The sequence below is a fragment of the Cupressus sempervirens genome, chromosome 1 (genome assembly GCF_028749045.1).
Source record: "Cupressus sempervirens isolate cs-2001-9-10 chromosome 1, ASM2874904v1, whole genome shotgun sequence".
NCBI classification, from domain to species: domain Eukaryota; kingdom Viridiplantae; phylum Streptophyta; class Pinopsida; order Cupressales; family Cupressaceae; genus Cupressus; species Cupressus sempervirens.
In genome coordinates, this window is record NC_143118.1 from 291,912,572 (window position 1) to 291,984,660 (window position 72,089).

Sequence of the window (72,089 nt, forward strand, 5' to 3'; positions counted from 1 at the left end):
CATACCTGACAACATTGAAAATTGGCAGGTTTTTGAAGATGATAAGGATATTACAAATTTTTTGTTAAATGAAGACAAGTATCACGGTTAGGAGATGGATTGTAGTGGACTGATTGAAACCATAAATGGGAAGGAAACCATTTTTGGTCAAGAAATAATGCAATTAAAAACAAATAAGATGCCAAAGGGGTTAGTAGTCTTGGAAAATATTTTTGATAATCAAGACAGAGTAAAATATGGAGTAAATGACCCCAAACCCCAGGAGTTAGAAGAAATAAACTTGGGTACTGATGAAGTTCCTAAAAGGGTTTATATTGGCCAACATTTTCCTGTTGAAATCAGGAAAACATTGATTGACCTACTTAGAAAATACAGACATGTTTTTGCTTGGTCATATGATGACCTTAAGGCTTACAGGGAGGATCTTTTCCAGCATGTCATACCATTGAAGGAAAATGTAAGATCGTTTAGGCAAAAACAGAGACCAATCAATCCTACCCTTGCCCCAAAAATGCAAGAAGAACTGACAAAACTGAGAGATGGTGGAATAATCAAACCAATCAGGCATTCCACCTCGATTTCAAACCTGGTTCCTGTTAGGAAGAAGAATCGAGATATTAGGCTTTGTGTTGATTTTAGAAATTTAAACATTGCATCTCTGAAGGACAATTATGGCTTACCTAATATGGAAGCCATGTTACAATAAGTGACTGGCTCTAAATTGATGTCAATGATGGATGGCTTTTTTGGATATAATCAAGTTCTAGTAAAAGAAAGTGAATAGTTCAAGACAACCTTCACAACCTCTTGGGGAACATATGTGTATGTGAGGATGCCTTTTGGCTTGATTAATGCAGGAGCTACTTTCCAAAGAGCCATGGATGTAGCATTTCATGAGTATATTGACAAATTTATGGTTGTGTACCAAGATGATCTTACAACGTATTCTAACAAGGCTGAAGATCACTACAAACACTTGGAATTTTTTTTTATAAAAGCCTTAAAATATGGGGTATCTTTAAACACAAAGAAATGCACATTCGGGGTCACAGAAGGAAAGTTATTAGGACACATAGTGTCTAAGGATGGGGTAAAAATAGATCCTGAGAGGGTAGTAGCTAGTGAAAAAGTTCCCAAACCAAAAAATGTGAAAGGAATTCAGTCCTTTTTTGGCCAGGTCAATTTTCTGAGGAGATTTGTTACCAATTTTGCTTAAATCAGTAGACCCATCTCAAAGATGCTTAAGAAAGGAGCTGTTATAGATTGGAATGGTGAACCCTCATAAGCATTCCAAGATATAAAAATTGCAATAAAGAATGGTCCAATATTGAGGACCCCAGATTATAAAAATCCCATGCATATTTTCTCTTTTGCATCATTCCATACTATAGCTGTAGTCTTATTACAAAATAATCAAGAAGGATATGAGCAGCCTATTGCCTTTTTCAGCAAGTCCCTGCAGCCTGCTGAACTAAAGTATGAAATAAATGAAAAGCAAGCATATGCTTTGGTAAAGGCTGTAAAAGATTTTAGAAGTTATTCGGTAGGTGCTATTGTTGTCGCGTTTGTACCTATTGGTGCAGTCAAGGATATATTCTCTCAGCAGGAAGTGTCAGGCAAGAGGTGTAGATGGATCAATAGAATCCAAGAATTTAACATTGATATAAAAATAACAAAATTAGTAAGAGGTCAAGGTTTGGCCAAACTCATGGCTCAAACTAATCTAGAGGCAAATCAGATAAATCTGGTAAATGATGATCTCAGAACTAACTTATGCGACATGGACCAATGTGATTGGTACACCAATGTCACATATTATTTGCAACATATGGAAGCTCCTCCCCATTTGCCTAACAATGAAAAAAGGAATACTAAATTGCAAGCCATCAGGTACATAATTGTCCAAAATAACTTATGGTGGAGAAATTTTGAGGGAATCCTATTGAAATGTGTGGATAAAGAAAAGGCAAAAGAGGTTTTGAAAGAAATGCATGCTGGAGTATGTGGAGGACACTACATGCCCAAAACTACTGCACATAAGATAATGAGGGCTAGATTCTGGTGGCCTTCTGTGTTTAAGGATGCTCAATTTATGGTTAGAAAATGTGATCCTTGTCAGAGGTTTGTTGGAAAGCTTAAATTCTTAGGAAATACTCCATTGAGACCAGTTGAGACTCAAGCACCTTTCCAACAATGGGGTCTAGACTTCATAGGAGAGATTTTCCCCAAGTCTAGCACTAGCTATTCTTGGATTCTGGTTGCTACTGACTACTTTACAAAGTGGGTGGAGGCTATCCCCACAAGAAATGCGACAAGTAAGGTGGTAAATAATTTCTTGTTGAATAATATTATTTCTAGGTTTGGATGTCCACAGAGAATTGTCACAGATAATGCTATGTGTTTCAGATCTGAGGAGTTCATCAAATTTTGTGATAAATATGGAATGACAAGATCATCATCTGCTCCATATCATCCACAAGGGAATGGACAAGCCGAGTCCACAAATAAGAGCCTGTTGAAGGTCATTAAGAGAACCTTGGATGATAATAAAAAGGCATGGGATTCCAAGTTACAGTTGGCAATATGGGCTGACAGAGTAACTGTAAAGAAAGCAATTGGTGTAGCTCCATTTGATTTAGTGTATGGAATTCAAGCCAGAATGCCTCAGAACAACTTGATGGGACTATACAATTACATCCAGTTATATGATGAAGATACTACAGATGAAATGCAAGAAAGAATGGATGAATTGGTAGGATTGACCAAAACCAGAAGAGAAGCATCTTTGAGGAACCAAAAGCTGCAATTGCAAGTCAAGACACTCTATGATAAAAGAACTGTAAGCAGAAAATTTGAAAATGGAGATATAGTCTTGATGTGGAATGCCAGAATTGAAGATAAAGGAAAACATGGAAAATTTGATCCTATTTGGTTAGGCCCATATCTCATTGAGAATACTTGGGGTGAAGATTCTTATATAATCAAAGATATATCTGACAATATTCTTGAATTGCCAGTTCATGGACAGTTCTTGAAGAGGTATTTTTCTTGAAAAATACTTATTTTATTCCATTACAATTACAATTACATTCATCTAAATTACCTGATTCTTTTTCTAGAATGCTCTAAATTACAATTACATTCATCTAGCCAATTTACAACTCTTAGTTCACCAAAATGATGGCTCAATTACATACTCCTATTTTTTCGTGATTTACACGAACACTGATAGTGGAACTGTGAGAGTTGGAACCTTTATTTGACCCAAATGGGTATCGAAAAATGAAAACACATGAAACAGAAACTAAGTCTAGGTATATTTTTTTGGGTGACATAGGATTGCCCTTATAGCTCTGGATGCTCCTGCATCAGACACCTAGGGTAGATTGAAAAGTGACCCTATCACTTTATGAATGGTAGAGGAAATCCCAAATGGGAAACCTCAGCTACTGAAATCCAAGTTGAGTCCTCAATCGGCCATCCTTTCCACTTCACCAAATACTCTTCATACTGCCTATTTCTGGTACTCCTACCCACACAATGATCTAGAATGTCTTCTATATCCTCCTTCTTAGAAGCAAGAATTGGACATGGCTCTAACACTAGCTCGTCATCTACACCATCATCATCATACTCTGTTAAGTATGCAATGTTGAAAATAGGAGAAATGTGAATTCCATCTGGCAGCTCCACCTCATATGCATTTCCTGAGTCATGTTTCTTCAAAATTTTGCAGGGGCCAAATTTCTTCATTTTCAGCTTGTTGTAAGTACCGGCTGGAAATCTTTCTTTTCGTAAGTGCACCATGACTAAATCTCCTACCTAGAATTCTTTATGTCTTCTCCTTTGATCAGCCCTAGCTTTATACTCTTGATTCATCTTGGTAATGTGTGCTTGAATCTCCTCATGTAGACGCTTGATATGTTCAGCAAATTCCTCAGCTTCAACACTTGTCCTCTCCACTTGTTCTTGTATACACTAATCTAATGTGCTAGAAATACTAATTCAATGAAAGAATTTACACATTAAACTAACATAACATATAATAGAGAAAAAAGAGAAGAAAAACTCAAATGAGAATGTGAGCCATGGATAGGCACTCTCAATGAGCTTGTTCTCTTGTTTTTTAGATGTGTCTATGTATAGATTGGGGATGTATGCTCAAATGCTCAAAATGGCTTCAATGGAGATGGGTAATGGCAAATTGGTAGCTTTGTGAGCTCTCAATTTGGCATTATAAGGGTATGGATATGGATTTTGGCTCTCAAAAGGGCATGATAACTTTACTCAAATGGTTGTGATTGAAATGGCTTGGGATGGGATTCAATTTATAGGCCAAGGGGTAGAGGGATGGAGGGCTTAGATGCAAGGATGGGGAGATGGTTAAGGAGGGCTAAGATGCACTCAAAGGGGAGCACATGGATTGTGCTTGTTTAGCACCAATGGGAAGGTGACACTTGTCACAAGGAGGATGAGTGTGAGAGGGTAGGGTAAAGGGTTGGTTAAAGGCACGATGAGTGGGGTTGAGTATGTAAGAGATATGTAAGAGGAATGAGTGTGGAAGAGGGAAGAGTGTGGAAGATGGATGTAAGAGTCATGAGTGGGCTTGTAAGAGCCTTTTATAGTTTGTAAGAGCACTCATGACTTGGTGGTTGGGATTTTTTGAGGGGAGACTTTGATTTGGTTTAGGATAGTCTTAAACTTGTTTAAGGAATGTGACAACATTAGGGGGTGGATTAGGCTTGGATTTAGGATTAGATTAGGGATGTTAGAGATGTGCAAGTGGATGGCATTAATGAGGGTGGGTGAGTTAGTGGCTAAGCTAGGTTAGTATGGGTGGATGGGGTGGATTAGGCTAAATGGAGGATTAGCGATAAGTTAGGGGTTTTTGGATTTGAGGATTTTATTTATCAAATAGATTTATTTAATAAATGGGGATTTTTGGAATTAGATAGGAGAAAAGGATTTAATTGATAAACAATAGGTTATTTGATTTATCAATTAGGACTATAGATGATTAATTAAATTAATCAGCTAGGGGATGACAAAGGATTAATTAAATAAGAATTTAATTAATGATGCCTTTAGAGATGGCTAAATTAGATTACCAAAGCGATGTAATCAAATTTAGGTGTCTACAGTTCTATCTTCCTCAGCTCTCGTGCAATCCTTGGGCTACTCCCATATACAATTTGGAATAGTGATTTTCCAGTACTCCTATTTACAGAGTTATTATAAGCAAACTCTACCTATGGTAGAATCAAATCCCATCCCTTGGGCTTATCCCCAACTAAACATCTTAGCAAATTTCCCAGACTTCTATTTACCACTTTTGTTTGGTCATCAGTCTACGGGTGATGTGTGGAACTGAATTTTAGGTTTGTTCTCAACTTCTTCCACAATGGCCTCCAGGAATACCCTACAAATTTAGTATCTTTGTTAGAAACTATACTCCTTGGGAGACCATGTAGTCTCACCACCTCTCTGAAGAACAAGTCTGCAATATGGACAACATCATGAGTTTTGTGGCATGGAATGAAATGTGCCATTTTGGAGAACCTATCAACCACCACAAATACTGAGTCATTACCCCTTTGTGTCCTCAAAAATTCAGGAACAAAATCCATACTTATGTCCTCCCATGGCTTTGATGGAATAGGCAATGGCTGATATAGTCCAGTATTGTGGCTAAATCCCTTAGCAACTTGACAAACTTGACAGCTCTGTACAAACCTTTTCACATCCTATGACATTTGAGGCCAAAAATAATGTTCTCTCAGAATGGCAATGGTCTTATCTCGACCAAAATGTCTCGCCATCCCTCCACTATGTTTCTCCTTAATCAAAATTTTCCTCATGGAACTCCTTGGAATGCATAATTGATTACCCTTGAACAACATGCCATCCTAAATCAAATAGTCTAACCACTTGGTTCTATCTACAGCAACAGGCTCTTTACAAGCTTTCCATGCTCTAGCAAAATCAAGATCCTCAGGGTACAAATTCATGAGTTCATCAAACACAACTACTTCAACCTGCATTACTATAAGCAACAACTGTCTCCTACTTAGTGCATCTGCAACCCTGTTAGATTTTCCACTTCTATGCTTCAACACAAATGTATAGCTCTGCAAGAACTCTACCTGCTTCATATGCCTCTGATTCAATTTACCTTGGCTATTTAGGTACTGTAATACTTGATGATCAGTAAACAAAACAAATTCCTTTGGCAATAAATAATGCCTCCATTTCTTTAAGGCCTAAACTATTGCATAGAACTCTTGATCATAAACAGAATACTTCTTCTTTGTATCATTCAATTTTTCACTAAAATATGCAATAGGCTTACCTTCTTGGCTTAATACAGCTCCAATAGCACTACCACTAGCATCACAATCCACCTAGAACACTTTTCTAAAATTTGGAAGTGCTAACAGAGGCTGTTCTATCACCTTCTTTTTCAGCAATTCAAAACTTCTCGCAGCTGCTGCAGTCCATTTGAACTCTTTTCTATCCCCTCTTATTGTATCAGTTAGGGGTGCACATATGCCACTGAAATTATTAATAAACTTCTTGTAAAAACTAACTAGACCATGAAATGATCTTACCTGAGTAGTAGACCTTGGAGTAGGCCATTCCAAGATGGCTTTTACCTTCTCTGGATCCATTTTGAGACCTTCAGGTGATATAACAAACCCCAAATAGACTAACTCCCTTTTTGCAAAGATACACTTCTTCAGATTAATTAATAGTTTCTCTTCCCTTAGCCTTTCAAGGACACTATGAATATGCAATAAATGTTCTTCCAAAGTCTTGCTGAAAATTAAAATATCATCCAAATAAACAATAACAAATTTTCCCAAGAACTTCTTAAGTACCTCATTCATGAGCCGCATGAAGGTGCTTGGGGCATTCGTCAATCCAAAGGGCATGACTAACCACTCATACAGACCCTCCTTGGTCTTGAAGGCTATTTTCCACTCATCTCCTTCTCGAATCCATATCTGGTGATAACCACTCTTCAGATCTATCTTTGTGAAGTACTGAGCTCCACTCAAGCAGTCCATAAGATCATCCATCCTTGGCAAAGGAAACTGGTACTTGATGGTTATCCTATTTGTAGCTCAAGAATCTGTACACATCCTCCACTCTCCATCCTTCTTTGGTGCGAGTACTGTAGGTACTACACATGGACTTAGGCTCTCTCGAATCAAGCCCTTCCTCAATAGCTCCTGAACCTGTCTGTTTAGCTCCTCTATTTCAGTAGGAGTCATCCTGTGAGCAGCCTTGTTAGGCAAACTAGCTCTTGGGATTAAATCTATCTGATTACTAATTTTCCTTACTGGTGGCAATCCATCTAGAACATTATCAGAGATAATATCTCCAAAATCACCTAGTAAATCTAAAACTTCAAGTGGTATTTCACTACTACCTTCTTTATCTTTCCTAGGAATCAAAGCATAGCACATATGTTGATATTTCATGCCATCTAAAAACTTCCTTACATCAACAAGACAAATCCTAGCACTGCTACATACCTTTTCACCTTCCTTTTTCATGGGCTTCAATTTGTGGTGAACTCCATCCTTTGTTAGAGAGTATGTGTTGGCATGAGGGTAAGTGCACAAAGTTGTGGTGCCAAAAGGGGGGTATAAGTGGACACCTTTTTCCTAAAATCAGAAAATTCTGGACTTCAACAAGAATTTGAAGATAGTTACGCTCAAAATTTTAAGATATGACAAAAACAAAAGTCATAGCCCTTTGAATCTAGTTTCTAAACTACTAATTTTTTTTCAAAATGGTTTAGTTTTAGGTCCTCAAAAAAGGGGGCCACAGAAAGTGGTACTATTTATTCCAAAAAAACATAACATAGTACAAAGTGTGGCCCCCCTAAAATTTTAACTTTTTTTTTGAAATTCTTTAATCACTCTAGTCAAAAGTTACCTAACACTATGTAGTTTATCGCAGATTTTTTGGGTAATTTTATAATGTGTATTTTTTTTTTTAATGAATTTTTAAATTAGACCCATCCCAAAAATGTGAAATATCCGTGTGCTCCCCCTAGAAATGATTGAAAACTAATCTAAAATCAAAACTTCTTTTTTTCAAAGTGTGTAGAATGGAGTCTAGTTTCTAAAAAACTAAGTTGTTACAAAATTTGATGAATGAGCTAAAATCTACAGCCCAATTAGTACATGGTGGTTTTTGACAAAAAATGAACATACATTCAAAAGAAATTATAGATGAAAGACTTAAAATAGTTCAAATCAAAAATAAATTATATGGTTAGATAGCTAACACAGAGACCTATAATGTTATGTAACCTGATCTTATCAATACCCAACCACGAAGAATCTTGAAAGGGAGCACACAAGAAAAATCAATTATTTTTTGTATGTTTGCTGGAAAACACATCTCAGACCTGTTTATAAACTCCAAACCTTTGGGTTGGATCTCCAAGGCAAAACCAAGCGTTAGGCTTGGTTTTAATGCAAAGCTTTGAATAGCGCATGCGTCCTATAGTGCGCATGCCCTATTAAAATGCTATTGAATTCGAGGTAGTGTGCACGCGCTATAGTGCGCACATGCTATAGTGCGCACGCACTATTGAGACCTAAATTGCAAATCAAAACCAAGAGAGAGCTGGGGGGGTGGGGCGAGGGAATGGCTATTTGTGTGTGTGAGAGAGATAGAGAGAAAGTAGGGGATGGGAGAGGGGAGAGAGGAAGTGAGAAAGAGTAGGGGTGGCAGAGAGAGTATAGGATAGGAGATAGAGGAAATGTGAGAGAGTAGGGGTGGCAAAGAGAGTTACAAGATGCAAGAGAGAGGAAGTGTGAGAGAGAGAGAGTAGAGGTGGCAAAGAGAGAGTATGGGATGGGGGAGAGAGATTGAAAGTAGGGGATGGGAGAGAGAGGAAGTGTGAGAGAGAGTACAAGTTGGGAGAGAGAGATTGAGAGTAGGGGATGGGGGAGAGAGAGAGTAGGTGGTGGGAGACGGAGTGGGAGAGGAAGAGCGAGAGGGAGGAGGATGAGAGTGCATGTGTGTGAAAGAGAGAGAGTAGGGAGTGGGAGAGGGGGAAGATAGAGTAGCTTGAGAGAGAGTAGGGGATCGAAGAGAGAGTAGGGGATGGAAGAGAGAGTAGGCGATGGGAGAGGGAGTGGGAGAGGGAGAGAGAGAGGGGGGATGGAAATGTGTGTAAGAGAGAAAGAGAGAGAGTGTGAAAATGTGAGAGAGGGTAGGGGGTAGCGGAGAGAGAGAGAGAGAGAGAGAGAGAGTAGGCAGTGGGAGAGGGAGAGCGAGTGAGAGAAAAAGTAGAGGATGGGAGAGGAGAGAGGGGGGATGGGTGTGTGTGAAAGAGAGAGAGTAGGGAATGAGAGAGGGGAGAGAGAGATAGAGAGAGTAGGGGATGGGATAGAAAGAGAGTAGGCAATGGCAGAGGGAGTGGGAGAGGGAGAGAGAGGGTGGATGGAGGAGAAAGAGATTAGGCAATGGTGGAGGGAGTGGGAGAGGGAGAGAGAGGGGGGATGGAAGTGTGTGTAAGAGAGAAAGTAGGGGATGGGAGAGAGTGTGAGAGAGAGTAGGGGTGGCAAAGAGAGAGAGTGAGAGTAGGGGATGGGAGAGAGAGGGAGAGAGAGAGAGATAGTAGGCGATGGGAGAGGGAGTGGGAGGGAGAGGGAGAGGGGGAATGGAAGTGTGTAAGAGAGATAGAGTTGGGGATGGGAGAGAGTAGGCAATGGGAGAGGGAGTGAGAAAGAGAGGGGGGGGGGGAATGGGAATGTGTATAAGAGAGATAGAGTAGGGGATGGGAGAGAGTGTGAGAGTTTGAGAGAGAGTAGGGGGTGGTAGAGAGAGCTTGTACAGGATGGGGGTGAGAGAGAGAGAGAGAGAGAGAGAGAGAGAGAGAGAGAGAGAGAGAGTATGAGAGAGAGTAGGGGATGGAAGAGAGAGAGTGAGAGTAGGGGATGGGAGAGAGAAAGTAAAGAGGGAAAGAGAGTACTTGAGAGAGAGAGAGAGATAGTAGGTGGTGCAAGAGGGAGTGGGAGAGGGAGAGAGAGGGGGGATGGGAGTGTGTGTGACAAATCTAGAGAGTAGGGGATGGGAGAGGAGAGAGAGAGGGGGGGATGGGAGTGTGTGTCTATGAAAGAGAGAGAGTAGGGGATGGGAGAGGGGAGAGAGAGTAGGGGATGGGGGAGAGGGAGTGGGAGAGGGAGAGAGAGAGGGGGGGAATGGGAATGTGTGTAAGAGAGATAGAGTAGGGGATGGGAGAGAGTGTGAGAGTGTGAGAGAGAGTAGGTGGTGGCAGAGAGAGCTCGTATGGGATGGGAGAGAGAGAGTGAGATTAGGGGATGGGAGTGTGAGAGAGAGTAGGGGATGGGAGAGAGAGAGAGAGTAGAGAGGGAGAGAGAGAACTTGAGAGAGAGAGATCTAGTAGGTGGTAGGAGAGGGAGAGGGAGAGGGAGAGAGATAGGGGGGATGGGAGTGTGCGTGATAGATGTAGAGAGTAGGGGATGGGAGAGAAGAGAGTGGGGAAATAAGAGTGTGTGTTTCTATGAAAGAGAGAGAGTAGGGGATGGGAGAGAGTGTGAGAGTGTGAGAGATAGTAGGGGGTGGCAGAGAGAGAGTACGAGATGGGAGAGATAGAGTGAAAGGATGGGAGAGATAGAGTGAAAGGATGGGAGAGAGTGAGAGAGAGAGAGTAGGGGGCGGCAGAGAGAGAGAGAGTATGGGATGGGAGAGACAGAGTGAAAGGATGGGAGAGAGTGTGAGAGAGAGTAGGGGATGGGAGAGAGTGTGAGAGAGAGTTGGGAATGGGAGAGAGAGAGAGTAAGAGTAGGGGATGGGAGAGAGAGAGTAGAGAGGGAGAGAGAGAACTTGAGAGAGAGAAATAGTAGGTGACCTGGGAGAGGGAGTGGGAGAGGAGGAGAGAGAGGGATGGGAGTGCATGTGACAAATCTAGAGAGTAGGGGATGGGAGAGAAGAGAGAGGTGGGATGGGAGTGTGAGTGTGAGTGTGTGTCTGTGAAAGAGAGAGAGTAGGGGATAAGAGAGAGTGTGAGAGTGTGAGAGAGAGTAGGGGGTGGCAAAGAGAGAGTACAAGATGGGAGAGACAGAGTGAAAGGATGGGAGAGAGTGTGAGAGAGAGTAGGGGATGGGAGAGAGTGTGAGAGAGAGTTGGGAATGGGAGAGAGAGAGAGTAAGAGTAGGGGATGGGAGAGAGAGAGTAGAGAGGTTGAGAGAGAACTTGAGAGAGAGAAATAGTAGGTGACCTGGGAGAGGGAGTGGGAGAGGAGAGAGAGGGATGGGAGTGCGTGTGACAAATATAGAGAGTAGGGGATGGGAGTGTGAGTGTGTGTGTGTGTGTGTCTGTGAAAGAGAGAGAGTAGGGGATAGGAGAGAGTGTGAGAGTGAGAGAGATAGAGTAGGGGGTGGCAAAGAGAGAGTACAAGATGGGAGAGACAGAGTGAAAGGATGGGAGAGAGTGTGAGAGAGAGTAGGGGATGGGAGAGAGTGTGAGAGAGAGTTGGGAATGGGAGAGAGAGAGAGTAAGAGTAGGGGATGGGAGAGAGAGAGTAGAGAGGGAGAGAGAGAACTTGAGAGAGAGAAATAGTAGGTGACCTGGGAGAGGGAGTGGGAGAGGAGGAGAGAGAGGGATGGGAGTGCGTGTGAAAAATCTAGAGAGTAGGGGATGGGAGAGAAGAGAGAGGGGGGATGGGAGTGTGAGTGTGTGTGTGTGTCTGTGAAAGAGAGAGAGTAGGGGATAGGAGAGAGTGTGAGAGTGAGAGAGAGAGTAGGGGGTGGCAAAGAGAGAGTACGAGATGGGAGAGACAGAGTGAAAGGATGGGAGAGAGTGTGAGAGCGAGTAGGGGATGGGAGAGAGTGTGAGAGAGAGTTGGGAATGGGAGAGAGAGAGAGTAAGAGTAGGGGATGGGAGAGAGGGAGTAGAGAGGGAGAGAGAACTTGAGAGAGAGAAATAGTAGGTGACCTGGGAGAGGGAGTAGGAGAGGAGGAGAGAGAGGGATGGGAGTACGTGTGACAAATCTAGAGAGTAGGGGATGGGAGAGAAGAGAGAGGGGGGATGGGAGTGTGAGTGTGTGTGTGTGTCTATGAAAGAGAGAGAGTAGGGGATAGGAGAGAGTGTGAGAGTGTGAGAGAGAGAAGGGGGTGGCAAAGAGAGAGTACGAGATGGGAGAGATAGAGTGAAAGGATGGGAGAGAGTGTGAGAGAGTAGGGGATGGGAGAGAGTGTGAGAGAGAGTTGGGAATGGGAGAGAGAGAGAGTAAGAGTAGGGGATGGGAGAGAGAGAGTAGAGAGGGAGAGATAGAACTTGAGAGAGAGAAATAGTAGGTGACCTGGGAGAGGGAGTGGGAGAGGAGGAGAGAGAGGGATGGGAGTGCGTGTGACAAATCTAGAGAGTAGGGGATGGGAGAGAAGAGAGAGGGGGGATGGGAGTGTGTGTGTGTGTGTGTGTCTGTGAAAGAGAGAGACTAGGGGATAGGAGAGAGTGTGAGAGTGTGAGAGAGAGTAGGGGGTGGCAAAGAGAGAGTATGAGATGGGAGAGATAGAGTGAAAGGATGGGAAAGAGTGTGAGAGAGAGTAGGAGGTGACAGAGAGAGAGAGAGAGTATGAGATGAGAGAGACAGAGTGAAAGGATGAGAGAGAGTGTCAGAGAGAGTAGGGGATGGGAGAGAGTGTGAGAGAGAGTTGGGGATTGGAGAGAGATAGAGAGAGTAAGAGTAGGGGATGGGAGAGAGAGAGAGAGAGAGAGAGTAGAGAGGGAGAGAGAGAACTTGAGAGAGAGAGAGAGATAGTAGGTGGTGGGAGAGGGAGTGGGAGAGGAGGAGAGAGAGGGATGGGAGTGCATGTGAGCGATCTAGAGAGAGGGGGATGGGAGAGGGGAGAGACAGAGGGGGATGGGAGTGTGTATCTGCAAAAGAGAGAGTTTAGGGGATGGGAGAGGGGAGAGAGAGAGTAGCAGATGGGAGTGTGTGTAAGAGAGAGTAGGGGATGGGAGAGAGTGTGAGAGAGAGTAGGAGGTGGTAGAGAGAGAGAGTAAGAAGTGGGAGAGGGAGGATGGGAGTGTGTGTGAGAGATCTAAAGAGTAAAGCATGGGAGAGGGGAGAGAGAGAGAGTGTAGGGGATGGGAGAGGGGAGAGAGAGTAGGAAGAGAGAGAGAGTAGGGAGAGAGAGAGAGTAGGGAGGGTGGAGAGTGATGTGTTCTAATATAGTGCGTACGTGCTATAGTGCATACACGCTATAGCGCATACGCACTATGTGAAATCACCTAAAAATGGTCAAAAAGAAACTTTGGGGCCCGTTTCATTCATTCTCTGATTTTGTTCTATTCTGCACTCTGTTATCCTGACAAAAATTGCGGGTTTCAACACAACAAACATTCTTTCAAAGTGGCAAACACTATTTCAAGCTAACAAACACTATTTCAAGGTGGCAAACACTTTTGGAAGCTAACAAACACCAAATTCAATCATTGGATACACGATTTGAAGACTTTTTGAATATTCCTTGTATAGAAAAGGTTAGTGCAATCTATTTTAAATATTATTTGTTGATATATAGATACAAATTTGATTATAATTTGACATGTTGTTTAATATATAGTGAATTCATTGAAATTTGTATGTTTCAATGAAATGTTATTTCGAAATGGTTAGAAATTTGACAAGTCATTTTATATATATATTGTGTATTCATTCAAATAATTATAATTTTTATATGTATTTAAATAATTTGTAATTTACACATTTTAAGTAATTCAAATGTTTGAATAATTTGACATGTATAAATCATCATCATGCCAAGGAGGAAACCAAAAAATCAAACAAATGAAGATAGGGAGAGAGATTTGGCAATTAAAAGAGATAAAATGAAATTACTACGTGAGCAAAGAAAATTGCAAATCAATAATGAAGAATTGACTTTTGAAGAGGATCAAGAACCACCGGTACCAAGAAACAAGGAGGAAGAATTGGAAAGACAAAGAGAACGAATGAGACTGTTACGCTCAAGAAGACAATTGAATTGTGAAGCTACACCATCTTCTAATGTTGGAGTCATATCGTCTGCTACACCATCTTCCAATGTTGAAGTCATATCGTCCTCTCATGTTGAAGAGACACCGATTTCTAGATCCGATGATATACACACTCCATCATGTCATGTTGAAGGCATAACATCAACACATCAAGTAGGTGATATTCCATCTTTTGCATCTTATTGCCAAGGCACATCATCTTCGGTTCAAGGTACGCAATACACTCAACCTTATGTTTGTTACCCAAGGTTTGTGACAACCTCCTACAACCAATCTGGTTGTGAATCTTGCATTAGCAAGCTTAATCTAATATCAATGCTTGTTGTATGCTCAAGGTTTTATCTCCTATAATAGTCCACTGGCTGGTTTAGGTTTTTTGGTTGGGTATTTTTAGGTGCAATTGTACCTAGTCCCTTCATATTTTGTCTATAACTCCTCAACAAAGTGTTAATTGGTTCATCTAATAAGCCATTGATTTTTAGGAAGGATTCAATAGTGATTTCCTCCCCCTCGCTTTACAACTTGTCAATAGTTGCATCATCTACAGTAGTTGTTTCTTGCAACTCATCTCTTACACTTTCTCAATTTTGCCTCTTCTAGGCTTGTTCCAACTAGCCCTTGCCTGTCCTAAACTATTGGGTGATTAAAATACCCTTTTTCTCACTCTAAAATATACTCCAAAACCAACTACACTGGTTTTGTAAAATATCACTCAAAATTGGCTATTTCAGTCTGCCAACTAGGCCTAGTTTGAGGCCATTTACAAAGCAACTCACAATCCCTTGACTTTTGGAATTCCCATGACCCAAAAAACTCTTAAGAAATGATTCAAATGCAAGGATTCTTTTATTTTTTTGGTCTCATGATCAACTTTACAATGGTTTTTACAAAACCCTCCTTTCTAGCCCCTTTACCCTAGGGCTTTCTAGAACTCTTACTTTGCAACGTCTCTAGAACCCCAAAATGGTTCAACCACCTTCACTTTGGTTATATTAGATGACTTCAAACATAAAATGCAACTCTTGTTTGGAGAAAACACTAAATCCACCTTGGGAGCAATCACATACCCCTTTTTATGCACTCAAATTTTAGGGAAAACTATGCAAATACTTCTTAAATGGTTTCAAAACTCAACTTTTCAGATGGAAATGGTTATTATAGACTCAAACCAACAAGAAAAATCCCAAACTTGAGGTTTCTCAACACTCAACAATCAAATTTCAAAACTATTACCAGCACTTACTACTAGGACAATTTCTAGTTTTAATGGTCAAACTCCCAAACCATACAAAGGACCCCACGCTATTTTTTCATTTTTAAACACTCTTTTTGGAGACCTAAAATAACCTCTCTCACTTTTTGGAGATCACACTCTGTTTTCATTTTACGACGCCATCTCGGGTGATGCTAAAACTTGCAATGTCAGCTAGTACAAAGTTGCCAACTGCCAAATCTCTCTCACCTTTCCTCGTGGGATCAAACTGTCTACTCCATTAGCTCTGTGTGGTCAGGTAAACATTCTCAGGCACGCCAATCCAGAATGTCCCCAAGGGTCACTAAATGCCATAGGGCTGCGATCTTTGACGAGGCATATCTCGGAGCTCGTGCGAGGTATGGATGTGATTCTAGTTCTTACAGGACCGTGTTGCGAAGACCTACAATAACCTCTCTCACTTTTTGGAGATCACACTCCATTTTTGTTTTACAACGACATCTCGGGTGATGCTGAAACTTGCAGTGTGGGCCAGTTCAAAGTTGCCAACTGCCAAATCTCTCTCACCTTTCATCGTTGGATCGAATTGTCTACTTCATTAGCTCCGGGTGGCTAGGTAAACCCTATCCCCAACCTTTTCCTATCCCCTTCAGTGCTCGAACGTTCTCAGGCATGCCAATCCGAAATGTCCCCAAGGGTCACTAAATGCCATAGGGCTGTGATCTTTGACAGGGCATATCTCGGAGCTCGTGCAAGGTATGGATGGGATTCTAGTTCCTATAGGACTGTATTGTGGAGACCTACAATAAACTCTCTCACTTTTTGGAGATCAGATTCTTTTTTCATTTTACAACGCCATCTCGGGTGATGCTGAAACTTGTAGTGTTGGCTAGTACAAAGTTGCCAACTGCCAAATCTCTCTCATCTTTCGTCGTGGGATCAAACTGTCTCCTTCATTAGCTTCGAGTGGCCGGGTAAACCTTATCCCCAAACTCTTCTTGTCCCCTTCAGTGCTCGAACGTTCTCAGGCACGCTAAACCAGAATGTCCCTAAGGGTCACTAAATGCCACAAGGCTGTGATCTTTAATGGGGCATATCTCGAAGCTCGTGCGAGGTATGGATGCAATTCTAGTTCCTACAAGACCGTGTTGTGGAGACCTACAATAACCTCTCTCACTTTTTGGAGATCACACTCCATTTTCGTTTTACAATGCCATCTCGGGTGATGTTGAAACTTGCAGTGTGGGCCAGTACAAAGTTGCCAACTACCAAATCTCTCTCACCTTTCATCATGGGATCGAACTGTCTGATTTGTTAGCTTTGAGTGGCTGGGTAAACCCTATCACCAACCTCGTCCTATCCCCTTTAGTGCTCGAACGTTCTCAGGCACGCCAATCCAGAATGTCCCCAAGGGTCACTAAATGCCATAGGGCTGTGATCTTTGACGAGACATATCTTGGAACTCGTGCGAGGTATGGATGCGATCCCAGTTCCTATAGGACCGTGTTGCAGAGACCTACAATAACGTCTCTCACATTTTGGAGATCAAATTCTGTTTTCATTTTACAACACCATCTTGGGTGATGCTGAAACTTGTAGTGTTGGCCAGTACAAAGTTGCCAACTGCCAAATCTCTCTCATCTTTCATCATGAGATCAAATTGTCTACTCCATTAGCTCTGGGTGGCCAGGTAAAACCTATCCCCAACCTTGTCTTGTCCCCTTCAATGCTTGAATGTTCTCAGGCACGCCGAACTAGAATGTCCCTAAGGGACACTAAATGCCATATGGCTGCGATCTTTGATGGGGTATATCTTGGAGCTCGTGCAAGATATGGATGAGATTCCAATTCCTACAGGACTGTGTTGCAGAGACATACAATAAACTCTCTCACTTTTTGGAGATCACATTCCGTTTTCATTCTACAATGCCATCTCGGGTGATGCTGAAACTTGTAGTGTTGGCCAGTACAAAGTTGCCAACTGCCAAATCTCTCTCATCTTTCATCGTGGGATCAAACTGTCTACTCCATTAGCTCCAAGTGGCCAAGTAAACCTTATCCCCAACCTCTTCCTATCCCCTTCAGTGCTCGAACATTCTCAGGCACGCTGAACCAGAATGTCCCTAAGGGTCACTAAATGCCACAGGGCTGCGATCTTTGATGAGGCATATCTCGAAGCTTGTGCGAGGTATGGATGCGATTCTAGTTCCTACAGGACCGTGTTATGGAGACCTACAATAACCTCTCTCACTTTTTGGAGATCACACTTCATTTTTTTTTTTACAATTCCATCTCGGGTGATGCTAAAACTTGCAGTGTGGGCCAGTACAAAGTTGCCAACTGCCAAATCTCTCTCACCTTTTGTCGTGGGATCGAACTGTCTACTCTGTTAGCTCCGAGTGGCTTGGTCAACCCTATCCCCAACCTCATCCTATCCCCTTTAGTGCTTGAACGTTCTCAGGCACGCCAATCCAAAATGTCCCCAAGGGTCACTAAATGCCATAGGGCTGCGATCTTTGATGGGGCATATCTCAGAGCTTGTGCGAGGTATGGATGCGATTCTAGTTCCTATAGGACTGTGTTGCGGAGACCTACAATAACCTCTCTCACTTTTTGGAGATCACATTCTATTTTCATTTTACAACACCATCTCGGGTGATGCTGAAACTTGTAGTGTTGGCCAGTACAAAGTTGCCAACTGCGAAATCTCTCTCATCTTTCACCGTGGGATCAAACTGTCTGCTCCATTAGCTTCGGGTGGCCGGGTAAACCCTATCCCCAACCTTGTCTTGTCCCCTTCAATGCTTGAATGTTCTCAGGCACGCCAAACCAGAATGTCCCTAAGGGTCACTAAATGCCACAGGGCTGCAATCTTTGACGGGGCATATCTCGGAGCTCATGCAAGATATGGATGAGATTCCAATTCCTACAGGATTGTGTTGCAGAGACCTACAATAACCTCTCTCACTTTTTGGACATCACATTCCATTTTCATTCTACAATGCCATCTCGGGTGATGTTGAAACTCGTAGTATTGGCCAGTACAAAGTTGCCAACTGCCAAATCTCTCTCATCTTTTGTCATGGGATCAAACTATCTGCTCCATTAGCTTTGGGTGGCCAGGTAAACCCTATCCCCAACCTCTTCCTATCCCCTTCAGTGCTCGAACGTTCTCAGGCACGCTGAACCAGAATGTCCCTAAAGGTCACTAAATGCCACAGGTCTGCGATCTTTGACGGGGCATATCTATGGGCTGTCAATACTTCGACTATACTTTAAGTCAACAATTATCAATATGTGAAAAAATGGAACTCGTTGTATTTTGAAGTACTGAGAAGATGGCCTTGCCCTTCCCCAGGAGTTTCAAAAATGGGAGACATTAGGTAAGAGAGTGAAAATGTTACTATCACTTAAACGCACATGACGCAATTGGAAATGCAAATTTTGATGGTAATCATTTTGTGATAAGGGAGAGACTAGGGATGATCATTGTTACTATCTCTTTAGTAGTGGAATTTTGTTTTCTCTTGAATTTGGTGGTGGGGGATCAGTGGTAAGACTCCTTGGATATTCCTTCTTATGATGTTAGTGACAAGTGTTGCTCTTTGAAAACACTTGTACAATCTTTTTTAAATTATTAGATAAAAACAGAGAATTGTAAGTATTAAACATGATTAGCCTTTAGTTCCTAGAAGATCTTTATTTCCCCATCAATGCATTTAGAAAGTTAAGTTTGAAGAAGATCATAAATAGAAAAAATTAGAGAAGTGATTTAAACATTTATATTGATTGGAAACATGTGAGTCTTGAGTTTCCTCTACCTTTTAAAGAACGTTCCTTAGCTAGCAGACCTAATTCCACATTCCATAAGACTGTCATTGCGCTAAAGATTTAGGAAACCAACTGCTCTAAGATAAAGCTTCCCGGTCAATAATAATCTAGCCTATTGAGGTACATAATACTTCTCAATTAAACTTGTGTTAATTCAGTATTAATTTTGTAATTAACTACAATTTCAGTATCTATGTACAGGGGGTGACTGAGAAAACTATTTGAGGTCCAATTTGAAAATATATTTGTAAGGATCTTGACCAAGGTTCACAACTTCGATGATTAATACATTCATTCAGGCCAGAACCTCACTACAAAAAAATAATATATAAAAAAGGTAGTGAATAACGTCATGTCTAGACCCAAATCAACCAATGAAAGTCAAATTAGCATAATGTGGAACAACAATATATGCATTGAGTGGGTTGTCATAAAAAAGCTTCATAATAAAATTCATGTCTAGAATTAAAAGACCTTAAAGAACATTTATGCTTGTAACACAAATGGCCATTCAAAACTGAATATGATTACAATATGTGAAATAGCATTACAAGAACTTGTAATGCTCTTGTGAACATCGTGTTAATTCTTGTAAGAATCCCTAAGATGCTTGTTATACTCAAAATTTTGTTGAAATTGAATTATTTTTATCCTGTCGGTTAATTGGCTTAGGGTGATATATGCTTCTTGGATGGAATAATGAGTTCATGATTAACTCTGTATTAAGATTCATAGCATCTTCTAGTTATTTGCAAAGGAAATTTATAAATTACTTGCTAATGTCATATGGCTTGCTTGAGAAAGATGTCTATGTTCTTATTGATGGGTACTAATGACTATCCACATTTAGTTCTTTAATATCCTATTTGACAAGCTTTCCATAGACATTTCTTTGCCATACTAAGTATTTTTGAAAACATATTTGAGTAGGACTATAGTAGATACTACCAGAAACAGCTTCTTTGCAGTTTTTTAGAAATACTAATAAAGCAAAAAAGAACATCTACTAGTTGGTAGACATAATGGAAACTCTCTAGCAATTGAATTTAATTTCATACATGCACATATCTAATTTAATGTCATACACGAACATATCTAATTTAACGTCATACATGAACAAACATATAATATAAAATGATAACCAATAATGTCATATACATTAACAAACACATAATATATTATGATAACCAATAATGTTGTATATGAACAAACATATCATATATTAACCAATAATGTCATACATCAAATATGTCATACATCAAATATAGAATGTCATATGTACATCAAATGTGTATCGAATATGTCTCTCAGATGCCTATATATATACATGGGGAAGGAAACAATTCTCTATATATATATGTATCAAATATCTCAACTACATCTTTTCCTTCCCACGAGGGGAAGGAAACAAGTCTCTCGATGTCCTCTGCCATCATGTGGAGGGAGACAGTGGAGATGACGGGGCCTTCCTGACATGCTCACTTGACCTCTTGTTGAGGCTCTTCTCCAAGTCCAACTAATACAAAGAAAGTAGATATGAATCAATATTTATTATACATTGAAATCAAATATATGTACTCACAAAATCAATTATTTTCTTACCGCCAACAAATAGTCACTCTGTAAGTCCAACTCAAATGCTCGTGGACGATCAGGCGTGACAAGACCCTACAACAATTCAATAAATATAATCACTTATAAATAACATTAGATATTTTGAGATTAACTATTATAAACAACAACTAAAACAAAGAAAATTCTTTCATACCTCTGTCAGTGGCTGTGAGCTAGCCACAGCTGCGGCCACTCCACTATCAATAGACTGTCGCAGATGAGGAGGTGTGTCCGACATCATGAGCTGCACATCATACAATACACGTTATATCTAACATGAAACATGGAATAAATATAATCAAATGAATTAAATTAACATGAAACAACTGTACCTGTGTGAAGCTCGTATGATGTCTCTGCTCTGCAAATGTGGTAAAGGTTGAGGGTCCTGTGGAGAACTGATGCACATGCATATTTTTTTTGGTCAATCCTTAATATGATTACGTAATAAATATATGTATTAATTAAAATGATTAAATTGATACATACCTCAGGACTCGTTGAAGGGACAAAAAATGGGCCTGGAGGATCACTGCTAGGCCCAGGAACACTTTGACCCTAAATTTTGAACAATGTCAATAAATCCTAATTAATTAATCATTCACTATACGTATGAAATGTGATCAAATTAGTAATTTACTTGTGTGTTAATGCCAAATGTCTCATTTAGGAACTGATCAATGACAAGCCCATCATCTGCACCATCTCCAACGTGAGTGCCAAATGTGCTTAGGGATCCGCATGAAGTGCACATGTGACCATGACGTATAGAAGGCTCCCCCTCAACTAATGGGCTTGTGGAATGGATGAGGGTCTGTGTCAAAGCAGTAATGGTCCCTAGAGTGCTGGCCTCTACATGTTCCTTCACAACTGAAGGAATAATCACATGCTCACGCTGTGGATGGACCATGGGTGCCCTAATTACATTAGGGTCACGACGTGCTCTGGGCCTCTCAAATGATGACCCCCCACCTCTACCCTGGGAGTCTAACATATCAAAATAATTGGGGATCTCCCCAAGGACAAACTCACAATATAATTTCTTCAAAAAATACATGGGGACCTCGTGATTGTTGCAAGGAGGGGCATTAAAAACCATCCACCATCTATCCCAAACATTATTTCTAATAGCATCATGTATGCACCAATGGATGGGGAATCATTTAGTACCCTCTCTAATAGTATTTTTCTCACCGGGTTTTCTAAATAATGCACATATACTACCTTTTGGTATTTCCTTTTTTTTAACATCTTCATATGACAATTTATTTGCATAAAATCTTTTTTGTTCATCCCTCTTAGCCTGCCAAATATCTAACTGACCACTAACTGAGGCTATCTGAGTGTTAATGGATTCGAGGGATGATGCCAATTGAGCCCTCATTGGATTGGTTTGTCCAGATTCTTTCAACCGAGCAATGATTCCTTCTAATTCAATTTTGCCTCTCTCTATTTCATTTCTTAGATTTTCTTGTGTGCCTAGTGGAGGTCTTGCAATTGGTTCGGGTTGTGGAATTTGTTCTTCTTGAGGAGGGTTTTGGTTTTGGGGTTCTTGAGGGTTTTGATGTTCTTGTGGATTTTCTGGTTGATTATGAACATTTCCTGATAAAAAATCAATTGAAATTCAAATAAATAAACAAATCTAAATGAAATTTGTAAAAAACCTACAAAAGAATATAAAAAACTTACAAAACAATATGAAAAATATATCAAACAATGCAAAGTTAGGTTTATATCACTTATGGCATCGTCGTGGGTGAGCTTGTGGTCTTGGATTTCATCGACGAGGAGGCATTTTGGCAAATGGTGGTGCAAATGTTGAGTCTTCAACTCGCGTACGCGCTACTTGTTGTAGGAGTAAAAGAAAATGGTAATGAAAATGATGGGCTACGAGTTTGCAGCCCATCATACATACTTTTTTATTTTTTAGAAAGCGCGTACACGCTATAGCACGTACGCACTATAGCGCGCACGCACTGTTTAAAATAGGAAAAAAAAATTTGTTGTCACCTTTTTGGCACCACAACTCGGTGCATATGCCCATGACCATCATGTATTGCATGCCTATCAAACTGCCATGGTCTACCCAACAATAGATGGAAAACATCCATCGAAATAACATCATAGAGAACTTCATCATGGTAACTCCCAATTTTGAATTTTACTAAACATTGTTCACTTACCAAGACCTTATGATCATCTTTTACCCAAGCAATCCGATAGGGCTGGGGATGTTTCTCCCTCTTGAGCTTCAGCTTAGAGACCATCTCTTCTGATACCAAGTTATCAGTGCTACCACCATCAATGATCACATCACAACATTTATCCTCACACTTGCATCTGGTACAGAACAAACTCCTCCATTGTCCTAGTTCAATCTCACCACTTAGTAGGACTCTTTCATTTACCAAGGTCTCTCCTCTTTTTGCATCCTTTGAATGTGATGATTGTGCATCCTCATCCACATGAGAAACCCTAGCTTGGCCCTCAGCTCTCCTATCTATCCTTCCTTGTCGTTGAGGGCATTCAAAGGCACGATGAACTTCTTCATTGCAATGGAAACAGGTACCACAAAAGCCTCCTCTTCCTTGTCCACGTCCTCTACCTCTTCCTCTCTGATTTCTAAAGTCTTGGTTACGGGAGCTGTTGAAATCGTCATTCCTTTTGTTCTTGCTAGTACCCTCATCTTCATTTTTCTTTTGAGTTTCATTGCGGCCTCCAGATGACCTACTGCTTCCCCTTCCTCCTTGACTGTGCCCTCTTTGTCTTCTTTCAAACCTTTTATTCAACTTCTCTTCAACTCGTAGGGAAAATTGGTATGCCTCTTCAACGATGGTCATTCTTACCAAACTTAATTCCTCCTGGATGCTAGTCGCAACCCATTGATATAACAAGCAACCTTCTCCTTATTTGCTTCTGCATACCTTGCTCTAATCAAGAGTCAGTAAAACTCCTCTGTATGTTCTTGGACTGATCTTCCTTCTTGTTTTAACCCATGCATCTTCTTAAACAAATCAAGCTCGTAGTCCACAAGAATGAACTGCTTCTTCAATTTGTCCACCATGCGATCCCACCTTGTGATCTTCTCCTTTCCTCTTCTATTTCTTTCCAATTGGACCTCTTGCCACTAGATTTTGGCATGGCCTTTCAGTTTGGCCTTTGCAAACTTAACCCTATCTGGGTCCCTGATATCCTCATACTCAAAGTATTCTTCCAGTTCATTGATCCAATTGATCAACTCATCTGGTTTCAGATTTCCTGAAAATACACCCACTTCAATTGTAGGTCTTTTCCCAAACTTAGTAATGGCCCTAAAAAGCCTTTCCTCTACATGATTCAAAATTTTCCCATCAAATTCCCCTTCTGGTCCAATTTTTTCTTCTTCATTGTCATCTTCGCTTTCATCACCTGCGGCCACAGTTGTTCCTCTACGGAGTTCCTCCTGCAATGCTTATACCTGCTTTGGAGGGCTCTAACCTCCTCAAGATTAATAGCTCTAGCCCTTTCGCCACACTCTTTTCGTGGAGGCATCTTCTTAACTCAAACCCACAACCACACAGTCCTGGTGCAAACTGCCTCACAGTCGGCGCTCTGTCTACACACTCAGGAAAACTAGCTCTGATACCACTTGATGGGGACACAACCCAAGCACAAAATGGACACAACAAAAAAGGAGAAAATATATTAACTAAGAAAATAAGCTAGTACAAATAGTACAAAGAAAATAAACTTCAAAACATGCCCTAAGGGCTTACAATAGCATAAAATTTGGAGATAATTTCTCCTTTCAGTACCTCCTCTCAAACTCCACTCCGAACTGCCTTTTACAATGCCAAAAATCTCCTTAAATAGACCTCGAAGGGTTAAGGACTAGGAGTACATTCTAGAAAGTGCTAGTAGGCATCCACCAACCAAATAGAAGGTTCCAGAAGTTGCGTTAGAAGTTGACACAAATATAGAAGAATCCATAAATGGTAACTGAACTTCCGGGAGGCATAACTTTTGAACCGTAGCTCCGATTGACGAATCGTTTACATTTTCAAAAAGCTCTCAAAGCACTCTATAGACCTATGGACCAACTTTACTTGTCCCTCATTTTTGGCCCTTTTTGAGGTCATTTAATGCCCCTAACCTGACTTTGAAGCATTCTTAGGAGGTCTCCACAACCTAACAAACTGCAATAACTTTCAAACTTTGGGGCCTTTTGACCTGATTCTTTTTCTGGAATGCTCTAAATTACAATTACATTCATCTAGCCAATTTGCACCTCCTAGTTCACCAAAATGATGGCTCAATTACATACTCCTATTTTTTTGAGATTTACACGAACACTGATAGTGGAACTATGAGAGTTGGAACCTTTATTTGACCCAAATGGGTATCCAAAAATGAAAACACATGAAACTGAAACTAAGTCTAAGTATATTTTTTTGGGTGACACAGGATTGCCCTTATACCTCTAGATGCTCCTGCATCAAATGATTATGATGTGAAGTTGTTTTCTGAATTGAATATTTTAGATTTGATAGAGTATTATGAAGGAAGTGATGGAGAGGAAATTGTATTAGTGTAGTGGAGTATTCTAGTAGCTAGTTCAACTACAAAGAAGATTGAGGAGATACTGGACAGTCATGTTGGAAAAAGTACAAGGAACAAAACTTATGAGGAATACTTGGTCAAATGGAAAAGGAGGTCAATAGATGATTCATCATGGCAAGAAAGGAAGGAGGTTAACCGTCTTGGTTTTCCTCTGAACACCTAAAACATGTTAGAGTCACTTCTCAAATTAACCTAGGTGCCTGATACAGGAGCATCCTGGGTGTAAGAGCAATCTTGCATCACCATTTAAATTTTTTTTGTTTTCAGCCTTTTCTATTTTGATAAGGACTAGTAGACATGGGGGTTGTTGTTTCTGGGAACTTGCTTTTTTAGTAAGTTTGTCATACAAGCTTGAAATGTTCTGATTTTCTAGGTGAAGGTTCATTTTAGAGTTATAAGACTAACATAAAAATCTCATTGTTCTAGCTTAAGTATCCGAGTTAAGTTATTGCAAATTTTCAGTGGAAATTTTAGGAGAAAAATCTTCAGGCTCGTTGTTGGAGGCCTTAGAGTGCCTAGTTGTAGATCAAGAGCTGGCATTTTTGAAAAGTGGTTATAATAGCCAATCAGAGAAATGGTTCAAGAGTTATGGCCTTCCAAAGTTGGGCTACTCAAAATTTCTAAAATAATTTTCAAAGATGTATTTGACCAACTCTTTATGTTTTGTTAGGGTCTGTTGGCTCTAGGTATTAAGTTTCAATGTCTAAAACCTTCTCGGGCAGCATAAAATTGCCTATTTAAGAAGGGCCCAAACATTGTCTAGAACAACTTTGGGTGGTAGTTCGCATCTTAGTCTTGTAGATTACTGTAATGAAGGTGCCCATGTGGGTTAGCATATTGTACTTGTAAATCTTGTAATTCCACATTTGTGGTGAAAATAAGAAGTCCATATTTTGATCTTGCATTTGTTGTTCTTTCTTTGTTTCTGTTATGTGTTTATGGTATTTAGGGTAGCACCCTTCATTAAATCACTAATTAAACTTAAGTGATTACAATAGTATTATAAGAAACATGTGAGAAATTTAAGTACTCCATCAGGTTGGGCTTAATCGAAACTCTCAAAGCTGGTTTGCCTATTTTGGTGGTAGCTATGGACCCCTTGTCATCAACATTTGTTGTGCTGATGTCTATTCCATTGAAATGAGAGTTACTATTAACTTTGAATTCCATCATCCACTATTTAATTTTTATTTCACTCTATTCCTGGGTAACATCAAGTGGATATAAGCCATTGCATTAAATAATATTACTACTCCACATTTTCAACCACATAATTATTTTATAAGCAACAACAATGGGAGCTTCAAAATTATGTACAAGCATCCATTAATGAAGTATGGTAGAAAGGGAAATATCACTTAGGAATTTGTTGGGGCAGACATTTGTGCAAAATGAGGAAGCATAGACAATGTACATCTACATTTATGTAACTTGTAATGTGGAAGTGAACAAAATGCCTTTGTATAAAATGATGCCATTAGTATGTTCTAAATCCAAACTCTGCAAAATTTCTTGGCATTCTCCCAACTTGTGTGAAAGTGGGAAGTTTCTGAACAAGGAATAGACATTGAGGAATAAAATATAGAGTAATATTATTTAAATGTTGTATTTGCTTCTGAGTTGGTACAAGTGTATTCACAAAGTGTGAGCATAGATGTAACATACAAATTTCCTTAACCAAATTATACAATCTCAAAATAAGCTAATTGCACAAATAACTGAATTCATTTCACATTGATTTATACCATCTGATTATAACTGAAAGAAACTTTTTTCAATCTATCTTACATATTTATGAGAAACAAAAGAGATATTTAAGTATTGCTAACTTTTATCTATTTCTAAATATTCAACTGAAAATAAAATAATGGTTGTTCATAAAGTAAATGTTTTCTCTATCTTGAAATGAAAATAACCATCTATTCATTCAGGGATTTAAAAAAACATACGTCATAAATGACAGAATTTTCTTTAACTCATTGTCCAAGCCTTGACATTGGTGAGATGAGAAGCATTGACATAGGCTTAACCTCCCAACTACGAACCATTACTTGTACCCACATATTCTAATTCAATAGAATGGCCCTCCCTACCTTGGGATTGGGATTGGGATGTTCATAAGCCCAGCCATCAAAGTAATTGGGTGGGTTGAAATCCCAATAATTATTCTCCAAAATAACTAAAGTGTATAGACAATCAACAAAGTTCACATGTTCGGCATATTTGCCTAATTCTACCCTAGCCAAGGATTTCAAACTGGGTCTACAAACCCAATCTCCACCAACTTGACTTGACAACATCTTATATAAATGGAATATGCATGAGCTATTGTAGTATTTAACTTGTTATTTATTAGTTCTAATGCCATTCTTATTTTGCAGATTCTCTACACCTCCTCACCTTTTTCAAGCTACCAAGTCAGTGATTCCTAGGTGCTTTCAAGTTTATAACCACAACATTGCTTTACACCTTTTTCACCTATACTGGCATCATCACTTGGTGTTCTGATTTCATGTTATCATCTTATAAGAGGACATAATTATATCTGAACTGAGATAGTTGGTTATACAGGACTGGTATACTTTCATGGCAAAGAAAAATGTTCATCATTATTATATAATGCAGATTCCATGATTTCAAATCTATTAAATAACCCTTTGAATTCAAACATATATATGTGTGTGTGTGTGTATGTAGCAATGTTATGGTTGTTAGATTGTGGTGATTGATCAGGAAAGTACTGTACATACTCCATAATTTTTGGGGGTTTGGGGCATCGCCCCAAAAAAAAAATTGGGCCCTATTTTATCAGGATTTTGGGCTGACATGTAATTATTAATTACAACCCTAAAATGACATAAAATACTTGTATAAAAGGGTTTAGGGTTAGGTATTTTCATTATGTTGTGATGTAAAATTGCTTCTTGCGATGATATTGAGCTGTAAGGGATTACAAATTGTAATTAGGTTGTAATCATTGGATTGTAATAATATTAGACTTGCAGTTTGGTGGATGTAGCCTAGGGATTGGGTGAACCACGTTAAATCTTGGTGCCTTGTGTTCATTTCTGTGTGATCTATTATTTTCTATTATTGGTTATATTTGCATGTAGTTTTTATTTCTATCCGTGGTTTTACCCTAACAATGGTTTCTATGTATCATTGGCACAAAAGGTAAATGACTAATGTTTAAATATGAAAAGAAAACATGGAAAGAAGTTTACAGATTATAAGTGGTATTCTATATGTTTTACCACAGACATAACATAAGGAATAAACACAAGGAAATCAGTTGTCTTACATGACACCTCTATTGCAATACAATTTCTCTATTTTCAGGGAATTGACTTTTATTCTGAAACTTGTAGCAAGAAATGTGAAGGAAATTGGAGACAGACGAGTTAGTAGTAATGTACAATGAAATTTTTCTCAGTTGTCTTCAGAACCTCCAATAACAAGGAAACAATATGGAATAATAATGTATTGATACGATTATGAGACTCTCATAAAAAGAAAGAGTTTAACTCTCTAGCTCCCTTTAGTTACAAGAACTCATTTGAATACCATTCAAATCGATTAAAAAGGAAAAGAATAGAAAAGAAAAGGAGGGAAAGAAAAAAAGAAAAAGAAAAAGTTAAAGGGTTATTATTATTTTATTATAATTATATAGTCTTTATCTACATTCATGTTGACAGATTGATAAGGTGGCATCATTAGATTATAATTTATAATGTATTGGTGTCATCTTATTTTTATATACATATGTTTGTATTAGAGAATGTTTAATATGATTAAATAATAAATTAGATTTGATAGTTCTTTTAAAGGTAAAAGTTATGTTTAATTTATATTATTTATTATAATGTTCCTTTTTATAGCTCATGTGGTTCCACCATGTAACATGTTGTCAAGTCCTAGTAACCTTGCCAAGATAGTTTTAGGTCCAACCTGTCGATTCTGATGATTGGGCCATTCGATCATCCCCTTCTGATGACCCCATTTAGCAATGCTTCCCCTCTCTCTTCAATTTGCTTCTTGTAATCATTCAAAACAACATTCTCACCAAGATATCAATTCAAGATTTATAAATTATTAATTTAAAATCATGTAGTGACCCTTAGAAATTTCATCAATGTCAGAATAACTATCTCCTTTAAAATGTTCATGAAAACATCTCATTATCATATATATTTCAACTAACTCACTTCACATGATTGGAAAGAAATGTTATCATCTTATAAGAGGACGTAATTATATCTAAATTGAGATAGTTGGTTATACAGGATGGTATACTTTCATGGCAAAGAAAAAAATCATTATTATATAATACAGATTCCATGATTTTAAATATATTAAATAACTCTTTGAATTTGAATGTGTGTGTGTGTGTGTGATGGTTTCTATGTATGATTGTTACAAAAGGTAAACGACTGATGTTCAAATGTGAAAAGAAAACATGGAAAGAAGTTTGTAGATTATAAATGTTATTTTGTATATTTTACCACAAACATAGCATAAGGAATAAACACAAGGAAATTGGTGGTCTTACATGACACCTCTATTGCAGTACAATTTCTCTATTGTCAGGGAATTGACTTCAATTTAGAAACCCGCGGCAACAAATGTGAAGGAAAATGGAGACAGACGAGTGAGTAGTAATGTAAAACAAAATTGTTCTTAGTTGTCTTGAGAAGCTTCGACAACAAGGAAACCATATGGAATAATAATTCATTGATACGATTATGAGACTCTCATAAAAAGAAAGAGTTTAACTCTTTGGCTCCCTTCAGTTACAAGAACTCATTCAAATACCATTCTAATCGATTAAAAAGGAAAAGAATAGAAAAGAAAAGGAGGGAAAGAAAAGAAGAAAAATAAGAAGTTAAAGGGTTATTATTATTTTATTATTATAATATATTCTTTATCTATATTCATGTTGACATATTGATAAGGTGGCATCATAAGATTATAATTTATAATGCATTAGTGTTATCTTATTTTTATATACATATGTTTGTATTAGAGAATGTTTAATAATGATTAAATAATAAATTCTTTGATAATTCTTTTAAAGGTAAAAGTTATGTTTAATTTATATAATTTATTATAATGTTCCTTTTTATAGCTCATGCGGTTCCACCATGTAACATGTTGTCAAGTCCTAGTAACCTTGCCAAGATAGTTTTAGGTCAAACCTATCGATTCTGATGAATGGGCCATTCAACCATCCCCTTCTGATGACCCTATTTAGCAATGCTTCCCCTCTCTCTTCAGTGTTCTTCTTGTAATCATTCAAAGCAACATTTATCACCAAGACATCAATTCAAGATTTATAAATTGTTAATTTAAAATCATCTAGTGACCGTTAGAGATTTCATCAATGTCAGAATAACTATCTCCTTTCACATGTTCATAAAAATATCTCATTATCATATATATTTCAACTAACTCACTTCACATGATTGGAAAGAAAATAAATTGATACAATGGCTATAGTTAACTAACCCACTTTCACATGATCGAGAAGAAATAAATTGATATAATGGCTATAATTAACTAATTCGCTTTCACATGATCAAGAAGAAATAAATTGATGCAACGACTATAATTAACTAACTCACTTTCACATGATCAGGAAGAAATAAATTGATGCAACGACTATAATTAACTAACTTTCACATGATCAGGAAGAAATAAATTGATACAATGGCTATAATCAGTTAAAAAAATTGGGATGTAACAATAGATAAGGCATAAACAATATGATAATTTAATACCTCCAAAAAATTTTTGATCGAATGTCAGAATTGTAAGATATCCAAGATATGGAATCGTTGATAAGGTATGTGAATTGTTTAACAAAATGCCTCAAATAAATGTGTTTTTGTGGAACGTCCTAGCTACAGGATAATTTAAAAATAAATTTGCTGAAAATGTTTTGAGACTCTACAATAAGATGCAATTGGCTGGTTTAAAGCTAGACTTTACAACCTTTGCTAACATCTTCCCAGCTTGTCCCAAATTGGAGATTTGGAGCGAGGTATGGACAATCATCAAAGTGCAAAGGATAAGGTGATTTCCTCATAGGCTGCTGCAACTAGGATAGTAGATTCCCTTGTGATTTTGATATCACAAATAATTATAGCTATAGTTCAGCACAATAAAGAGCTTTTGAGTTGAAGATAGTCGAGGAAGCCTTAAATAAGATAAATTCTTATATTGAAGTTAATGAAATAACTGCATAATATTTGTGTAACTTGTAATGGTATCAGATTTTATGATCTATTTTCAAGTTAGAGTTATTAATTTACACTTAGAATATTGTTTATTCATATTCATATATAAATATTGTTATTATTGTGATTTCTTATATCATTCTTCCTTTCCATCTTATGACAACTTTACATCTATATAATTACTTCTTCTTTAATTATCATTTTGTTTCCTCTTACCTTTCATTCTTTATGCACTTTTAAATATGTTCATCCTTCTCATAACACTACTCTATTAACTTCTAAATCCTCAGTACATTAGTCAAATAATTTGATCAACATAGGAAGAAAATTTTAAGTCTAGCACCAATAAATTAAATCTTCCACATTGCACATCTTTCACATACAAATTTGTAACACACCTATTGTAGAACTATGATCTACTTGCTCCTGAAGCCTTTTTCTTGCCAAACAACTTGGTCTATAGATTATAATAAATTCTTCCTCGTGAATTTTAGGAGTCAAACCATCTCTAATAAAAAACTTTTGTCTCAAAAAGGTTTTATTATGATGCTTGTAATAATCTTTATTTTTTACTTTTGGTTCTTCGTCCTTTCTAGGCACAATCTTTGTTAGTTTCTAGTGAGGATCTTATGACTCCAAATACTGTAGTTTATCTGAATCATTTTTTGTGACCACAATAGAAATAGAGCTTGGATGTATCCTACCATTGACAAACTCAAGTTTCTAGTATAAGCAAATCATGATGATGTCTAAGTCAAATTATGTGACTCCAATAGCAATAGAACTTGAACTTTCTCTGAGTCTATGTCAAGCTATCAACTATATCAGAGGAAACACCAGAACCCCAGTCATAACGCTCCACAAAAGCATTTACAATCATACCAGCAGGAAAACAATCAAACACATAAATTGAGGGTGTGCCAAGCCATGATTCTAATTCATAAATAGATAGGAGAATGTATTGTGTGTAATCCTGGTTAAACAGCCAGATTTTCCCATTTTCTATGGGCTTTGGAACTCCATGTCCATTATGATGGAAAAGCACCCGCTCTGATTTAGCATTCTTGTGGTACTGGCCACAAAGCCTCTTTACCTCTTCAACAGTAGGATCAAGCCACCGTTCATATTGAGCCTGCAAAGCTTTCCCTATAGCATATATTGCTTTTAGAGTTGGCAATGAAAATAGATCAATCCAGCACTCCATCTGAGCACATGGGGATATATTGATAACATCTGGAGGATCAACACCAATATTTAAGTACAGAACAAGTGCAACACACCCAGTTTTCATACGGTCCTTCATTCACCATTTGGAAACAAAACCGCTCTCAGATGGTCCAGACAGCGTGCAAGCCTCGAAGGCATCATGTCTGAGGTCATTAAAGAAAATAAGCAATTCTAGTGCTAGTATTAGCACTCGATGTGGACGCCGATAATGTTGCAGCAGCAGATCCAGAAGCAACAGCAAAGACTTCTCCCTACGCTAGTCTCCTACTGCTAATCCCATCCTCGAACACAATGCTGCTAAGACGTTTCTTACTACACTGATAACACCTTTTATTGTCCCTTTGCATACAAGAGGTTTGAGAAAGTCATCTTTTGCTTCACTTAGTTTGGCTACCATATGACATAACAACAAACAAATGTTCAAAAATCAAATTTAGCGAACACATTTTTTAGGGGCTTCATTTGGTGAACCTAAATCATAGCATGTGTTTGTGACATACTAAATTTTTCTCTTAATTTAAAAATAACATATGGTCCCAAACTCTTGTTTTGTCAACTTCCTCCTATACCTTACCTAATAACCCTGCATCTATTTTCCTTTGTAAATCCCTACTCCCACTCCAAAAGCCCCCTTGCCTATTTAGGCAATATATTGTTTCTACTTTTTACTGATTTTAAACCTCCCAATATGAACCCACATTGTATTGTATTGCCTCTTTAGTAAAAACCATGTTATTGCACTCAAAAGGTTGAACAAAAAAGTGTTATTATAAGAAAGCTTACAGACAAAAACAATAAAGAGATTTGACAACTTAAAAACCTTTCTCTAACATAAATAAAATATCATTATTCACTAATATCATAATAGCATGATGCAGGAGCATCTTGGATGAATCGGCAATCCCTGTCATTCAACAATATTTTACATTTTTCTTTTCGCACTCTCGATAGATGATGATAGGAGCATATATACCTTAGAGAAATATGATTTCATCATAGTATGTAATGGATAGAAAGGATCAAACAAATATAGGCCTAATGACATAGATTATAAAGAGTATGAATATGAATGCCAAAATGGTAAAGGGAAGGTATAAATGAAAGAGATTATACCAAGTTGGATTTTAAATATGATCATTTGAATTCACCACTATAGAATACATGTATGATTATAGTAGCACTAGCACCTTTGAGGGGTGCAATGGTTACATTGTTAGTAAAATATTTATGAAATGATGAAACCGTAGCACTAATATGTAAAGATTTTCCATAATTTTTTCCCTTCCTATGTAGAGAAATATCTAGTGAAATTTCAAACAACATATAATACTGACTCAAACTAAACAATTTAATCCTAATAGAAATAACACCATCTTCATTCTATTCATCTTCTTCATATTCATTTACCCTTCGTGATAGTTCCATTAAGAACAAAGTTTTAGATACGAAGATTTCCTCTCAAAAGATTTTTTCTAAACATATTTAACGACATTCCATCTACTAGTACTCTATTGGGTCTTAAAGGGATTTAACCTTTCCCTATATTTTAAAAGTTTTATTCTTTGGCCAATATTAGAATTTGTCTTCCCTTTTTGAAAATAGGTTTTATAAAATTGTAATAAAAAGTGAGAATGTATTCAAAGTAATCTTTTTCATTTTCAACAAGGGGCACAAGTGCCAATGTTCAAGTTGTAAATTTAACTGTGAAGTTGGAAGGGAATATGAGATGTTGGGGAGAGATTTTAATTTGTGAATATGATTATCTCCTCAAGACATTTAAAATTGAACAACTTTTGATAATCAAAATTGCAAAATTAAACATAAGAATAATTTATATTCAATCCAAACTCATTTCAATTTAAAAGTATTGTTGAATTTTAATAAATTAAAATTTATAAAAATAAATAAATGCTAATGTTCAATAGGACATTCTCTAAAATTGTGCATATATCAATCAATTAATATAGAACAATTCAATTTAAAATCTTAAGAACAAATCCTTATAATAAAAAAATGCAAAATTGAAAGTTTGAGCTATTTATTAGTATAGTAATTTTAAGACACCTTAATCTTTCAAATAGAAATTAGATTATTTTTCTATGCTAGAAACATTATTTAAGCCTCTGACATTGTTATCTAATGGACATATTGTTTTAAGCATCTAAATTTAAATATATAGACAGACTCCAAATATTTTTTAGGCAATTTTCGATCACTATGGCAAGGCATCTTCTCAAGCCAAAGTATTTGCTATTGATCATAGAAATTTTAATACTACCTTGAATGGATTGTAATGTTTGATTAATAAATTATTTGCTTCCAACCCCATAAATATTGTTTTTGGTTTGGCTTGGAATTTATTTTTTCCAATCCCATAAATATTGGACGTGACTCCAAAGATTATTTGTTTTATATAAAGTTAATTAGAAAATTATATACTTTATTTATTCATTTTTACTCATTGGTAAAAATGATTATTTTCTATATAATTTTTTTTTATAATTCTAATAAATAGAAAATGAATATTTACCATCTCAAAAAAAATTTCATTAAGAATTTGGAAAATATAATAATCAAAATAAAGAAAAATAAAATAGAAAAATAAAATCGATGATTAAAGTAATGCTTTTTAATTATAATATTGTTTTTAACTTAAATATCAACTTATATTATTATGAATATAAACACATTTTTTTAATCAATATATTCAATATTTGACAATAAAATAATTTCAATAATATATTTATTATTTTTGAATACTTTTAAAAAGAAAACATCTTTAAAAAAAAGTTAATTCATTTTTAAAATAAAAAATAAAAAATATTTATTATTAAGATGAAGTTGGAACTAATGGGCTATGGCTGCCAAAATGTGGAGCAATAAAAATCATATGTACTAACTTATTAATTAAAATCAAAATCAATCCACAACAATTCAAAACATAGGATTTGTAACTCATCAATTTCTAATTTACTTCGTATTTGTAGGCTCCATATGAAGCCACATTATTACTAGGGGAGTCAATTCATGGGCATGTGTAGTGTTCATGCTAGTTAGGTGGCTTGTGTAAAGAGCATATTGTTTTAGTTCAGGCAGAAGTATGCTTGGTAATTTATGCTCTGCTATGTAGTAGAGCAGACAAAGCTAGATTGGGGGAGGGGCTGTTTGGATGTTTTAACTAAGACTGGTTTGGAGTGTATTGATCAAAAGGTGTTTTATTTAATAAAATAAAGATCTATTTCAAATTATTTTAGTCATTTGTTTCAGGCTTTGATGCCAGTTTATTGGGGTGGGTGAGTCTCTATTGCTAAAAAAAACATATATGATATTATCTTTGAATGCTGAAAAGGATTGCCTTGTATGCAATATGAGCTCCAAGTTGTTGTGTTCTCTATGTCTTGTAATTATCATGCTTGGATTGTGCCTAGGCTTCAAGTTCTATTTTTTGGGGTTGTGGTGAATGAATTTCATGAATTCGGGTGCTTTCTTGGTCTTCACCTAACATTGTTCAACTTGACGGTGGTCTATTGCAATGTACAAAATTATAACAACAACACATAATATAAAACAAAGTAAAAATAGAGAAGACAAAACATAGAAAATTACACAAACATAAGTTGTTCATTACACTAATTTCCTCATGTGTCCATCTGTCAATAGCCAGGCATTTATAACTGTAGAAAACTTATGAAGTCTTCTAAACAACTACGTAGAGGAAGACGAAAATATCTACAAGGAGCTCTATAGATATTTCAAGACTCTTCTAGACTTGGTATTAAATTCTCACCTAGTGAACACTGTGGACAAACATTACTCTAATAGCAATGTACTTGAAGCTCCCTAAAAGTTAAACATGTTAGCTCTTCTCTTCTGGAAAGATGCTTCCATAGTTTTAACTGTTGGAGCTTGCAGTTCAAATGCCATCCCATTTCGTTCTAGTCCAAGTTCAATTGTTGAATAACTCCAAGGTATAGAATGTGTAGCCTTTCCCTCTATTACAAATTTACATGATCGAAGCTAGGATTCGCAAGCTATAATTATTAAGTTTGTCTTTGTTGAATATTTAAATGGGATCAGGTCTATTGTTTGTAATGTCACCATATTTATTATGTCCCTAAAAATCATTATATCTCGCTAGATTTTTCTGTGAGACATCTAACAAGAGGGTTGGGAATTTGAGCTCTAGTCAATTAAGATGATAAGAGGGAGTGTGGACATCAAATCTACAAATACCCATACATACCAAGAATCTATGTTCATTTATGTAGTTTCTCTTGTATGGCAAAATTTTTATAGAATATAGAGTAGACAATAATTATGACGATGAAGACTGAACATGACCAATCGAATTACTTCAACTGTCCATATCATAAATCATATGGTGTTGAAACTTTTTACACAAAACCTTATGTTTCTCAGGCTATAGAAGTAGTATATTTTTTTGGCTAAAGCTACATCCAATATTCTGAATTTTACATATGGTTTCTTTTCTTCATTTTAACTTCATATGAATAATAAGTATGTTAAATCTTGTGCATGGTATGATTAGTGCTCGAAATGTGTCTTCGTATATTTATATAGACAATGATAGTATTTTTTTTGTGTATATTGTTCAAACAAGTAGCATATTTTCTCTATTTTATTTTTCTCTAAAAATTCTCCCTTTCCTTATGAAACATAAATTTTTACAACCTAGATACACAAAGTGTTCATTGTGCCCTACTCTTCCAATAAACTTGAATTATATCATCACCCAGAAGGCCTCACTGTGTAAATATCACGACCAATCAAATTACTTCACGAAAATAATGGTGTTGAAACTTTTTACGCGGTTATCTTCAAATCAACTTTGAAGATCATCACATGGTAAATTTTGGAAATGTTTTTGCTTAAATATGGAGACTAAATATTTACTCTGAAAAGAAAATTATTTTATGAAAAGATAGAGATATGATCAATGAAGTAGAAGTAAAGGAGTTCTACGTTTAAAAGCATGGAATGATATGGGATGACACAGAGTATGTAGTATGGCCTTTAAATGAGCTATTACATGCGGGGCAATGGTAATCAATATTATGTTCCTAAGGTTATTAATATATCAATCCAATATTCTCATTAGATAAGAAAGAAGGAAGATCTGGAGAAGTAAATGAAGGAAGGAAAGAGGCAGTCATGAAGCAGAGAATCGACAACATGTAGATTCTTCCCCATGCATCTGCAATAACAATGATGCAAAATGGAACATTTTTCTTCATGAATGTGAATATTAATTTTTTGTGAGGCAGAGATAATCAAAATAAAGGGATAAGGATAAAGATTAAAAGGTCCATCATTAATTGCATGTAAACTTTCTATTTAAATGCCCAATGAACATTATATTTGACCCATTCAATATTTGAAAGGAAGAGGAGTTTGATTGAATAATGAGGAAAAATTATCAATCATAGATAATTAGAGATGAGGTGTGATATTTGGTATAAATTAAGTCAATCATAATTGAATAGAATGTCAGTTAATAGAATAAGTGAACATAGACATATGATTATAGGATGTTAGAGGCATCGAGCATTGATCAAAAAAGTTATGTCTTATTCATAAATATGGGATTATGATGCATGATCATCTTGCATCACAAAAAAAATTAAGGGGGCATGATAACAATTTTAAAACAAAAAAGAGAGAAAGTGACAAAAATTAGAAAAAAAATAAAAATGAAAATAAAAAAACAGAAAAAGAGGGGAAAAAGATATTTCATTTACCAAGGTGCATAGGTGACATAAAAAGAAAAATAAGAAAAATAGTTGTCATTTCATTTATCGAGGTGTGTAGGTGGCATCTTAGAAGATTGTGGATAGTTCCTTAAATCATACATTTAATATTTGTTATGATCCACAAAGGAAATATAATTTTCTAATTGGGCAACATGGTGGTGCTTAGTTGTACTTGGGTGGGAATTTAATATTTTTTGTAAGGTAGTTGCATTTACCTTTTATCCCACATTAGTTGTGTTTGTAATATCTTGGATGGTAAGTGCCTATTTAGGCAAGGCTTATGAGCGTTTATAATCAAGCTCTCTTGGTGTAATCTCTTGTAAGCAAGGTTTGAAGGTGTAATCTCTTTGTGAAGAAGCTCTTAAAGTGTAAGATCTTCTTGTAGAAGATCTGGGGGATAGTTCACAGCTTTATCTTGTAGATTACTATAATGACGATGCCCATGTGGGTTAGCATATTGTAATTCCAAATTCTTTAATTCCGCATTTGCAGCGATAATAAGAAGCACATATTTTTTCTTACAATTCTTGTTGTTTATTTGTTTCTATTTTGTGTTTATGGTATTAAGGGAAGAACCCTTCATCAAGTGTTATTAGAGTACACCTTTATCAAGTGGTATGACAATAATAGTTCTTGAGCATGTGGACAGATCCCCAAATGTGAGGCAATTTGCACCAAGACCTTGTGTTGGTAGAAGTTTGTCAAGAAGGAGTTCTTGATTGTTTAGTGTGTAGTGCCTCGCCCATTTGATTTCTATAAGTCATCCTAATGGATGCAACCTTGATGATCTTTCTTGGCAAGTGATCATGATTGGGACCATGAGTACTCTATGCCCTTAAGGTGATTAGATTTATGATACTATTTCAGTTGCTTTGATTATGCTTGTGGCTGATTTATGAGATTATGACATGATTTATGGTTTACTGAGATTTGTGCCAATGGTTACTAGGATTGATGTGGTATCATGATGTTATTTTTTGATTACCTAGAGATGAGTGCAAATATTTCACTATGTACTATTACCTTGCTACACTAGACTAGGTCCCTATAGTAGTGGTTAGTCAGGTTTATGACTATGTTCACTTATGTGTTTTAAGTTCCTTTTCATGATAAGTAGACAACCATTATTGAATAATTAAAAAATTAGAAATAAATTTTGCATGTGAGATTCATTGGTTATGTGCTACAAATATTTACTTTGTTATATTTTGATCCATGGGACACTTGTTACTCATGTTGTGTTTTACATTTGAGATGACCTGAGGGTTAGATGTTATAACTTGATTTCAATATCATAGATATTAGACTACTATGTTGTTTAGTTGATCATTTTTGCATGATGATGCCATTGTGAGATGATAGCATGTTTTATGATGATACCTGTTATCTGGTATTTGGACATATCTCTGATTATGTTATGTGATGTATTTATTACTATGATTATTTACTTCATTCTTTCTTCATTATGCTATATGAAGATGCGAGTGATGTAAATGGATTATTTTGGTATAATTGAATAAATGGTTAAATTGGGTATTTAATACATTTATTGCTTTGGCTATGTTATTATATGCTATTGCACTTAGTCATGTATTTTAGTGTGTAGGATTCATATCCCTTGAAGTGGCATATGGAATTAGTCATTCAACTATTCAAATTTACCAATGTTGTCCCTATATGGTAGACATATCTTTTTAAATGTATAAATTAAACCTTTTGGTGATTTGATTAAATCCAGACTCATTTGCATTATGTGATTAGACGAGTGAAGGTAGCTGTGCATTTAGATTTTTACATTATCATGAAGTTGTTAAGGCTTTCAACGATTTTGGTTTTGGGGGATTTTGGGCTCTATTTTTAATTAATTTTAATTTCTAGAAGCTTTTTCATAGATGAATTCTTATTACTAGGAATAGCCTATTTTCATTTGGGTTGATTCAAGGTTTAACTAGGTTGGATAGATATTTGCCCTAATCAATTATTCACTTGAAAAGTGAATAAATATTGAAAAATAAATTTAATTCCTCACTTTTCACTTTTGAATTAGAAAATTTTGAGAGTAAAACCCAAAAGCCTCTTCATGGGGGTTTACTAGTTTGTTCATTGTGGGATCATTGCCAGATTATTTTTGTTGGATCTAACTTGGCAAGACCTTGGATTGCTACAATTTTTCAGCTACTTTTGAGAGATTTTTATTTTATGGTTCAAATTTTCATTTTTCCCTTTTGGCTACGAGGTAGGGATCTCCAATTTTAATGTTTTAGATCTATTTCTACTTCTATTTTTGGTAGTTGTTTGTTAGGAGGCTAAGAACTAGTGTTCCACTCTATTCTTGTATGCTAGCCCTATCTAATTGGATAGGTATGAGCATTTCCTTGTTTTCTAGGATGAGGGTTTGGGGTTTTGCATCATTATGCTGGCCATTTTTGCATACAAACTCCAAACCTAGATTTTACTTGATATTTGTAGCTTTTGTGCCCTAAGACCAAATGAAATTTAATTTTGAAGATTTTGAGTTTTGAGGATCATTTTCACCATGATTCACATGCCACACAGTTTTCTCAAGTTTTCTTGGCATGATGTTAGTTTTGGACTTGGATTATCTATAGGATGCCAGTCATACAATTATTGCACTTTTTATGATGCATTTGGATGCCTGTTGGATCTGTACTCCCAACTTTGTGTTTGGTTGAGTTAGTTTATACTTGGTGTTACTGGTTCTTTTGGACCCTTATTATTGTTTCGTGGACACTAAGATTCATGTAGAATCCATACTCCTAGATTGAGGATGGTTAGGTGAGTTCATGATGTTTGGTCTTGTTGCATTATTGGGATTTGTGTAGAATTCATAATTCTAGATTGAGGTTGGTTGAGTGAGTTCATGATGTATGGTTTTAAATTTTTTTGGAATTTTGTGTAGAATCTGTCCTCTCAAGCTTATTTTTAGTTGAGTGATATTTTTCTTGTGTTCTTATCCAATCCTTGTGCCAAGATCTTTGTGATGGTGGTGCACCACACATGAGTATGCGCACACACATTTATCTAGTGACTTGTGAGGCTTGATCTTCCATGGTACTTTTGTGAGTTATGATCATTGGGGTTGGGTTGGGGATATGCATTCCAACAAGCACTCATCATTAGATGAGAATGATTACGGAAGGGTAGCATATGGAAGGGGCTTCTATCTCATAGCCTAGTGATCATTGTGCCTAGAGAGTTGGCAAAAGAAGTTTTAATTAAGTGACAACTAAATAAAATACTAGGTGGTAATAAAACTTAAGATAATAATCTATGCTAGAGCCTTCCTTTAAGGGAGTTGAATCTACATGATCTGATCTTGGGATTGTCAATGTCAACTGACTCTCCATGATGTCAACCCCTACTTAGTAGCCCATCGATTATTTGACTAGGACCTGTAGTTCATGCATTGTCTCTGGTCTTGGTTTTAGTGATCATAATATTTGGCATGAATTTTGGCCATGGATGTTTTCTTTGAGCATGTTTGTGGTTGGATCTCTATCTCCATCAGCATGATAGGAGTGTACCTATGGGTTCCACATGGTTGGGAGGCATAGCTACCTTCACCACTACTGGAGACTAGTGTATAGAGATGACCTTTTGTCCTAGTGCCACTGTTGTTGGATGTTTTCACTTGATACTTTAGATTCTAAAATATTATTTCTTGTGATTTATACTTTGATTGGAATGCCTAGATATCATGTTTAGATGATGCTAGTTATTTGAACTTTTCCTAAATTATGATATTTAGCAGATGATTAGATGATGTGATTTGATCAGTTGAAATATCCATTGCTTTACTAGTTAGCATGTTAGATTTTATATTCATATGATGCTTAGCATATGATTAGATGATGTTATTTTCTTAGTTGGCGTATCTATTTCTCTTTGGATTAGCATGTTAGATTTCATGTTCTTATGATGTTCTTATGCTTTAGTAGTGATGTCCTCATAAGATAGCTCTAACTATCTAGTTGGTAGTTTGGGATGTTACATGCAGGGGATGGCTAGGGCCTTCAAGGTCTTATGATGCTATTATGGTTGGGAGGAACCACACACTTAGTTTGTTATTTTAGTACATTGCAATGTTGCTTCTATACACTATGATGTTACTTTCAATTATTTCCCTTCATTGCTATGTTAGATGGTTAGATGTAGTTTCTCTCTTTCAAATATTTTGTTTGAGTTTCTATGCCTTGGTTGTGGATCCAGTACTCTCTAGTGTAGAGGTCTGGACTTCTTGTTCCTCTTATTTGTCCTTAGTGCATTTATTTCTTTTTGTGGGTGACCATGTGTTAGCATTGGGTGATACTTTAGAGTATCACATGCCTAAAGAAGAAGAGTCATGTGATACTTTCTAGTATTACACACCCATAGGAAAACTATTGTGTGACACTTTGGAGTATTGTACACATTTTTTAGAAAGGTTGTATGATACTAGAAATTATCACATAGTGCTAGAATAAAGTATCGCTTGGATCTTTGGAAAAGCCTGTCCAGGCGAATAGTGAGCACTTTTTGGTTTGATTGAAAGCTTTTGGGAGGTGTTTTGACTACCCTCTATGGTGTTCTTGAATACCTTGGAATATGATTTCAAATTAGAATGCTTTAAATTCATAATCATTTGCATTCTTCCATGGTTTTTCATTTTTGTTTGGTGGTGGAATTTGAGGTTCATTCGTTATTGGGATTATTGATGAAGTCTCCCATTATGATCTTTGTGATCCATGTATGATGTTGTCTTGTATATTCATATTTGTAAAATAAAATATATATCTTGGATTGAATTGAATCCTTGTACCAAGGATCTTCAGTTGGGGCATTACATTTGGTATCAAAGCTCATGTTCAAACATTGGGATCTATGTGTATTAGTTGCCCATATGGTTGATGTTATGATTGTGTGAGTGAGTTTCTTGATGATGGCTCATGAATTTGTTTGCTTTGGCATCTACATGTGATGGACTTACTTGTCTAGTAGATGCAACTAGAGCAGTGTGAGGAGAAGGAAGTGATTCTTTCCTTGTTTTATAGATGAAATCAATGTTCCTTTTTTGGTTGGTTGCATGTGTGACCCTATTGGATGGAGCCACTGATTGGTGTACATTTTTTCACTTTGATTGCCTCTTTTGTTCTCCTTGTGGAGTAAGGTGCATCGTTTCCCTATTTTATCCTATTAGTAAGTAAATAAATGAATCTTATTTGTGATTGTATGTTATGTCAATATAGTAATGAAATGGTTCCTTTCATTGAGAAATGAGTGGTTATTGTGAATTAGTGCAAAGGATTAGGTTTTTCATTAGATCCTTTGGGTTAATGACTTAAGTCCCCAAACTGATCGCTTCAAAATCTTATGGAAATTGTATTAATTTGATGGATATCTAAATGTTGCATTGCATGGGGAATAATAAAGGAAATTTATGTACTCTGGATATGCATGAGATTATTTATGGTATACTACTTGATTTGTGTGAGTCTTCTCTAACACTGCTAGGATGATGTATTCCTTAGAATTGTGTGGTGGTTTATCCCTCTTGTATGACTGTTCCTAGACATCACATGTAATGTGACTTTATTGAGGCCTTATTTTGTTTGGTTAGAGGTACTTTCCTCACATTGTTGGGCTAGCATTGTTTTCAATATTTTTCTTTCTTGGACTAGTCACAAATTTTCTCTATCACTTTCTTTGTGGCTGTTGTCACACTTGACTTATTGTTGAATTGATATCTTTTGTGATTTACTATTGGAGTTGACAATCCCCCATTTGGGCTTTCTATTTTGGTTCATGATGGCTATTCTAAATGTGTTTAACTATTGTCTAGTTGTGTGTTGATGTTCATCTTGAACCTCTAGTAGAATGTACAAGGGATAATATCATAGAGAACATACTAGTGTTTTTGTGATAGATGTAAATTCATTAGTATAATTGGATGGTTTAAATGATGATTAAATGTAATATTATTTCTAGAAAGAAAAATTGAAAAGATATGTACATGTTTTATGGTAAGTGACTCTAGAACCCTTTCCTTGGAAACCTTTCAGTTTCATTGTGCATTAGTGCTTGTGTTATGTTTTAAAAAAAATTTTATGAAAGAGAAGTAATATTTGTTTTAGTGTGTGAATTATATTTCTTTTCATGTTTTTGTCATTTTGGTCATGTGTGCTCTTTAGTTGTCTTGGGCATTTTGTTTGTTGTGTGTCTTGTTCACTGAGATAGTTTGAGTTTCCTATGATGTTGTATCTTGAGTGATGATTCAAACTCTTATGTCTTAGGACTCTCTAAGCTCCATCATGTTTTAGGCCTTGTCAATATCTTTATGTTGCTTTTCAAATAGAGTCAATTATAATCCAGACATGAAAGTTATGGCCTCCATAGTGAACACAATTTTAGTGTTGATTTGAAATTTCATGTGAGAATCAAGTGATAATGAACTTTCTTGCCTGGTTCATTGCATTATCTCACCTAGTTTGATGAGAAAATTCATGTGAGACTATACTATTGCAAAAATTTTCCTAGGGAACAACAAGCATCTATTTCACACTTTTGAACATGTTGATTGATGTTTTGAGTACTCTTTATTGAGTAGAGTCAAATTTGATCATGACATATCATAATTACAACCATTGGATAATTTTAACCATTCATGCTATTCTTAAAAGAGGAGTTAACAAGCCTTCATAATCTAGTAGGTACTTTTTGGGATTTGTACTTGGGTTTGTGTGTTCCCTATATCACCTTCCCACCTTTGTGAGGAGAAATGTGGACTATAATAATTACTAGCTTGAGGTGGATGTTGCCTTGTCATTTGATAGAGACTTAGTCTTTCGATGAGTCTAGATCCTCCTTTTGGAAATTGACTTCAACACATCTTTGTATCCTTGCTTCTGTTGAGGAAGAAGCCTAGCATGGTTATGCCACTATCTCAGTTAGTGTTGGATGAGTATTTCAATAGTTGTGGAATTATGGATTTCCCTAAAGCAACTTGGGCTGATTTATTATAGAGGTCAATAGTGACTCCCTCTTAGTCCTTATGCTCTTTAGTTTCTACCTCCCTAACCTTATATGTTCAAGAGAATTGTCTCAATCAAGTTTCCCATTGACCATTGAATTGAGGCTAGAGATTGAGTTCACTACTAGAATTTTGGAAAATATATGGCTACATGACTAGAACTTTTAGTCACAAGACTAAAATTTTTAGTCACGTGACTAAAAGTGATCAAAATCTAATATTGTTTTATAATTTTATAAGTGACCAAATAAATGACTAATTTGGTTATTAGGTAACATTACAAGGTTAGACAAAGACAAGTCACAAGAAAACTGATCAAATAAATGACTAAATAATTGGTCACTAATAATCATTCACACAAACAAATGGGTAAATGAATGATTGATGATTTTTTTATCACATTAATATAATCTTTAACTTTCTATAAATATTATTACTTATCGATGGATTTTTTGTCCTATCAATACATTATTATAAGTTAACTTCCTCAAATATCCTCTCAATTGATATTGAACTAGAAATGAGCTCAAAATCACCCCAATCTGCACCCAAAATCCTCAAAATCTATTTATGAACTCCTAAAGAAAACAAAAATCCCCCATGTTGCACTTAACTTTAAGTCTATCTCTGCATATCAAAAAATTAATTATCCATTAAGTATTTTATAATGCCAATATAATATTACTATTAATCACATTAATGTCATGTAATAACCATCTTTATGAAATATAACATTATTTTATTATAAATATGTTTAATATATTTAAATATTTAATAAATAGTGAGAAGCACTCTCACACCAAAGTTGCAATTTTTAGTTTATTTATTCTTATTATTTTACTAGAAATTGCACCAAAAGGGGGTTGAATGACTAACTCAATAGTCTAGATATGTGGTCAATAATATATGATATTAGTTTCTCCATAATTTTATCAAATGAGATGGCATACATTTCAACAATGTTATCTTGTATCTTGATGACAATTATGGAACATGTCCTTTTGGTGCAAGTACTAGTTACAAGATGTCATCTTGTGGCATACATGATCACACTCAATTATTCATTACAATTAGGCACAATCAAAATAGGGTATGATGTAAGTATTTATTGCATTAGCTAAAAATAAATATATTATAGGACATAAAATAGATCTCTTAAAGTGATGATTATGGACATTGTTAGAATTGTAAATAGAACCCAAAAGTTTGGAAAAATCCAAGTCTAATATAACACACATTAGCTTTAACACTAATTTATGATTTCATCTTCTTTAACAAAGAATTGTAGATATTTTATTTTTACAAATATTTGATTAGCATATATATATTCTATAATATTTTACACATCTCATACTGTAATTGTAATTCCTTTAAAAAATTTTTTTTATAAAAAATAATATAGATTTTTGACAATTAATCTTAGGTGTAATACACATTTAATATTATTGAAAATAAATATGCATTTTATTTTTTAATAATTAAAACTTATTAATTTTTAGGATTTTTTAAGCCTAGGTTTTAGTTCATCATATGATTTTATATTTTTAAGATGATTTTTATTTTTATTATTCTATTTGTATAAATATATTTATGTAAATCAAATAAATATAATCACTCTTAATATTATTTAGCTTATCTAATATTTTAGTGATTTATAGAATATTAAAAATCAAACTTAGCTTTATTATTAATTCTTGAAAAATGTCATTCATTACTTGTAGTCAAATGTCTTTATAACTACACATGTCATAGTAATAATGTAGACAAACAAAAATTTATTAATTAAAGCAGATGGATTTGAACCTGAATCTTTCCCTTAGAAAAGTCCACAAAATTGTCCACATTTGCAAATCATGCATATAAAAAAGGATCTTCTTTAGGATGAAAATTAAACAAATGGTTTTACTCATTTAAAGAACCTAATCTTGATGTCCATTTTTGACAACTTGTCAAGGTCATGAAGTTCAACCTTCCTTTCATAAGAAAACACAAAACCCTTGGTTTTGAAGACACCCTCCTCTTTCACCACCAATTTAGCCTTGGAAAAGCCTTCATGTATGCAACTAAAAAAATAATTTGGCTAACCCCTTGTGTAGTATTTAATGCCACATACATGCTTGGGATTAGAGAGTATATGCAGAGGTCACCAGATATAGAAATGAGTCTTCATAGCAAGAAATCATAGGGCCTATTGTAGAAGCTTCCAAAGAGCTTTTGATATCTTCCACTACTCATTCCAAAGTCATGATATCACCATAGTGGAGGTACTTTTTCCTTAGGGTTATTTTTCTCTTTGCATTGTATAAAAAAATGTTGGTCAAAATAAAGATGTGTATATTCTATAGGGAGAATATTACAAAACTTAACAAAGGATGCCTCATCGATAAAACATGTATTATCGATAATTGAAACTCCTTTTGTTTATAATTTATAAATATTATTTATGCTTCTTGGTTTTCACAATTTGTATATATGTTCATTAGAAAATGTTCCCTATACAAAACCATCTTCTTTTGCAACATTGTGAATTTTTTTTATGCAACTATAATAAATACTAATTATATCTATTCTAAGCTCTCTTCTTAATCTGTTTTATATAGATGTTCATCATGAGGAACATTTTCAAATAGTAGGCATCGTGTCTCTATTTTTAGTTCACATGAATACCCACATTACATTTACAATCACTACATTTTGCAAAACTAACATGTGTTGTGCTCTGGTAGATGTCTATATTATATTCCAAAACCTTGCTAATTTCATTATCATGGAGGTCCATTTCCAAATATAGGCAGTTTGTCTCTACCTCTATATATCTAAACAATGAGTCTTGTGTTTTATGCTTCTAAGATTAACTCATTTCTCTAAAAAAATTTGTCAAATGAAAGATAATCTCTCTTTATATTTTATATGCATTTCTCTTAACTACATTTTCATGAGCTATTCCTTTAGTCACATGTAACTATAGATTATATTTCTTTGTCCTTTAGTAATGGTATATTCTTTGGGCTCTATGTTTCATATTTGTGGTTGCAAAAATTGTTTCAACTACAATATCTTGAATTTTGGTTACTAACCATAAATAGAAAACTAATCTACAAAATCCTTTTGATAACCATGTTTGTGCCAGGGATTTATCAACAGTCTATATCACTTTAGTTTCACAATTTCTGTATATGTCCACCAAGGTAGTTTTTAATTCAATCATGATCCAACTATGTGTAGAATATTGTCCTCCCAATGATCATTTTTTTCTTTAAGCTTACATTGATTACCTTTGGTAAGACCATGAGGAAATCCTCCTAATATCATGCTCTAGCTAATAAAAATTTGTCTTTATTGGAGAACTTTCTTGAATTTTTAATATTTAATATCCCTTCAATGAATGTTTTATGCTTTGGTGGATAATTGCATGCTCTTTGTAGCCCTTGATGGATTGAATAATTTATTTTAGCACAATCATAGAGAAAAATTTCTATGATATTCATAACCCTTGCCATTGATTTTTGTAGAGATTTTTACAATTGAAGATTGGAAATGATGTTGACAAAGTCCATGGGATGGAACTTGCTAAGACCATGTTTGGTAACAATGAAAAATTTCACAGGACCATTGAAGCAGAAGGAATTCCGTATGCATTTGTCTGCAACAAGTTATTTCTAGGTAACTTGTACTAAATTTGGGTCAACTTGAACTATCTTCTCCTCCAAGGGACAAAAAATGCATTCTAGGGGATTGTAATGCCAAATGTGTGTTTATGTTCTATCTATCAATTTAGAAAGCCTATTTTTATGGAATATTTATATTTTTAATCAACATTTTATCATTTCCATAATCTCTCCCTTGATGCACTAATATATTGAATGTTTAGTTATGTTTATCAAAGAGGAGGATATTGTGACTTTAACCATCAATGAATTGGATAAACTAAGAAATTTGAGTAAGATATTGTATTTGAGTCTTCTTGCCAATACCTTTTTCTTTAAGTGAATTGGTAGATTTTTGGGTGAAGATTATAAGAGAGGCTCTAGACAAGGTCTATTCTTTCGAGGAACTTGTCTTGAAAAGAATTGAAGGTTAGTGGTATCTATTTTACTTTACATTGTTAATATAATTTTAGTTAGACATTTGAAATGAATAATTTTTTTCAATGAAGGATTTTTCATATATAACTATTTTAGCTATTTGATATGAGAGTATGATTCTAAGACTAAATCTAATAGCTAAGAGTCAAAGACGCATACCCATTCCTCAAAATTCCTTTTGATAGTTTATTAATGACATAGATGTTGGAAATTTGTTTAGCGCTCCCCTCAGGATTCATGAAAAGAGCTTAACTACTTCCTATGTACTATAAGTTTAGTGGTTGTATCTTGCATTGACATATTAGTATTTTGGAGCAACAACAACCACACTCTAACAAGTGGTATTAGAGCTTGGTCACAGGTTTGAATCCTCAGACTCTTAGGTAATGCTGAGGGGGAGATTGTTGGAAATTTTTTCACAATCTCCCCTCAAGATTCATGACAAGGCCTTAACTACCTCCTATGTACTAAAAGTTGAGTGGTTTTATTGAGCATTGAGAGATTGATCTTTTGGTGCAACAACAACCCCAGTCTAACAATAGATTCTTCCAAAATCATATTTTGAGACACCATTCTCAATGAGTATTTCCATTTCTATTGGTCACTCCACTTTTCTTGTTGGCATTCTATTATATTAATTTAATTGTATCAATGAGATAATACTTTTATATTACATATCATAAAGATGCACAATTTTTGCACATTTCCTTTTTACACATGATTTCCAAAAGGGAGTGGTATTAATCACTTTCCTTTGACTTCTTTGTATAGGCAGATGTCTTCCTATTACTCTTTTCTACTATTGCTTTTTCTAATAGTTTTTCTATAAAACCAAGCTTCTAATTGATAATCTATTGTCATATCATTTACTAAGACTTGAATTTAATGCTTTCTTAGACTCAAAAAATGATGCTTTTCTATCGCACTCAGATCATGTTGGAGAAGGTGTTGAGTAGTATATGTAATATCTAATATAGAAATATATATCTCATGCTTTAAATTTTGCAAAATTTTCAAACACACCTTGTTAATCATCATTAGAACTACATATAACATATATGGATATGGATAACTCCATTACCCTTGCCTCCTTAAGCCCTTTTCTAAGACTTGGCCTAGGGTTCTATTGTAAGCATTTAGTGTAAAACATCATAAAGGTTGTATTACTAGCCCAGTTTAGATGAGCTAGACACTTGATATATAAGCATGATTACTTACCTCCAATTCTTTTAATTATGTGCTACACATATGCATAGATTGCTTGTATTGATATAAACACGTACTTACAATCATTTGCATATTAAATCTTTATTGCTTCATTCAAATTAAATAATTTCAAAAAACATTTCTCAAATCACTATCAGGAAAACCCATTACACATTTTCTTCATAGCTTCTACATAAAATTTAAATTTCTTAGTTTATACTTCAATCTAGATTTATAGAATCAAGCTTGCAAGATGCAACCTACATTCAAACATTTAAGTTTAGATCTTCTAGAAAATGAAGTACAACATTTGAAAGCCCCCAATTTTCTTTTGTCCTATAGATAAGAGAAAAATACAATTACTAGTCAATCATAAACCATAACTTGAACAATCTTGGTAACTAGAAGTGTTAAAACAAAGCTTTTCTGAATATACAAACACACTAGCCAGCAAAAGATGAGAAATACTTATTAGTCAAATTGTTTAATTTTTGCTATCTAACTCATCTTATACACTCTTTTAATTATTGAATGTGTTTATTAATTTCTAGAAAAGTTTATCAAAGATTGAAACAAATATTGAAACAATGATTGACTCTTAAGGGATTCTCTAAAACTTTCCTACTATTGGATAGGTTGTATTAATCAAGTGTTTACATCTAGAAAGTACATTGGCCATAATCCATGCCAAACACCTCATGCATATGGCATCAATCTGTTATAGAGTATTCTTTATAGAATACTTTTTTCATATTAAATTTTGAAAAATTGTAAAGGACATAGAGTAGTGTGGTAATTGAATAAATGAACTTATGTTGGTTTTTTGTGCAACTTCTATGAGAGTGAATAATTAAAATCTATCTACAAGAAATGAATCATGGCAAATTAGCTAACCAGACTAGAAAACTAGTAACTTTCCACTAGTGGATTTCATTGCAAGAAAGACATCCTAGTGATAATGATCAAACAAGTTATCATAAATATCCTAGTAGAAAGATAAAGAGGGGAAAAATAGTAAACTTCTAATATAAAACATGAAATAAAAACAACCTTGATGGTTGCACCAAAAGCTTATTTAGGGATCTTATAATGCTAAAACATTATTGGAATCCTCTCAAAAGTTGTTTTACATGTTGACGACACTATAATTTCTGTTGTTACTAAAATTATAAATGATAGTTTTCCAACATGAATTCAAAATATAGATCATATTAATTTAAAAACTCAGACCAAAACCACACTAAATTGGGATGTCAAAAAAGAAATAGAAAATTAGTGGGATGTCACAAAAGAAAACATTAATTGGATGGTTTAGTTAAGAACAAATTCACTCCAGGAGACATATTTAATTGTCTAATAACAATAGATAAGGTCATTGTTTCCTATAGAATAAAAGTTGAAATTGTCCAATAGTGGATAAGGTTAATGTGTCCTATAGAAAAAAGGTTGAAAAATTATAATTGGGTAAAACATTTTAACTTCAAAAGGACTTGACAACACAGAAACACAAACTTCAAAAATTGGGACGATAAGCTCTTTCTGAAGAGGGGTGTACACATCTTGTACATCAAGAACCACAAGCATTAACGACTTCAAAAAGAAAGAAAGCTATGAAAATAATAGATGTATTGAACCTTTTTTTTAATAGTAATATCACAATAACATTCAATATTGCTACAGTCAAAATAGTTCACACCTTTATCATATATCACAATAGGAAATTATAATGTTATTCAAAGAACAATATATTCAAAAGTATATCTAGGCTAAACTATACTGCATTACATTACAAACCAATCACTTTCAATAAACATGACTCTTGGTCATTCATCAATTATTTGTTGCTTTATTAAGTGGGCTATTATAGAAAGATTCTCAATTCTAATTGAAAGAAGATGGGTAAATTTATTAAATATAAAACAAGTATTAACATCAATGCAAATTATTGCAATGGGAGTTTTAGAAACATTAGCTATTGAATAGATGAATCTAGATTAGGAAATGTAATAATTGGATAGGATCAACAACATCCTATAGCATTCAAAGCTCCACAAAAACATGGTAAAATGAAATCTTTATGTTTCATCAAAGTGTATATCAACACATCTCCAGTATGGTTTTCTGCTCTCTACTATACCCAAATGGAGATGTAAAATAATTAGCTCCACACAAATATGGTCATAATTATCCATAACCTAATCACAATAAATTAAGGCTCCCACCCCATTCGCTAAAATTAATTTGAATGTAAGAACAATCTCATCAATCAATTAGTTGATCAGATTCAATAGCACCTGAGAGGATTGATGACTACCATAGAAGAATGCCAAATGTATATTGACCTACCCTAATTTGAGTAATACAAAATGTATGGTTTAGTTTTCATATTCACCTAGTAATTTTTGAAAATTTCCTTCAACTATTTATCAGAAGGTAAAAAAACAAAAGAGAGAATATTGAAGGGTTAATAAGGAAAAAAACCACAAAATTATTGTGCTAGTCAGAACTAGAGTGCTTGGTTTGATCAAACTCACTATGTTAAATAATGAATATTAAATTAGATGATAGAAAGTATTTATAGACAAGTAGCCTTAGTCTTTAAAATAATAAAAAATGATATTTTGGGAGTCAAAAAAATTAAAATTTAATCATAAACTCAAATAAAAAAAGGCATGAAAAATAAATTTGACAAAAAATCACAATTCTTTGATTTCAAAAGATCAAGTTTTTCACACTTGTATCAGTTTTCATCAAATATGTAACTAGAAGGTATGAAAAATGATGACAATTTTATGAAAATAAACTCCAAAAAGTACAAATGTATTTCAGTTATTCCAAACTAGTCAAAACATAAAACTAAATCAGAGCTATGTATTTTTTATAAAAGAATGGTATAAATTGACCAAATTCTTCCCTAGAAAACTAGGGTCCTAGTCTGGGCTAGCACAACTATGGGTTCAAATATGTTTAGACACAAATATAGCATGGGTTCTTTATTTGTACTAAGGGTTTGCAGAGAAGAATTTGGGTAAAGCTTTTCCAAATTTGAAGTGGAATTTGATGCATGTGGTAGAACCTAGATAGAATTTGAGTTGTGAATGGAGACAAATAACTTAAAATAGTATTTTCAATGGTGTCCTTTAAGAAGTATTGGAAAACAAAGCATATCTAAGAATTTTTTATTTAAATTCCATAGTGGTTATCACCAATAGTCGAAGTAGAGGATTGATGCATGACATCACAACTTTAAATCAAACACAAAGAATATGGAAATTTATATTCAATACTATGGAATAATAGTGTAAGGGAAGGATTAGTTTGTTGGAAATGATTGAAAAGCTCATGAATGAAGAGTAATGCAATTGGTAAAGAATATTTTCAATCATTGTTTTGTCATTGATGACAAACTTGCTACTTGCAGGAATGACAATTTCTTTAGTGACTCAAATACTATAAATTGGTTGATTGACAAGGAGGAGGCAATAAATAATATGTAACTAGAGCACCTAGAGAAAGGTTGAAGTTATGATGTTATAATGAAGTATAAGGATTAGCTAAGATATTGATGAAATAGTGCATTGATGTCAAACACAGAGAATGGGCACACTAAAACACATCAAAGATGTAAGGTTTAGCTAAGTCATTTGTAAAGCCTAACTAAGTTCATTAGAAAGAGCTAAGCAAGCTAGTTAGTGCCAAATAGATTCTTAGTTGAAATCGAGCAAAGTTAAACTTAGTGTGTGCCAAGTGATCTTCAGGTGCCGAGTGAAGATTAGGTGCTGAGTAGTCGAAAAGATAATAGGTGCCGAGTAAGTTTTCAAGTGCCGAGCAAGATATAAGTGCCAAGTGAATTTCAAGAGCTGAGTTTCACAGAATTTCTTCAGGTGCCGAGCATCAGTAAATCAATAATGTTGAGTTGCTACATTATTTTGAAAATCAAAGATTCACCAGATCTGAGCCGACATGGTAGTTATCTAGAATTATGTGAATCAGATAGAAGATAAGACTAATGAGCTAGTGGCATAGAACACTATGTAAAATACTTTTAGCGAATACAATTGGGTTCTAGAAAAAGTTTCTAGATAAGAGCAAGATATGAGATAGATACATTGTATCCTACCTAATCTATTGAAACCCTAAAGTTGGAGAGGGAAAATCAAGCAAGAAAAGTATCCCAGATTTCTATTTAAGGAGTCATAAGGTCACGAAACAAAGAGGTGGTCAAGCATGAAAGTATGAACTATTGAAGAAGGTGCTAAGGTGGAAGAGAGCATAGATACTCTGCTTCGATAGGTGACCATAGATATGATTGCATTGGTATGATGAGTAAGAAGACTCAAGGTGATGAAGCTTGAGATGACAAGCTTACAGAGCTGCAGTGATTAAAGACAAGCAAAGGATTGAGTTCAAGAGTGATCTGTAATCTGCAAGATATGTTGTAAGTTGTATCAAATCAAAAGCCATTATTTTTACTCTCTAGCAATTGTAACAGTTAGAATAAATCGTATGGACTTAGGTTGGTTTAATAGCCATATTGTAAATCCTTTAACAGGGTGACATTCCAAGTGAATGTTTCAAAGTCCTTTAACCAGGCCCATTCCTAATATGGTGAAATCCTCTAACAAGGTCACATTTAACAATGTGTTGTAGCCTTTAATAGGGCAGACCATCAGAAGTGGTTGAAATCAATTGCGCAGTTATTTTGTAGGTATCATACCCACTCTAGTTTTACCTTCTTATCCTGGAGGGTTTTTGGGTTATCAAATTCTTAGTGTTATGGTGTGATGCATGGTTACTTTTCATTTCTATTTAATGTTTAATTGCATGCATGATAATTTTAGTTATGTTCCATTAAGGATTTGTAGAAAAAGTTGCATTGGACCTTGAATAACTAATTCACCCCCCGTCTTAGTTATTCTAAAGAATTATAACAATTGGTATCAGACCATTGCTGTTGACTTAGTTTAAAGGGACTGATGAGTCTAAAAAATGCCTTAATTTTTTTTATGTTTAAGATACTTTATGATACTCTATTTATCCTTGTTTTAACACTTATAAGCCTATGTTTGATAAACCTTTGATGATTTATGGGGTAGAAAAACTATGTCATCCTTTGCCTAAATTATATCTAATATGTAGCATTTTATATAAATATCCAAATGCACGTTCTTATGCTTGAATTTAGTTTGATGGATGTTTATTTGCAAATATGTCTTATATCATAACTAACCTAATGATAAGGATTAAAGGATGAGCAGAAGAATCCAGAAGTTGGTTGCCGATAGCATTCAAGGAGAAACGAGCATCAAGGAACAACCACGAAAAGGAAGTTATAACCACTCTAGGAAACATGGCAGCAAATAAGGAGGAGTTTTTATGAGCCATTACCTTCTCTGTATTTACGTTGTAATAAGCGGATGCTACGACTTCATTGCTCCCTCCTCAATTCCATTATCCTTCCTTTTTGCTTTCAGTTGTTCTCCTATATTCTCTCCTGCAGACTTAACTTAGGATAGTTACTTTTCTGTTATGTAATAAAGAGTAGATTCCCTATATAAGTCAGGATCGACTCCTATGTGTGAAGTTTTTAGTTTTTAGTTTTTGGTTTTGATAAGTTTTATCGAGTAAGAGAGAACACTGATTCACAGTTTGTTGCAGTTGTGTTTTACAATTCTAAATTATGTAATGACTGATTAATGAAATGAATTAGTTCTCTTTAGTTTCTATCCTGAGTTGGTAGATTAGAGAAGCCAACCAAGGGGGCCCATTTGGAAGGTGGATTAGATTAGGATAGAATAGATTCATTTTACTAAGCATTAGCAGTATTTTAAGTAAGATGTCGCTAGTTAATTCCTTCTTGTAGCATCACACTTCATGAATGTTCCTATAGCATCTGTGAGAACACTCTAATGGATGAGTCAAGATGGAATCTCTGTTATCTTGTCATTGTGTTTTCAACATTCATAGATTCAGTAGTTTCCTTTCCATAGCAGTAGTGTAGTTTCCTTCCTTTGCATTTTTACTTTCCTGCAACACAAGCATAATGACTCATCAAGGTACCTAGTGCACATACTGTGCCAACCATTTCAAGTATACGTCCCTAGGTTGACAATCTAAATGCACCTCATGGTAGGGGAAAAGTAGTCCTTAGCTTGAATAGATTATTGCTAAGCCAGGCCTAGCGCATGACTATGGAACACCTATTGTGAGGTGGTTCATTTTTGCCATTGCTAGGGATGGTTACAAGCTAGGAGCATTTTTGAGTCATAGTTTTTAGATTAAGTTCTTTTTACCAATGTGAAAATTTTAGTTGCATGCATCGAAGAGGAAGACAACGAGATGAATATGGCAGATTTTTTCCACAGGGATCTGTTAATTTGAATGAAGAAGCTGAAGAAGAAGTTGAGTTTCCCTTTGAAGATGCAAGTCCTATTTTCCCCACAATATCATCATCAAGAGCTGAATCCCTAGATATATCTAGTCTCCAACCTTTCACTGAAATATTGACCAGTTTTCTTGATAACACTACCTCGAATCCACTAGTTGCTAATCACCCAGTGCCTAACCTTCCTTTTTAGTAGCAACCTCATAATCCAGTCCCACCAGTCATGGCACAACCCACTTTTCCATTTCCACTTCCAAGTCTCATAACCAATGCCAATCTCAAGAATATACCTCCCACTGCTCTTCTAAAGTTCTATGGCCTTGCAACTAAAGACCCCGATACCTTCTTATTTGAGTTCAAAATCCTTTTTCATAGTTTTGACTACAACATTGATGCCCATAAGCTTAAATTATTTCCAGCCACATTGAAAGAATCAGCTTTATAATGGTTCATGGGCTTAGGAGCCAATGCAGCTGTAAATTGGGATGAAATGCAAGCCTTGTTTTTGGAAAAATATAAAGAATATTGCAAAGCATCTAGCACAAGAGGAGATGATATCTTTAGGATATCACAGAAGGAGGAAGAGACATTAGAAGACTATGTTTCTCAATTTTTATATACACTAAAAAGGAATCCTTAGCACACATTGTCTGAAGATTCCCAAAAACTAGTCTTTCTAAGAGGAGTGAATGAAGACTGTTTGGAAGCATTGGACCTGATGGCCGGTGGAGATGTATATCAAGCTCAATGGGATGACCTCAAAAAGATATGTCAGAACTACTCAAGGTCAACCATGAAGAAAGCTCGAGGACCCCATTCTACGGTTACAAAAGGAATTAGTCAAGGCATTTCAAAACTTGAAATATCCAATTTGTTGTCAAATTTCAAACAAGACATCAGTAATGATGTCGCTACACAATTGGATACAATGATTGCAAAGAAGAAGCAAGAAGAGGCTAAGTTACAACTAGATGAGTATTTTCCTCATTTTTGAAAGCAAAAGAAGGATTGCCACTGTAAATTGGTTGCAAGCATGGAGAACCAACATCTTCCAATTGAATATGTAAAGATAGATGGGGATGATGAGCATGTATTCTTTGTTGCTCAATGCCGACCATGGGCTCAACATCAAGGTATGCCTCAAGACCCCTTGCAAAATTCAAATTCATATGGTAATCAATGGCAAAACCGCAATACCCAAGGTCCTCCACAAAACCAACCCAATTGGAATAATACTGGGCAAAATAACCCACAACAGTCTCAATGGTCTCAAAATTTCCAACAAACTTGGCCTAACCAGCTGAATAACCAATGGCCCCAGAACCAGCAGAACCAATGGCAACCACCCCAAGGGAATTGGCAATCTCCAAACCCAGGGAATTGGAAATCTCTAAACCAATGGAAGGGATCTCAACAATGGCCTAACCAAAATACTGGTGTTCCACAATTACCCCCTCCAGCTCAACAACCTGCTTTAATGCCACCACTTGCAAATAGTGGACCTCAAAAGAAAACACAGCTACCTGCACAACCCCAGCCAAATCCAAATAGTAAACCACAGCAGCCCATGTATAGTACTAATACCCAGCAGTACCCTTCTTATGCCCTAGATGTTGCAGATATACATTTGAGATCTGGAACGACCTTACCAGCACCAAGGCCACCTCTTATAACTAAAGTATCAGACTCTCCTATAGCATCAAAACCTTTGGTTGATGAACTTGTTGACCCAACTAATGTTACCATTACAATACCAGATCAACCAGCAGTAGAGCCTCCTTTTCTAGACCAACTAATACAAAAGGAACAAAGCAAGGAGCAACCATTTGACATTGTTAACCAGTTGAAGAATATGCATGTCTGAATACCTTTGTTTCAAGCTATTAAGGAAATTCCTTCTTATGGAAAAGCTATAAGGGAAGCTTGTCTAAAGAAACCTGGAAGGAAGAAGAAGGATCCTACCACAGTTCATGTTGTTGGACATTTAGCTGATATCATGTTAGGAAGAGTGCTTTCACCAAAATATTCTGACCTAGGGAGTCTAGTAGTAAGTGTTAGCATCAATGGTCAATTTGTTAAAAATGCCTTAATAGATTTGGGAGCTGCTATAAATGTGATGACTAAAGAAACCATGAAGAAGTTACAAATAGAAGGATTAAGGCGCACACCAACTATTTTGTAGCTTGCAGATAGTTCCACTGTCACTCCTGATGGAATGATAGAAAATATTATTGTGACCTTAGATTCCCTAGAATATCCTACAAACTTCATGATTTTGTCCCCTAAAGTAAACCTATCTGGCTATCCTATCATTCTAGGTAGACCATGGTTGGCCACAGCTAATGCAAACATAAATTGTAGATCAGGGAATATGACCATATCAAATGGCCAAGCAACCAAGCAATTTGATCTATATCCTCTTGCACAACCATCACCAGATTTGAGTAAATATTTTTGGCCAGATTTAGGAGATGAAGAAGAAGAGATAAATTCCATAGTAAAACTTATGATGTTACATAGGCAATCTTTTCTAAAGTTGCAAGAAGAAGATGCAGTAATCTAGAGCATCCTTACCAACACTTGTGTGGTAGGAAAAGATGTGTTTGAAAGCTCTGTATTAGAATTGATTACATATGAGGAGTGTGATACAAGTTGTACTTTACTTAAGGAACCTAAAAATCTTTGTTCACTACTTCCCTGTGAAGTAGAAGGAAGCCCAATCTCTGAAATTGCTATGGTAGAATCCACTATTCCTATTGAACTGAGTAAAGGCAATAAACTGCATGTTAACCCCAATTTGACATCCGTACAGATGGAACAATTAAAAGAATTGCTTCAGAAGCATGAGAAGACTTTTTCTTGGGATTATGATGATATGAAAGGATTAAGCCCTACATTGTGTACCCATAGGATATACATTAATGAAGGTTGTCTACCACTTTGTCAACCTCAAAGGAGGATAATCCAAGCCTCAGAGAAATAGTCAAAATAGAATTGCAAAAACTGCTTGATGCTGGCTTTATCTATCCTATATCTGATAGTAAATGGGTATCACCACTAGTTATAGTACCTAAGAAAGGAGGAAAATGGAGAATTTGTGTAGATTATAGGGAGTTGAATAAGGCTACTAAAAAGGATCATTTTCCTTTACCCTTCATAGATCAAGTTTTGGATACACTAGCTAGAAAGAAGTACTTCTCCTTTTTAGATGGATATAGTGGCTATAATCAAATCAATATTGCTCCTGAAGACTAAGAAAAAACTATATTTACCTGTCCATGGGGTACTTTTGCATACTTTGTTTTACCATTTGGTCTTTGTAATGCTCCTGCAACGTTTCAACAGGCTATAATTAGTATTTTTGCTGATATATCACATGATTATATGGAAATCTATATGGATGACTTTACAACATTTGGAGTTACGTTTGAAGAAGCAATGATAAATCTTGAAAAAGTTTTGGTAAGATGTCAAGAAAATAATTTGGCACTAAATAGTGAAAAGTGTTTCATGCTCATGGAAGAGGGTGTGGTACTCGGTCATTTCATATCTACTGCAGGTATACAAGTAGACCCAGCTAAAATTGAGGTAATTCAAACATTACCCATACCTACTAAATTAAAAGATATCAGATCTTTTCTGGGACATGCTGGATATTGCAGGCATTTTATAAAAGACTTCCGTAAAATAGCCAATCCCTTGTATAAGTTGCTTACAAAAGAAGCTGAATTCAATTGGACACCTGAGTGTGATAAAGCTCTCTTGCAGCTTAAGGAACTTTTGACCACAACCCTAATTTTACAAGGCCCTGATTGGAACCTACCTTTTCACATATATACAAATGCTTCTGATTATGCCAGAGGAGCAGTTTTAGCACAGAAACACTCAAATCTTGAGAATGCCATTTATTATATTAGTAAGAGTCTTCATGGTGAATTACATAGTGACTGAAAAAGAATTGTTAGCAGTAGTCTATGCTCTAAATAAATTTTGGCATTACGTCACAGGTTATCCTATCTATGTTCATACTGATCATGTAGTAATCAAGTATCTCATGAACAAACCTGCTATAACTGGTAGGTTAGCAAGATGGTTACTATTGTTACAAGAATTTGACATAACCATAGTAGATAAGCCTGGAAAAAAAAATGTTGTAGCTGATTATTTGTCAAGAATCAATCATCATGATACTAACACTACTCTGGTAGATGATGCATTTCCAGATGAACATTTGTTTCATATTGCTGTTAAAGTTCCATGGTATGCAGATATTGCTAACTACATTGCAACTAATAAGACACCAATGCATTTTTCTTATAAGGAGAGAAAGCTGCTCATACAAAAAAGCTTCCATTTCTCATGGATAGACAATTTTCTGTTCTATACTAGACCTGATCAAGTTATGCGCAGATGTGTAAGAGAAGATGAGACATATGATATTTTGCATGCATGTCATAATGAGCCCTGTGAAGGACATTTTGCAGCCAAAGGAATAGCTTTCAAAATCTTAGCCATTGGTTACTATTGGCCTACCCTTCATAAAGATGCAATCAATTATACAAGGAAGTGTGACCAATGCCAAAGAATGGGTCACCCAACCAAAACAAATGAAATGCTTCTGAACCCTCAAATGGTGTTAACACCATTTGACAAATGGGGAATGGACTTCATCAGTCTTATTGATCCTCCATCCAATGGGAAGTCTTATATTCTGGTTTGTACTGACTACCTAACCAAATGGGTTGAGGTTAAGGCTATGAAACATGCTCGTGATGAAAAAGTTGCCAAATTCTTGTATGAAGAGATTTTTACATGTTATGGAGTTCCTAAAAAATTGGTTACTGATCAAGGCACACAATTTACTTCTAACCTGATTTTAGAATTGATGAAACAGTATAACATCAGGCATTGCAAATCTAGTCCTTATCATCCACAAGCCAATGGACAAGCAGAAGTTACCAACTGTGAGCTAGAAAATATTCTAACTAAAGCAGTCCATCTGCATCGTCGAGATTGGACTAGCCAGTTACAAGAAGTTGTTTGGGCTTATAGAATAACTTGAAAAACCACTACTAGATTCACACCATTTGAGCTTTTGTATGGGAAAGTGGCAATGCTTCCAATTGAATTCGAACACAAGACTTTAAGAATAGCCTTGGCCTTAGATATTGATCTTCTTGCAGCACAAAGAGAACATCTCCTGCATCTTAATTCTTTGGATGAAACGCGCAAGACTGCTTTAGAACATATTGAACTAGTGCAAAAATAGAGAAAACATTGACATGATTCTCATATCCTCAACAAACAGTTCAAAGCTAGTGACTGGGCATTATTGTATGATTCCTGCTTCAAGGATATGCTAGGGAAGCTACAGACATGATGGTTAGGAACATATCAAATCATCCATGTCTTTGACAATGGAATAGTTCAACTAACCACAATTGATGATATGCCTTTCAAAATGTTGATTAACGGTCATTGACTTAAACTTTACAAACAACCTCAAACAAAAGCCGAGTTCATGCAACAATTCAAACAACCGGATCCAACAACAACTCAAGTATCTCTTCCTGCAGTCAAAGGTGAAAACCTTTCGCCTGCTCTTCTTCAACATTAATTATAATTTGCATGTCCATAATAATAACTTTATGTTCGCATAAAGTCTATTTTATTTTCATGATATTTCTTTCCATTCATATCTTAATCTTCCATCCACCCACCTCACTCCATTTCTTAATCATCCATCCACTCACTTTCTACATACTTACATTTTTGTGTTTTCAATCAAATCTGCACATGCTAATGGATGCTACCATTTACATTATTTTTGCCACCTTTTTTTTGGAGCATGTGACAATCCACTTGGCAGGTATAAACAATTTCAAACTATTATTCATTTATAAGTTTGCAGATTTTGTTAATTATATCTAATACTGCATAGTCTTTATAATTACGGCGTATTCCAGTCCCTAACCCATACTAGTCTGACATGTGAGGACACTTGTCATAAAATTAGCAGGGGGCAGGGGAGTGTTGTACTATCCAATGGCATGCCTAATTAACTATGATAATTTTCAAAAAGCTTGGCATTACCCTTTATTAATGAGAACTTTTTGTCATAAGTATGCCATGTCAAGTGTTGTACTCTCACTTTTTGAATGAATTTTTCTTTGTTCATGCCAAATTTTTTGTGCTAAGCCATGATGTGACCTATTTAAAAAAAAATTTGGCATTTGAACCATGTTTTCGGACGATTTTCATGCAAATTCATGATTTACTTTTTCCTAAAGTTTAATTATGGCACATAACAATTGGTTATGACAATTAATGTTCCCAAAATGAAGTAGTGAAGCATTTGAGAAATAATGCAGAGTTTTGAAGTTTGCATTCAGAAAGGGAGAGGGAAATGGAGTAGCAAAAATATCAAGAAATGGGAGGAGGTTTACAGAGAAAAGAGCTAGTCGAGCACATTTTGTTGCTCTCTAATGTAGAAGCAGTAAGAAGATTCAATGCATGCAGGTGGTTAGGTTATTGTTTTAATTTAACAGCATATGATGAAGAAGCAACTGTAGAATTCATCAGGACATTTGATGAACGTGAAGCTTCTGTGTGAGGTTTGACAGTAATTGCAACAGAAGAAGGAATTGTAGAAGTAATAGGGTTACCTCCTATTGGAGAGCATTATTCGAGCTTGCATGACGCTAGGTCAGCAAGGGCCCAGTTCACTACCCCACATGACCCTCCATTGGATGTTACAAAGAAGGGGTGCAAGAGATTGTCTTTGCCACCTCCATACCCTGACCTAGCAATGCATGTCATCAGGTATTTTACTTGTGAAGGCAGATTTTCTCACTTACATGCACACCATTTTAAGTTGCTTAGTTGTATAAGGCACAATATTGCCATGAATCTCCCAAATTTTTTGTATAATATGCTCTATATTAGTGCAAAAGAGACTCAAAAAGGGAAAGATAATTCTATCACTCACCATGCTTTGATTAGGTTGTTAATAGAAAGGTCTCTTAAGGACATATCCCCTTTGACATGGGATGATTTTGTGAAATTTAAAACCTTACAACCCCAAGTTGACCCTAGTGAACAGTAGGGTGAGGAAAACATAGTTTCCAGTAGTGAGCCTGTAGAACAAAATATTGAGGGAGCTAAAACAAAAAACACACAAGGGATTGAACCAGAATTTGCTTCCACTCAAGCGAATGTGCCTCCACCTGAATAGGACATCCCTAAACCCACTACTAGTCAAGCTAAAAGGAAATGAAAGTCACCAGAAGAAATCATTGCTCAACAAAAACCTAGTCCTACAATTAAGCAACAGAAGAAAACAAAGAAGGTTCCTGCAGCAACTAATCCTGCAACAGTGATACTGAAACAGAAAAGTAGGCAAAAGAAAATAGTACAAGAAGAGACTCCTTTGCAGAGAAGCCCTAGAATGAGAGGGAAGATTTTTAAAAATCCTATATTGTCTAAAGCACCTGCTCCAGAGTCTCCTGTGTAGATAATTTTTGACCATTCTCTCCTTCACACTTAGATGACAGAAGCTTCTGGTAGTCCTCCTGTAGGATGTGAGCAAGAAATTAACGAAACCTTAATGGATTTACTAGGTGTTTCAAGCAATGAGAATGAAGTAGTTCCTGAAAGTCATGATTCGAATACTGCCTTAGTCCCCTATAAGTCAACATGGATCAATAGTTTGGCAGAACATCTAGCGGGAATGAAAAAAGAAAAAGGATTATGAAGAGGATAATAGTGTTGTCACCTTGCAAAAACTCCTTTTCCAATTATATGGACAGCATTTATTTGTTAAAGCACTATGGAAAGAGGAGAAGAAAAGAATGAGCAAGATCATAACATCACAAAATGAGGAGATTGAAGAATTGAAAGAATAGCTAGAAAGACAGAAATAGTGCATGGAACATGCACTTAAATTAGCTGATCAAGCTCTTGCTTGCAGACCACCTCCTCGAGTATATGCTTTTTGTTTGGAAGAATAATATCTTTTGTTTCAGTTGATGTTAACCCTCAGAAATGTAAATGTAGAATTCAAAACTGCACAAGATTTTTATGGGCTGTATCAAACCTTACCACCATGGTAGCAAAATCTATTGTGTGAGTTGTATATTCATAATTTTTTCATTCCTACAGAAACTGAGTGGAATTCTTTGCTCTATATAGGAGATGTGCATTTGAAAGATTTAATGTCATGGATGTCTAATGAGGCAAATTATGATAGATATCTGGTTAATTACAGAGATGAGGAGAGAACAAAACCTTTACCCTTGAGGGCAGAAAGTAAACAACCAGAAGAAATGCTTCGAGATTGGTTTACATTAACCTATGGGAAGAGTAATCTAGACATTAGAAAGAAGGTATTTGCTGCTAGAGCCAAATTATATGTCGAATATAAAAACTTGCCCTACTTTGTGTTCCAGAGAGCTATGATTGGAGTAAGAGGTAGATGGGCATAGTTACCTGATTCTCTTAAGAAATTAGAGTCGTACAATCCTATTAATTTGGAAGTAGCACTATATAGAGTTCCAAAATATTTAGAACTGGGAAAGCAACTAAGGCCAGAGCTATGGTGTCCTTTAACCATGCAACCTCCAATGCTTTTATAGCCCCTGTATGATATTGATGTTGACAAACTTGATAAGTTGCAAGAAGACCACAAGCGAGAAGTATGGGAAAGGACCAAAGGATTCTATTACACCTTCAAGAGCAGCAGAAAGGGAAAGACAAAAGTTGGGGAGCTCAGATCTTTGACAAAGAAGTGTAATGCTTGAGGACAAGCATTAGTTTAGCAGGGGGCAGATGATGAGTCTAAAAAATGCCTTTATTTTGTTATGTTTAAGATACTTTATGATACTTTGTTTATCCTTGTTTTAACACTTATAAGCCTATGTTTGATAAACATTTGATGATTTATGGGGTAGAAAAACTATGTCATCCTTTGCCTAAAGTATATCTAATATGCAGTATTTCATATAAATATCCAAATGTTCATTCTTATGCTTGAATTTAGTTTGATGGATGTTTATTTGCAAATATGTCTTATATCATAACTAACCTGATGATAAGGATTAAAGGATGAGCGGAAGAATCCAGAAGTTGGTTGCTGACAACATTCAAGGAGAAATGAGCATCAAGGAACAACCACGAAAAGGAAGTTATAACCACTCTAGGAAACATGGCAGAAAATAAGGAGGAGTTTTTATGAGCCATTACCTTCTCTACATTTACATTGTAACAAGTGGATGCTATGACTTCATTGCTCCCTCCTCAATTCCGTTATCCTTCCTTTTCGCTTTTAGTTGTTCTCCTATATTCTCTCCTGCGGACTTAACTTAGGATAGTTACTTTTTTGTTATGTAATAAAGAGTAGATTACCTATATATGTCAGGATCGACTCGTGTGTGTGAAGTTTTTAGTTTTTATTTTTTGGTTTTGATAAGTTTTATCGAGTAAGAGAGAAAACTGATTCACAATTTGTTGCAGTTGTGTTTTACAATTCTAAATTATGTAATGACTGATTAATGAAATGAATTAGTTCTCTTTAGTTTCTATCCTATGTTGGTAGATTAAACAAGCCAACCAAGGGGGCCCACTTGGAAGGTGGATTAGATTAGGATATAATAGATTCATTTTACTAAGCATTAGCAGTATTGTAAGTAAGATGTAGCTAGTTAATTCCTTCCTGTAGCATCACACTTCATGAATGTTCCTGCAGAATCTGTGAGAACAGTCTAATGGATGAGTCAAGATGGAATCTATGTTATCTTGTCATTGTGTTTTCAACATTCATAGATTTAGTAGTTTCCTTTCCACAGTAGTAGTGTAGTTTCCTTCCTTTGCATTTTTGCTTTCCTGCAGCACAAGCATAATAACTCATCAAGGTACCTAGTGCACATACTGTGCTAGCCATTTCAAGTATACGTCCCTGGGTTGAAAATCTAAATGCACCTCATGGTAGGGGAAAATTAGTCCTTATCTTGGATAGATTATTCCTAATCTAGGCCTAGTGCATGACTATGGAACACCTATTGTGAGGCAGTTCAGGGACTAGAAGTAGAAAAGATCAAAATGCCTAAGTGAGAAGTTCCCAAGCTCAACAAAGATAATTTTTTTGCATGGAAAAACTTGATAAAACTACATCTTGGATCCATAGGAGATTATGTCCAAAATTCAATTATTACTGAACATGTTGATCCAACTGGTACTCTTACTGTAGAAGATTTGAAAAACAAACAGGAACACAATTAGACAATGTTGGAAATTGCTTCTGCACTCAACTATGCTGAATTCGATGATATCAAAGGATGTGACACTACATTCAAGATGTGGAAAGCCTTGTTAGACATTTATGGAGGAGATCAAAATTTCCAAAGATCAAAAAGAGAAAGCCTCAGAGGAAATTTTGATGATATGAAAATGGAAGAAAGTGAGAATGCTGCTTAGTATGCCTCAAGAATAAAGGAAGTGGTAAGTGCAATAAGATGTTTGAGTGGTAAATTAGATGATGATATTGTTAATAGTAACTTCTTGAGAGCCTTGCTCCCTATCTATGCTATTAGAGTATCATCTATACAAGAGCTAAGATGTATGTCAGGAAATAATCTAAGTTTTGATGGTATAGTGGGTAGACTCACTGCATTTGAGTTATCTAACTTTGACAACTACAGATCTGAGAATGTTGAATCTTCTTTTAAAGCCAAGATATCATTGAAAGATACTGAACAGGTGAAATCAAAGAAGGGAAGAAAGATGAAATATGTATCCAGTGACAATAGCACTAATGAGGAAGATGTGGAACAATTGGAAGCTTTACTAGCTAGAAGATTTCATAGAGGCAAAGGAAAACTCAAAGGTAATTTTCCTATCATTTGTTTTAATTGCAATGAAGTAGGATATATTGCTGCAAGGTGTACACAGAAAAAGGAATACAAGGAAGGCAACAAACACAAGTATAGAAGAGAAGAGAAAGATTAAAAAGACAAAGGCAAGAAGTGATATATTGTTGAAGAGGATTCTAATGATAATGATGATGAAGTTGTTTATGTGGCCATAAAGGACCAATCTAATGAAGAAGAGCCGACAACACTAGTGACATGTATGAACAAGAATGATAGATGGATCATAGATAGTGGACGCTCACATCACATGATAGGAGACAAAAGTAAGTTTGTTAAATTTACTCAGTATGATGGAAATAGTGTTAGATTTGGTAATGATGCTCCATGTCAAATCAAAGGAAAAGGCTCCATTAAACTTACAGAGAAAATTTCATGTGATAATACATACTATGTTGAAGGACTAAACTACATTTTGCTAAGTGTCTCACAGTTAGGCAATGTAGGGTGCAAAGAAGAATTTAGAAATAAAACTGGAAAAATCTATGACACTGATGGTAAATTGATAGGAAAAGGAGATCAAACAAGAAGTAATATGTTTTATCTTGATATGGAAAATGCTTCTTGTCTTGTTGCAAAATTTGATGAAGTGTGGTTATGGCATAGAAGGCTATGTCATGTCAACTTTGATAATCTGGTCAATATTAGTAAAATGAAGAAGGTCAAAGGTTTACCTAAACTGAAAAAGCCTAACATTATCATGTACAAACAATGTCAGCTAGGAAAGATGACCAAGTCAAGTTTCAAGAGTAAAAACTATACATCTAAAAAAGTACTTGAGTTATTCCATACTGACTTATGTGGTCCAATAGAAGTACAAACCTACAAAGGAGATAAATATATAATGTTTTTTGTTGATGACTATTCTAGGATGATGATTGTTATGTTCTTAAAGCAAAAATCTAATGCTTTTCAAATGTTCAAGTGGTATGTGGCTATAGTTGAAAAAGAAATCAGAAATAGTTTGAAATGTCTAAGATCAGACAGAGGTGGTGAATTTACATCAAATGAATTTGAAACATTTTTCAATGACAAAGGAGACAAACATCAGCTCCTAGAACTCCCCCACAAAATGGAATTGCTGAGAGAAGAAATAGATATATGATTGATTGTGCCAGAACATTAATGATGAAAAAGACTGTTGCTCTAAAATATTAAAGAGAAGCTGTAAGTATGGTTGTTCATACACTGAACCAAGTACAAGTCAAGAAAGGTACTAGTGCAACACCTTTTGAATTATGGTATGGTCACTCACCCAATGTAAAGCATTTCAAAGTATTTGGTTGCAAATTCTTTATCCCTAAAGATGCTAGAAATGGAAAATTTGATGCAAAAAATGATGAAGGCATATTCCTTGGTTACTCCACTAGAAGTAAAGCATATAAGTGTTTAAATACTAATACTAACAAAATTGTGGAAAGTGAAAATGTAAACTTTGATGAACATACAGATGTCCAAGTTGAAAAACCAAAGAGAATGGATGAATACAGAAATTTTGTGTATTCTTATGAAGGAATGCCTATTGACAAGAATGCTATCAATCAAATTGGAATTCAACAACAAGTTTCAGTTTCAGCCAAGTCACAACCAGTAAATGCCGAGATGCATTCAGAAACCAAGTTTTAGAATGAAGGAAATGTACATTCTAACTCTGAAGTCAGTACAAATGAAAGAGATGTAGAACTACCTAACAACAAAGTGCATAGTGACCCTGAATCTGAAAGTTCAAACATGGAAACAAAGATAGAACCAAGATTATCCAAATATGTAAAGAAACACCACCCTGTTCAATAGATAATTGGTGAAAAAGATGCAAGACCAATGACAAGGAATAGACTAAGAAATGAATCATGTCTATTAAGCAAATTTGAACCTAAGATAGTGTATGATGCATTACAAGATGGTGACTGGTATAAAGCTATGGAAGAAGAGATTGATCAAATAAATAAGAACAAAACTTGAAGTTTGGTTACCAGACCAGTTGACAAGAATGTGATTGGCACCAAGTGGATATTTAGAAACAAGCTAGATGAGAATGGTGAGATTACTAGAAACAAAGCTAGACTAGTATGTAAGGGTTATGCTCAAGAAGAAGGATTAGACTATTGGGAAACATTTACCTCTGTTGCAAGAATGGAAGGAGTAAGAACTTTACTTGCATATGCTGCATATAAAGGTTTTAAAGTCTATCAGATGGATGTAAAGTCTGCTTTTTTGAATGGTATATTGGAAGAGGAAGTCTATATTGAACAACTAGAGGGATTTGTTGATGAGAACAATAGGGATATGATTTGTAAACTACGTAAAGCACTCTATGGTTTGAAACAAGCACCTAGAGCATGGTATGAGAGACTTCAGAAGTATCTAGTGCAAATAGGATTTGAAAGAACTGATGATAATAGCAACATGAACATCAAATTAGAAGAAGGTAAGGATATTATTGTATTTGAAATCTTTGTGGATGACATAGTGTTTGGAGGAAAGGAAGTGCTTTGCAAAAGTTTTGCTTACAAAATGAAACATGAGTTTGAGATGTATATGTTTGGAGAGGTCAAATTTTTTGTTGGATTGCAAGTACATCAACTAAAACATGGTATATTTATGACACAATCAGAGTACATCAAAGAGATACTTAAAACGTTTGGATTGGAAGACTCCAAACCAGTTAGCACACCAATGACAACAGGACATAAACTATCCAAAAATGATGTATCAATTGAAGTTAATCAAAAAATGTATAGATCTATGATTGGGAAGCTACAATATGTTGTACATAGCAGACTAGACATAGCACTAGTAGTTGGAATAGTGGCTAGATTCTCAGCTAATCCTTAAAAAAAAAATCTCATAGCAGTAAAAAGAATAATGAGCTATCTCAAAGGAACTGATGATTTTGGCCTATATTATAAAAAGAATAAAAAGTTTGAGCTCAATGCATACACAGATGTAGATTGGGGAGGCAACATTGATGACAAAAAAAGCGCAAGTGGAGGAGAATTATTTTTAGGTAAAAGACTAGTTACTTGGACTAGCAAGAAGCAAACATGCACATCTCTATCCATTGCAGAATCAGAATATGTGGCATCAATAGTCAATTGCACAAACATTGTGTGGCTAATATATCTATTGAAAGGAATGAAAGAAGAGGTAACCAAACCTATGATATTGTATTGTGATAATACAAGTGCTATAAACATATCCAAGAATCCAGTAATGCATGCAAAAACCAAGCGTATTACAATCAAGTATCACTATGTCAGAGAATTGGTAGAAGACAAACAAGTAAAGATGGAGTGCATTCACACAAAGGAACAAACTGCAGACATCTTCACCAAACCATTGCCCAAGGATGCTTTTGAATATCTTAGAGGCAAGTTGGGGGTAATGCCCCTAACTCAACCAGTTTAAAGCAACAAAGAAGCTGCCCTACATCAATAGGAACAAATCATTGAAATATTAGAAGAATGATGCAGAGGATGACAATAGGATCAAAAACTCCAAATTAGTCACAAGCATGCTGATAGAGGGAGAAAACATGAGATGCAAAGCTTATATTTTGCATGTTAAAGATGCTACATCTTTGGAATTTATGTCAAAGAGGGAGATACATGCAAAAAATTGATCAATACAAAGTACAAAGTAAGAGGAAAACTGATCAATACAAAGTAAGAGGGAGATATATATGAAAGAGGGAGATTTATGAGAAACTGAAAGGTAAAGATATGGAGATATATGAGATCAGTAGTAAAGGATACAAAAGTCAAGAAGGAAGTAGAATGCAGTAGAAAACATATATAATTTTGGTGGTAACTAAGTTGATCAAGTGATCAGTTTGGTTTTCCATTAATGCCAAAGAGGGAGATTGTTGGAAATGATTGAAAAGCTCATGAATGAAGAGTAATGGAACTGGTAAAGAATATTTTC

The 72,089-nt window shown here is 35.6% G+C and overlaps 1 pseudogene; it reads right to left on the reverse strand.

Moving 5' to 3' along the window:
* Window positions 1-32,344: 32,344 nt before the first annotated feature.
* LOC149577252 (regulatory-associated protein of TOR 2 pseudogene) lies at window positions 32,345-32,845 on the reverse strand (annotated as a pseudogene).
* Between the last annotated feature and the right edge of the window lie 39,244 nt (window positions 32,846-72,089).